The sequence below is a fragment of the Zingiber officinale genome, chromosome 7B, assembly GCF_018446385.1.
Source record: "Zingiber officinale cultivar Zhangliang chromosome 7B, Zo_v1.1, whole genome shotgun sequence".
Taxonomy (NCBI): Eukaryota; Viridiplantae; Streptophyta; class Magnoliopsida; order Zingiberales; family Zingiberaceae; genus Zingiber; species Zingiber officinale.
This window is the reverse complement of record NC_055999.1, coordinates 40,829,260-40,901,348: the sequence shown is the minus strand read 5'-3', so window position 1 is coordinate 40,901,348 and position 72,089 is coordinate 40,829,260. Positions and strand designations below refer to the sequence as shown.

The 72,089-nt window shown below is 37.7% G+C and overlaps 1 non-coding gene across 1 annotated transcript; it reads left to right on the top strand.

Annotated features, from left to right (window-relative positions):
• The first annotated feature begins 33,587 nt into the window (after positions 1-33,587).
• LOC122007436 lies at positions 33,588-33,693 on the top strand. Its single transcript, XR_006118933.1, has one exon. It is a non-coding gene; the product is annotated as a small nucleolar RNA R71 (small nucleolar RNA).
• Positions 33,694-72,089: the final 38,396 nt, after the last annotated feature.

Genomic DNA, 72,089 nt, shown 5'->3' with positions numbered 1-72,089 from the left:
GATGCAAACAAACTTGCGCGTTGGCTCTGAGTGCCTTCCTCCATATCGAATGAGTTTGTTTGCGGATCACTAGATCAAACTTCCATTTGGGATGACTATAGGAAATTAATTAAGTGTGTGTGATCTTCCCCATCTGAAGGGGCATAATCTTATTAATGGACTTAGTGTCAAGTAATGATACACACTTAGGCACGTCTAATAGTATCCTCTCCATCGGAGTCACTGCTATTATTTGTGTGACCGAAGAAAACCAACTATTAATTTGTCATAAAGATAGGTTGACAAGATAATAAAATTAAAATCCCCTCTTACAAATGTTGAGATTTTGTATACGTCCACACTATCGTGGCATACAAAAATTCATGATGTATGAGGTAATTTTTGTTGGTGCGGTTAGCACTAACAATTTAACCCAGGTTTTGATGAATGACAAATCAGGTTAAGTTAGTTTGTTGTTGTCTGACACTTTGATCGAGTGTGCAGGAGAAGTCTAGACAGGTCGACGGGCTGACAGGATGTCTGGCACGAAGCCCAACTAGGTCGACTGGCTGACCGGATAGCTGGCACGAAGTCCAAGCGGGTCGACGGGCTGACCGGATAGCTGGCATGAAGTCCAGATTGGTCGACAGGCTGACCGGATGTTTGGCAGGTAAGTGAGGTAAGTCACTGGAGGGGAGTGACTGCGAGGACGCGTTCCCGGGAAGGGAACATTAGGCGTCGATCCGACTTAGATCCATTTCGGATATCTAAGTCGAGATCGTGACTAGATTCCGGTCTCGGAAAGACGGAATCTAAGTCATACTCTTTTCTATTACATTGTTGAACTTTAACTATGCTAACAATCTTTTTTACAGGATTTATATTTGCCTCGAACTAACTCTATTTTGCAGGAGAAGGAATTCATGGAAATAGGAGGTCCGAGCGCCCGGAAGGGATCCGGGCGCCTGGAGGTCCAGGCGCCCGGAGATCCAGGCGCCCGGAAGGGATCCGGGCGCCGGGAGGTAAGTTTTATCCAAACTTGCGCGTCGCCACGTGGTGCTTGCTAGTTGGACCTGCCACGTCACACCAGGGCGCCCGGAAGGGATCCAGGGCACCCCGAGCCTCATATAAAAGAAGGGTCAGAGAGGAGCTTCAGGACAACAACGAAAGAGAAAGTCTTCTACTGCTTGCTCTACTACTCTGCGCTCCAGCGACGCTCCAACAATACGCTTCTTTCCTTTTCTTTAATTCTTATCGATATTTTCTTTATTTTGCTAAGCATTCCTGTACTTTAAATTGTAATCATCTTTCGAACTGCTAGTGATTGCCCAACGAAAGTACTCACAGAGTACGGGCCTTCGAGTAGGAGTCGACACAGGCTCCGAACGAAGTAAAAAACACCGTGTTCAGTTTGTCTAAGTTTTTTTTATTATTCCGTTGCGCTTAACTCTTTTATACTCGTTGTTTTTCGAATCGATATTCACCCCCCCGTCTATCGACGTTTCACGATCCAACAAGTGGTATCAGAGCAGGTACCGCTCTGATTTGGTGCAACCACCAATCAAGCAAAGGGGAGACTTTTTGAAAGAAAAATTAGATATCGTTTGTCTTTAAAATAAAACCTTACGCCTTTCGTTTTTTTCCTCCAAAACTATTTTTGAAAATTACATCGCCATCTCTTCACCATTGCTTAGTATTGACAAGATATTAAATTTTCAAAAATTTGAAATAATATTTTTTATTAATATTTTAATAATATTTTATTGGTTTTTTTGAAAATAGTGAAATATTATTTTTTTCAGCACTGCTAATCCAAGACCAAGTCTTGGGATCTTTTGTTTGTTTCTCTGTGTGTAAAAAATTATGACTCTTCTAGAAGGACGGAACCCCTGCGAACCACCACCCTACGATCATGAAGACTTCAACTACTGGAAGCGATTAATGGAATGCTTCTTAGGAAGCGTAGACATCGATTATATGCTAATTTTGAGGAAACCTTCTCAAAACTTGGAACTGAACAAAAAGGTAAGTAACATTATTTGTAATTTTTTACCTAACAATATTTTATGCAGATTAGAAAAGTACAAGAATGTATATGAGCTGTGGACCCAGTTGATCAAGCTTCACGAGACGCCGATGGAGCTAGAAGATCAAGTTAAAGTCAAATGTGGACTCGAGTCAAATCCAACGGAGAAGCCTACTGAATTAGGGGTTGCGCTCAAGGTTAGTAATATTTACCAAAATACCCCTGCTAATAGTAGTTTAAATAATCAGCATGATGATAAGTTTGAAATTAGTCCAAGTATGGTGCATGATAATCTAGATTTAAATGATTTAAATTCAAAATCACAAAATAATCTAGACTCTGATCAAGTAAATAAAGACTCTGATCAATCTGGCATCAACATTGACTTGGTCAAACAGAACAATGACCAAATCAATTCAATTAATTTAATTAATTCAGAAAATTTGAAATTAGGTGAGCATTTAGACATAAATAAGTCAAATATTAAAATAAATTTGAATTTAAATGCTAAAAATGAGAAAATGGATAAAATCAATAAATACCTTGATAAAATATTTAATAATCAAGATAAAATCAGTCTAGAAAATGCTATCCAAAACCAAGATAATTTAATTAATAAAAAATTAAACTTTAAAGATAAAACTAATCTAATAAATTCAATTAACCATATCAATTTAAAAGGCAAAGAAAATATAAGGATAAAATCAAACACTTTGATAAAATAATTTAACAAACTTAAAATTAAATGTTAAAGATAACATATTAAACAAAAATAATCTAGAAATTTCAAAATCAACAATTAATAAAAAGCTAAAAGATAAACCGTTAAGAAAATATAATTCAAACAGTTTAGTTAATTCAAATTTAAAAATAAATAAAAACTTAAACTTTAAAAATAAACTATTAAAGAAAGATAATTCTATTAACCCAATAAAATTGAAATTGAAAGAAAATTCAAATATTAAATACACTCTCTTAAAGAAAGATAATTTGACCAATTTAATTAATTCAAAATTAAAAACTTAAATTTAAATTACAAATAAAATATTAAAACTTAAACCAACTCTAATTATACAAAAATCTTAAATTAAAAGCCAATAATTCAGGGAGGCTCCAGAATAGCTGGCACCTCCAAAATTAATCTACCCGACAAGGGTAAAATAAGAGTAGACTACCTGGCAGGGTAGTTAGGAATAGAATAAATAGGGACAAAAAGTTTAACTTGACAAGTAGTACTGGTGAAGTTTTGGATGATAGTACGTTGGGGAAGCTTGGGCATCGCATGTCTAGAAAGATATGGCTTCGATCAGGTGCATTTGGCCAAGTTGAACTGACCGAAGCTACCCCTTACGGATCCTAATTAGGTAGACCAAGGTTTAGTACTAAGCTCCGTGGATAGAACTATTCGGAAAACCTCGAAGGGTTCGTTACTTCTAATGATGTCCAGGTGACTCACCAAGCTTAGAAGTTTATCCGAAGAATGCCTATTTGTTGAGACCAAAGCTAAACCTGAATCTAACACAAGTTAAACCAAACTCTATAATTAAATCTAATTCATCTCACAAAATTATAGGATACCCTGATTGATAATCTAGATCGGGTGAGATGAATAAGGATTAAATTAATTAATTGTCAAAATTAAAATTAAATTTCGAATTTCGAATTTCAAATTAAAATTCAAATTAAAATTCAAATTAAATTTCAAACATCAAATTAAGTTAAAATTAATTAAAATTAAATTAACTTTAAAAATTATTTTAAAATTAAATTAACTTTAAAAAAAAAATTTAACTTTAAAAACTATTTTAAAATTTTTTTTTTAACTTTAAAAATTATTTTAAAATTATTTTTATCTTAAAAATTATTGTTAAAATTAAATTAACTTTAAAAATTATTTTAAAATTAAATTAACTTTAAAAAAAATTTAACTTTAAAAATTATTTTAAAAATAATTTTAACTTTTAAAATTATTTTAACCTTAAAAATTATTTTAAAAATTAAATTAACTTTAAAAATTATTTTAAAAATTAAATTAACCTTAAAAATTATTTTAACCTTAAAAATTAAACATAAATTTTTTCTAACTTAAAATTTTATTTTTAAAATTAAAATTAATTTTTATTTTAACTTAAAAATCTATTTTAAAAATTAAATTTAATTTATTTTAACCTAAAAATTATTTTAAATTAAAAAAAAATTTTACCCTAAAAAAAATTATTTTAACTTAAAAATCTATTTTAACCTAAAAATTATTTTAACTTTAAAATTTATATTTTAACCTCAAAATTATTTTAAAAATTTAAATTTAAAAATTTTATTCTAAAATTAAAAATTATTTCAAAAAAAAAATTATTTTAAAAACTTTTAAACCTTATATTAAAAATTCTTAAAAAATTATTTTAAAAATTATTTAAAATCTCTTTTAAAATTTTTTTAAAAACTCTTTTAAAATCCTTTTAAAAATTATTTTGAAAAATTGTTTCTAAAAATTATTTTAATTGTTTCTAAAAATTATTTAAAAATTCTTTTGAAATTATTGAAAAATTATTTTAAAAATTATTTAAAAACTCTTTTAAAAATCATCTTAAAAATTATTTAAAGTCTCTTTTGAAAATTATTTAAAAACTCTTTTAAAATCCTTTTAAAAATTATTTTAAAAATTGTTTCTAAAAATTATTTAAAAATTCTTTTTATTTAAAAATTATTTGAAAAATTCTTTAAAAACTATTTTAAAAATTCTTTCAAAACTATTTTACAAAAAAAATATTCTTTAAAAAACTCTTTTAAAAAATTATTTTAAAAATCTTTTAAAAATTATTTTAAAAATTCATTTAAAAAAATTATGTTTAAAAAGTATTTTAAAAATTATTTTAACATAAAAATTATTTTAACTTAAAAATTATTTTAACATAAAAATTATTTTAACTTAAAAATTATTTTAATATAAATTCAACTTAAAAAATTATTTTAAAATTATTTTAACTTAAATATTATTTCAAAAATTGTTTTAAAAGTTTTAAAAATTATTTTTAAAAAAAAAATATTTTAAAAATCATTTTAAAACTATTTTAAAAATTATGTATCATTTTGAAAAATTCGTCTTATTTTTCTCACTATAATAAAATAGTAATAATAACAAATTATTTCTATAGATTATTTTCACTTTAAAAATTATTATTTTGACTTTAAACTCATTTGTAATCTTAAACATCATTTTAACCTTAAAATTATTTTTTAATTTAACTTAAACTTAAAATTAAATTTAAACTTAAATTAACCACTAATATTAATTTAAATTTAAAATCAAAACTGAATCAAACGTATGTTAATTGACATAAAACATATTATAAAAATCATTTATAATTACTCTTAAATGTTGTTTTAGAAATCACATTAGAAATCCCTTTAAAAATTTAATAAATAAATAAAAATAATAATAATTATAACTAATACTTTCATTGACCAACTCAATCAAGTAATATGAAATTTAAATTATTTTACTAAGTATTAAATTATTAAATCAAGTAAAAACTAATCAATAAATTATTGATAACACTTAACTATTATTGAATTAATAAAATTTTATCTTATTAAACCTGAAACTAAAGTTAAGCGCCTGAATCTAAAATTAATTAATAATTGATTAATCAAATTCAAATAAACAGTTATACCAAGGATACGAAGATAATAATATAAGTATTAGTAAATTAGACAAATGTGTTAGGGTTTTGAAATTTAACACGACCAAACCTTAGTATTAACTTAAGGGGGAGATATTAAATTAAGGTAAGTAACCAATTTAGGGGGAGGTTCAATTTTTTCTTTTTAAATCCCCTAGAAAAATTAATAAATTAAAGGAGAGTAATAAATTAAAGGAGTATCAAATTCAGGGGGAGGTTTTTTTTTAATCTCCTGTTATTTTTTTCTCTTTAAAATCTCTTTAGAAAATTCTACCCCAATTACTTTGAAAATCTTATATAAAAAATTCTTAGCAAATATTTTCAAAAGCTTTATTTTAGATATCAGGTTTAGGGGGAGGATTAAATCAACACTTAGGACCCAAATTATTTTCTCCACCTTAAACATAAAGTTTTTACAAACTTAGTCAGTATTGAAAAGTAGATTTTTTCTTCAAACTTAGTTTTGAAATCTTTAATCTTGAAAACTTATCCTTATAAACCTATTCTTGAAAACTAGTTTCTATAAAACTAAATTCTTCAATTTGATTTTATAAACTGAGGTTTTGAAAATTGAATCCTTTGCAAACTCAGTCTTGAAAAGTAAATTTATTCAAACTCAGTCTTGAAACTTTGATTTTGAAAACTCATGGTTGAAAAGTGTTTCAAAGTTGAAACGCATTTTGAAAATCTAAACCTTGAAATTTTGGTTTTAAAAACACATGTTTGAAAAGTGTTTTTAAAGTTGAAACTTACTTTGAAAATTTAATTTTGGAAAAAGAATTTTACAAAATTATTTTGAAAACTCCTTCATTTTTTATTTTACTTTACCAAAATTAGTTTTACCAAACTCCTCTGAAAACTAAAAGTAAAGTTCAAAATCATTTGGTTAAATTTAATTTAACTTCACTTTGAAAATTATCCTGAATCCAGTTCTGAAAAATTAGGTTTAACTTAATTTTGATTTGTAAAAACTTAGTGTTGAAAATTACCTTTTGGAAAGTGATGTTTGCAAACTTAAAATTTTTTTTTAAGAAGTAAAGGTAAAACTATCTTTTAATTTTAACTCCCCCAGATTAACTTGACATTATTTCTTACTTTGTCTGAGGTCTGTATCTATGCTTACTTAATCCATGCTTACTTTTGATGAATGCCAAAGGGGGAGGGTTAGGTGGTTAAGTTAGCTAAACCAATTTGAAAATACAAACTAACTTTAAAACCACATAAATGCATGTTGTTTCTTGCATATGTTTTCACTAACTTAACCAGGTTGTCATTCCATCAAAAAGGGGGAGATTGTTGGTGCGGTTAGCACTAACGATTTAACCCAGGTTTTGATGAATGACAAATCAGGTTAAGTTAGTTTGTTGTTGTCTGACACTTTGATCGAGTGTGCAGGAGAAGTCCAAACAGGTCGACGGGCTGACCGGATGTCTGGCACGAAGCCCAGCTAGGTCGACGGGCTGACCGGATAGCTGGCACGAAGTCCAAGTGGGTCGACGGGCTGACCGGACGCTTAGGCACGAAGTCCAGCTAGGTCGACGGACTGACCGGATAGCTGGCATGAAGTCCAGACGGGTCGACGGGCTGACCGGACGTCTGGCAGGTAAGTGAGGTAAGTCACTGGAGGGGAGTGACTGCGAGGACACGTTCCCGGGAAGGGAACATTAGGCGTCGATCCGACTTAGATTCATTTCGGATATCTAAGTCGAGATCGTGACTAGATTCCGGTCTCGGAAAGACGGAATCTAAGTCATACTCTTTTCTATTACATTGTTGAACTTTAACTATGCTAACAATCTGTTTTACAGGATTTATATTTGCCTCGGACTAACTCTATTTTGTAGGAGAAGGAGTTCCTGGAAATAGGAGGTCCGGGCGCCCGGAAGGGATCCGGGCGCCAAGAGGTCCAGGCACCCGGAAGGGATCCGGGCGCCCAGAGGTAAGTTTTATCCAAACTTACGCGTCGCCACGTGGAGCTTGCTAGTTGGACCTGCCACGTCCCACCAGGGCGCCCGGAAGGGATCCAGGGCGCCCCGAGCCTCATATAAAAGAAGGGTCAGAGGGGAGCTTCAGGACAACAACGAAAAAGAAAGTCTTCTACTACTTGCTCTACTCCTCTGCGCTCCAGCGACGCTCCAACAATACGCTTCTTTCCTTTTCTTTAATTCTTGTCGATATTTTCTTTATTTTGCTAAGCATTCCTGTACTTTAAATTGTAATCATCTTTCGAACTGCTAGTGTTTTCCCAACGAAAGTACTCACGGAGTACGGGCCTTCGAGTAGGAGTCGACACAGGCTCCGAACGAAGTAAAAAACACCGTGTTCAGTTTGTCTAAGTTTTTTTTATTATTTCGCTGCGCTTAACTCTTTTATACTCGTTGTTTTTCGAATCGATATTCACCCCCCCTCTATCGACGTTTCACGATCCAACAATTTTATTTGTCAGTTTGACAAGGAAATAAAATTAATGGGAAAAACCCCTCTAACAAATGTTTGGTTTTGTATACGTCCACACTATCGTGGCATACAAAATTCACGGTGCTTGAGGTAATTTTATTTGTCATAAAGACTTATTGACAAGATAATTAATGGGTAAAACCCTCCTCTTACAAATGTTCAATTTTGTATACGTCCACACTATCGTGGCATGCAAAATTCACGGTGTTTGAGGTGTTGGTGAATTTAAATAATATTATTTGAGGAATTAATGTTATTTTAAATTCAAAAGTTTTGACCAAATATTTGATCAAAGATAGATCAACTATTAATTTTATTCGTCATAAAGTAAAGTTGACGAGATAATAAAATTAATGGATAAAATCTCCTTTTTGATTTTGTATACGTCCACACTATCGTGGCATAAAAAATTCATGGGGATTTTAAGGTGTTGGTCTTGACCAAATATTTTTGTGATTCTTAGGATTTAAAATGTTTGTCAATCCCCTAGTTGTTATACTATAGAATAGACTTAGTAGTCTCAATTGTAATGATTGGAAATAGGACTTGGACATTTAGGTAGATAAACTAAGAACAAAATAGGTGTATTTCATTCATTAGTTAATACATGATTAGTGGTGTTATCTACCGGTACCTGGTGTGTAGATACGGGAGCCACTGATCATGTCTGCAATTCATTGCAGAGGTTCCAGGAAACCCGATAACTATATGAAGGAGAAATCACCGACTACGTGGACACTACTCAAAAGTAGCAGCTATTGCAGTGGGAGATGTTTATCCTATGATAGGAATAAAAATGATTTTTGAGAAATTGTCTATATATACTAAGTTTAGAAAGAATTCGATTCCGGTTTCTAAACTATCAAAGAATAGATATTCTGTCTATTTTGATAACAAACTTGTTATCAAGAAAAATAGGAAAATTATCTGTTCTGGTACATTGGTTGACAATTTATAATTCCAATAACTCTAACGATGCAATAAATGGAAATTAATAACACATCTTCTAACTATTAAGAGAAAGCAACCTTCATAAATGAACCAATTATATCTTTGGCATCAAAGGCTAGGTTATTTTAACTTAAGTAGGATTCATTGGTAGTTGATGAACTTTTGGGTTCATTGGTAGTGGAAATCTTTCCAACCTGAGAGTCTTACTTGGAAGGAAAAATAACCGAGAATCTTTTAAGTCTAAGGGGTATGGAGCCAAAGATATAATGGAATTGGTTCATTCTGATTTGTGTGGTCCTATGACTATCCAGACAAGAGGTAGTTTCGAATATTTCATCTATTTTATAGACAACTATTCGAGACACAGATAGATTTACTTGATACACCACAAGTCTAAGTGCTTTGATTAGTTCAAAGAGTACAAGGCTGATGCGAAGAAATGTCAAAGTAAAAATATCGAGACACTACGGTGAGATCGTAGTAGCAAATACCTCTTGGGAGAATTTAGGAGTAACTTATCAGAAGTAGGGATTCAATCCCAACTAACTGCACTTGGTACATCCCAACAAAATGGTGTAGTAGAAAGAAGGTATAAAGCTCTTATGGAATAATTAGATCGATAATGAGTTATTTAGAAAATTACCAAATTCATTTTAACGATATACACTGAAAACGGAAGTGAACATAGTACCTTCTAAGTCAAAACTCTCTACTCCCACAGAATTGCAGAATGGGCGTAAGCCTAATCTGAAGCATATTCAGATTTGGGTGGTCTAGCACGTGAGAGACACTGAAAAATTGGACATGAGTTCACTTGTTTCTGAGTTATCCTAGAAAAATGAAAAGAGGTTTGTAGTCCTTAAAATCGGAAGGTCATTGTTGGCACCAATGCTCGATTTTAGAAAAGGACTATACTATAAACCACAAGCCCCATGAGTAAAAATTGTTCTTAAGGAAATTAAAGGACACATCTAACCTAGTACCAACTGTACAAGATGAAATATCACAAGAAACTGCAACACGTATCACAAATGATACACAATTGCATAAAGTACCTCGTCGTAGTGGGAGGGTTGTTAGGCAACCTAAAAAGATTCATGTTTTGGGAGAGTCTTTGGACTCGATCCCTGGAGGACATGAACCTGATCTCCGGACATATGACGAAGCACTCCAAGATAAAGATGCAGCATCTTTGCAAAGAATACAGAATTAGAATATATGTATTCTAATAGAGTCTGGAAGCTTATAAAATCACCGAATGGTGTAAAAGCCATTGGGTAAAAATAAGTCTACAATAGGAAAAGAGGGATAGACAAGAAGGTAGAAACTTTCAAAGTAAGACTTGTTGAAAAAGGAAACTTTTTTTACCGGTAGCCATGCTTAAGTCTACCTAGATTCTTTTATCTATGAGATTTAGCAAGTGAATGTCAAGACAGCTTTCCTTAATGGAAGTCTTGAAGAAAACATTCATATAAAGCAACCAGAAGGGTTCATTGCAAAGAGCAAAGAGCATCTTGTGTGTAAGCTCAAACAGTCTATGGACTGAAGTAAAGCTTCAAGGTCTTGGTACATTCGGTTTAATAAAGTAATCCAGACCTATGGATTTATTTAATAATCGAATGAGTCTTGTGTATACAAAGAGTGTGATGGAAACGTGATGGTATTTCTTGTACTATACGTAGATAACATTTTTGGTAGTTGGAAACAATATCAAAGTGTTGTCAGAAGTAAGGGTATGGTTGTCCAAACAATTTGATATGAAGGACTTGGGAGAATGCATATATTCTTGGGATCAAAGGGATCGCAAGAAAAGAATATATTTTACTTATCCCAAGCTTTATATATCGAAACAATCTTAGCTCATTTTAGCATGCAGAACTCCAAGAAAGGTTTCTTACCTTTTAGGCATGGAGTACCTTTATCTAAAGAGATGTCTCAGAAGACATCAAAGGAAATAAAGGACATGAAGGCAGTTCCTTATGCTTCGGTTGTAGGAAGTCTAATGTATGCAATGCTATGTACGAGACTGGATATCTGTTTTACCGTGGGCATGGTTAGCAGATATCAAAGTAACCCTGGACAAGGACATTTGTCTGCAGTAAAGCATATATTGAAGTACCTTAGAGGTACTAGAGATTATATGCTAGCTTACAAGGCAGATAATTTGGTCCCTGTGGGTTACATGGATTTTAACATCCAATCGGAAAGGGACAATACTAAGTCAACCTCGGGGTTTTGTGTTTACTTTAGGAGGTAAAGTCATAACTATGGAAAAGTGATAAGCATAGGTACTTTTTCGGACTCCACCATAGAAGCTGAGTATATGGCAGCCTCTGAGGTAGCCATAGAAGCTGTATGACTCAGATACTTCAAGATAGACTTAGATATGATTTCTGGTATGCCCAAAATAATTTGGTGCAGTAGCAAACTCGAAGAAACCATAAGTTCATAAGGCAAGTAAACACAATAGAGTGCAAGTACCACCCAATACGAGAAATCGTATAAACGAGGAGAAGTTGTTGCCGCCTAGATTGCATCAGATGATGACCTATAGATCTTTTCACTAAGGCCCTTAAGGCAAGAGCTTTTAATGGGCATGTTGAAGGGTTGGGAATCAGATGTATGGCAGCAGATATGGAAGCTTAGTCTTTTAGTATAAGTGGGAGATTGTTAGAGTGTATACTAAAAGCCTAGCTTTTGGTATAAACATTTATCTAGAAATAAGAATCACATTGGTCAAATATCTACATTTATGATAAAAGTAGTTGTTCAATTAATTTATATTGTAGATAACATGGTGTGTGGTGTCACACACAGAAGATCATGTTATCAGTTCTTTATAAATTATAAACAGTTGCTCACGACTAAGATGGAAAGGAACAAACCATTGGAATAGTCGTAGTGTAATTAGGTATTAGTTTATCTTGACTAATAAATTACACTAGTACACTGTAAGTGTATTGAGTAGGACCATTTTAGGTAAGTTCTTTTTATATTGACTTGATAAAAGAACTAGACCTTAGTTATTATGGAAGTGTGTACTCTTAATCCTAATATAATAACAAGCACATATATTTGATATTTATTTCTTTAATTTATCAATGGGTGAGATTTAGTTCGATAAATCAATAAGCCCGATAAGTTGGAAAATGATATCACTTATAGTGTGTGTTGTTGATTATAGAAGGAATTTGTGTCCTAGTAATCTAGGTTGAGAATGACCCCAAGAGGAGCTCATAAGGATTGTCATGTTAAACCCTGCAGGTGGACTTAGTCCGACATAACGATAAGGTTGAGTGATACTACTCTTGGACTAAGATATTAATTAAGTGAGTTGTCAGTAACTCATTTAATTAGTTGACATTCATTATCTTAAACGCAGGGAGAATAACACACTTATAATAAGAAGGAGCCCAAAATGTAATTTGGGATTGGTGCGGTAGTTCAATAATAGTTCTTTAGTGGAATGAATTATTATTGATGAAATTAAGTTATGTGTTCGGGGCGAACAAAGGATGCTTAATTTCATCGGGAAACCAAAACCAATTCCTCCTCTCGGTCCCTATCGTAGCCTCTTGTATATAGAGATTTATACCCACCACATACCCACCTTCTTACCCAACCAATAGGGGTCGGCCAAGCCAAGCTTGAAGCTCAAGCTTAGGGCCGGCCAAGCCTAAAGGTTGAGCCTTAAGGTGGCCGGCCAATAGCTTGGAGCCCAAGCTTAGGTGCCCGGCCACATCATATTAAAAAGGGATTTTTGTTAAAATTATTTCTTATGTGGATATCATGGTTTTAAAAGAGAGTTTAAAATTTAAATCTTTCCTTTTATATCTTTCTACAAAAGATTAAGAAAAGATTTGAAATCTTTCCTTATTTGTAGATTGAAAGGTAGATTTTAATTTTGAGAAAACTTTCCTTTTTAACCATGTTCATGATTTAAAAGAGAGTTTAAAAATTAAATATTCTCTTTTATAAGTTTCTACAAAAGATTAAGAAAAGATTTGATATCTTTCCTTATTTGTAGATTAAAAGAGATTTTAATTTTTAGAGATAACTTTTTTTTATCCACATGTTTAAAAGAAAGATTTTAATTTATAAAATTTCCTTTTTACAAACCACCATGAAGGGAAAAATTATTGGAGAAATTTTTTATAAATTTCCGGAGACAAATTAAAAAAAATTAATTAATTAAAACTCTCCTTGTTTTGTTTTTAAAGTGGCCGGTCATTGAAAATTGAGAAGAGAAAATTGTTTTTAATTAAATAAATTTTCCTTTTCATGGCAAAAGAATTAAGGAAGTTTTTATTTAAATTTCCTTATTTGCCAAGACCAAGGATTATAAAAGAGGAGGTAGAGGTGCCTTCATGGGTGAACGACTCTATTCTATTCTTCCTCTCTTTTCCTCCTTGGTGGCCGGCCCTAGCTTCTCCCTCTTCTTTTCTTCTTGTGGCCGGCGGCAACCCCTCTTGGAGCTCTTGATGGTGGCCAGTTCTAGCTAGGAGAAGAAGGAGAGAAAGGAGGTTTTGTTTCATGCATCCCTTGGAGCTTGGTGGTGGTGGCCGGACCTCTACTTCTCTTGGAGAATTGTGGTGGCCGAAACCTAGAAGGAAGAAGAAGGTGCTTGGTGGTTCTCATCTCGGAAGATCATTACCTACACAACGTCCGAGGTTAGAAGAGGAATACGGTAGAAGATCAAGAAGTTATTTTTGCTTACAAAGAAAGATATAACTAGTAATTGTTTTCTGCATCATACTAGTTTTTCTTTGTATAGTTATTTTTGGAAATATGAAACACAAGAGGCATATGATTCTAGAGTTTTCGGATTTGTTTCGAGGTTGTGTTTCTTTTCTTTTATTTTTCGAATTTGTGATTCGATTGTTCTTTTTGGTTAACCTAGAGTTATTTAAGGAAATAAATATTAGCTTTCCTTCAAAGGCTTTGTCTAGGCGGTGGTGGTTGCTCCCATTTCCAAGAAGTCCATGTGCCTCGCCATGCAGTCCTGGAAGACAATTTTGGAAATTAATATTTATGGAATTAATAACTTAGGTAGATTTGAATCAATAGTGTTAAGTTCCGCTTGCGATTCAAATCTAAACCATTAAGAACAAATAAGTTAAATTTGGAATCAATGATGTTAAGTTCCGTCTACGATTCCTAATTTAACTTCTAAAGAATACAATAGGTTATTTAAGGAAAGGTTCGACACTTGTACAAAAAAATTTTGTATAGTGGAACCTGTATGTTTTCCTAGGACTAACCAACAATATGCTCTGAAAATAGCAGTGTACATTCTGAATATGGTATATTCTAAAACAGTTCCTTCTACTCCCATGGAATTATGGAATGGGCGTAAGCCTAGTCTGAATCATATCCGGATATGGGGTAGTCCAGCACATGTGCTGAAGGGAGATACTGACAAGTTGGAACCACGTACAGAAGTTTGTCTATTTGTGGGATATCGTAAAAGAACGAAAGGTGGTTTGTTTTATAATCCTAAAAATCAGAAGATCATTGTTAGCACCAATGCTCGATTTTTAGAAGAAGATTATATAATGAACCATAAGCCCATGAGTGAAATAGTTCTAGAAGAAATAAGAGAGGACACGTCTACTTTAATACCAACAGTACAAGATGAAGTACCACAAGAAACTACAACATGTGTCACACATGATACACAACCAGAGACAGTGCCTCGTCGTAGTGGGAGGGTTGTAAGGCAACCTGAGAGACTCATGTTTTTGGGAGAGTCTTCGGATTTAATCCCAGGTAAACATGAACCTGATCCCCAGACATATGACGAAGCACTCCAAGATATAGATGCAGTATCTTGGCAAAAGGTAATGAATTCTGAACTAGAGTCTATGTATTTTAATAAGGTCTGAGAGCTTGTAGAACCACCTGATGGTATAAAAGCCGTTGGATGCAAGTGGATCTACAAAAGGAAAAGAGGGACAGATGGGAAGGTAGAAACCTTCAAAGCAAGACTTGTTGCGAAAGGGTATACTCAGAAAGAGGGAATCGATTATGAGGAGACTTTTTCGCCATGCTTAAGTCTATCCGAATACTCTTATCCATTGCCGCTCATATGGATTATGAGATTTCGCAAATGGATGTCAAGACAGCTTTCCTTAATGGAAGTCTTGAAGAAAACATCCATATGAAGCAACCAGAAGGGTTCATTGAAAAGGGCAAAGAGCATCTAGTGTGCAAGCTCAATCGGTCCATTTATGGACTGAAGCAAGCTTCAAGATCTTGGAACATCCGGTTTAATGAAGTAATCCAGTCTTATGGATTTATTCAATGTCCGGATGAGTCTTGTGTATACAAGAAGTGTAACAGAAACGTAGTGGTATTTCTTGTACTATACGTAGATGATATTTTGTTAATTGGCAACAATGTCAAGATATTATCGGATGTAAGGGTATGGTTATCCAAAAAATTTGATATGAAGGACTTAGGAGAATGTGCACACATTCTTGGGATCAAAGTTATAAGGGATCGCAAGAAAAGAATGTTATGTCTATCTCAAGCTTCGTATATAGATACAATCCTTGCTCGTTTTAGCATGCAGAACTCCAAGAAAGGTTTCTTACCTTTTAGGCATGGAGTAGCCTTATCTAAAGAGATGTCTCCGAAGACATCAAAGGAGATGGAGGATATGAAGGTAATTCCTTATGCTTCGGCTGTAGGAAGCCTTATGTATGCAATGCTGTGCACGAGACCTGATATCTATTTTGCCATGGGCATGGTTAGCAGATATTAGAGTAACCCTGGACAAGGACATTGGACTGTTGTAAAACATATATTGAAGTACCTGAGAAGGACTAGAGATTATTTGCTCCCTGTGGGTTACATGGATTCGGACTTCCAATCAGATAGGGACAATAGTAAATCTACATCAGGCTATGTGTTTACTCTAGGAGGTGGAGCCATTGCATGGAGGAGTGTTAAGCAGAAATGTGTCTCGGACTCAACCATGGAAGCTGAGTATGTGGCAGCCTCTGAGGCAGCCAAAGAAGTTGTATTGCTCAGGAACTTTCTAATGGACTTATATGTGATTCCTGGTTTGCCCAAGATCATCACAATTTATTGTGATAATAGCGGTGCAGTTGCAAACTCGAAGGAACCACGAGCCCATAAGGCAAGTAAACATATAGAGTGCAAGTACCACCTGATACGAGACATCGTCAAGCGAGGAGAAGTTGTCGTTGCCAAGATTGCATCAGCAGATAACCTGGCAGATCCTTTCACTAAGGCCCTTCCGGCGAAAGCTTTTGATCGGCATATGGAGGGGATGGGAATCAGATGTATGGCAACAGATATGGCAGCTTAGTCTTTTAATATAAGTGGGAGATTGTTAGAGTGTATACTAAAAGCCTAGCTTTTGTAAACATTTATTTTTGAAAATAAAAGAATCACATTAGTCAATATCTACATTTATTTGTAATTTTTCAATTAATTTATATAGTAGACAACATGGTGTGTGGTGTCACACACAGAAGATCATGTTGTCAGTTCTTTATAAATTATAAACAGTTGCTCACGACTAAGATGGAAAGGAACAAACCATCGGAATAGTCGTAGTGTAATTAGGTATTAGTTTATCTTGATTAATAAATTACACTGGTACACTCTAAGTGTATTGAGTAGGACCGTGTTAGGTAAGTTCTTTTGCACTGACTTTATAAAAGAACTAGACCTTAGTTATTATGGAAGTGTGTGCTCTTAATCCTAATATAATAACAAGCACATATATTTAATATTTATTTCTTTGACTTATCAAAGGGTGAGGTTTAGCTCGATAAATCAATATGCCCGATAAGTTGGGAAATGATATTACTTATAGTGTGTGTTGTTGATTATAGAAGGAATCTGTGTCCTAGTTATCTAGGTTGAGAATGTCTACAAGAGGAGCTCATACGGATTGCCATGTTAAACCCTACAGGTGGACTTAGTCCAACATGACAATAAAGTTGAGTGGTACTACTCTTGGAGCTAGATATTAATTAAGTGAGTTGTCAGTAACTTACTTAATTAGTGGGCATTCGTAATCTTAAACACAGGGAGACTAACACACTCATGATAAGAAGGAGCCCAATAATGTAATTTGGGATTGGTGCGGTAGTGCGATAATAACTCTCTAGTGGAATGAGTTATTATCGATGAACTTGAGTTGTGTGTTCGGGGTGAACACGGGATACTCAAGCTCATCGGAAGGCCAAAATCAATTTCTCCTCTAGGTCCTTGTCGTAGCCTCATTAGAGCCTCAAGTCCATCCAAAGTAAGGCTCATCTTGGTGTCCAAGAAGGGGGTCAGACCATTGCTTGATGACCAAGCAATGCCCGGCCACATCTCCTCCTATAGGGGCCGGCCCTATTGCTTGGTGATCAAGCTAGTAAGGATCGGCCACAATAATTCAAACAAGGAGGGTTCTTTTGAATTTTTAAAATCTTCTCTTTGTAGAAAACTATAAGTTTTAAAAGAGATATTTTAATTTTTAAAACTTTCCTTATTTGAATTAGGCCACATGTTTTAATAGAGACTTTTAAAAGTTTTAAAACTTTCCTTTTTTAACCATCCTCATGGTTTAGAAAAAAAAGGAAGATAAGTTTTAAAAATTTAAATTTTCTATCATCATGTTAAAAAAGGAAATTTTATAAGAGAAGTTTTAAATTTTAAAACATGGTTTTAATTTTTTGAACTTTCCTTTTTTAACTCCTACTTTTGGAAAGAGAGTGATGTGCGTAGATTTTATATACTTTTATGCACGTTTTGACGCACATTTACATACTTTGAGCTTGCTAGATCTATGTATTTTTATACTTCCATCTTTCCTTTTAGCATATTTACACTTTTTGTTCGGAGATCTGCTTTTTGTGCATTTTTTGTACACAGGAGTCGAATTTGGTGAAGATTCTACATTCTTGGACAAAACTTATAAGCAAATCAAGCGAGAAGGCACCTGGTTGTGTACCAGACACGACCCTGCATTGGTAGGGAGCTCTGGCCGTGTGGAGTTCAGAGGCCGTGTGGCAGCAACATCAAAGAAACTTGGCCTGGCCGTGTGAATCTCACACGGCCGTGCCAAGTTTTGAAGCAAATAAGAGTCCAATCCTTACATGTCCGTGTGGATCTACATGGTCGTGTAAGGTTTCCAGAGACCAAGAAGGCCCTGGCCGTGTGCATCACACGGCCGTGCAGGGTTTCCAGCGCTTAGAAGTGTTCTGGTCGTGTCCACCACACGGCCGTGCCAGGTTTCTAGAAGCTGGGGCAGTCCAGGCCGTGTGGATCTACACGGCCGTGCTTGGAGGTCTTGATGGGAGTTGTCCACGGCCGTGTACACCACATGGATGGATGGCAAAGAGGGGAAAGGCTCTGGTCGTCTGAACCTCACACGGCCATGCCTCGGGGCCGTGTGGCGCCCGGAAGCCCCCTCTATTTAAAGCCTCTTTGAAGATTTGAAAGGGATCTTCTCCCCCTTTGGGAGAAAGGAAGATTTGGTGGATTCCTCCCATTCTTGGGAGGATTTTTGGGTGATCTAAAGGGAGATCTTGGAGAATTCGACTCCGGGAGTGAGGATTGGATCCGAAGATAGAGCTATATTGTAGATAAGTTTTCTTTCTCTCATCTTCTTGGATTGAGATGGAAGAAATGCTTGTAATCTTCTTATCTTTGGTTTTCTTTCTTCGTTTTATGGAGTAGATCTTGTTGTTCTAGGATGGAGGGGGTATTTGTGAGATAAATTGATGTAAACTCTTGTGAATTTGCCATTTCTTTGTTTCTATGATGTTGCCTAGTTTGTATCGATTGGATCTTGAATGATTAATTGTGATTAGGGCTTAATTCTCATTGTTGATTGATTGTTTGGATATCTTGTAGACTTTGTAAAGATTAACCCTCACTCAATTTTCTGAGGGATCCACGTGACAGGTGCAAGCCCGTGTAAGGACGTTTGAGGGATAACCTTGAAGGGGAAATGAGATTATTCAAGAGGGTAGGATAGATTTTATGATTCAATCCTTGTATCTTTATGGGTTAAGAAGCTATGAACTTCTATGTTGGTATCCGAGGGAAGCATAGTAATAGGTGTAATCCTGTGTAAGGACATTGTAGGTTCATATCTAATTGATTACATTTAGGTACATTTATCAGTCCTATGCCGGTTATCTATTGCAAGAGAGAATCGGCAACCTTCTACAAATATTAGACAATTGAGAAATAAGAATTGGTAAACCATGTACATTCAAGAGATTTCACAAAGAAACCAAAACTCCTAGAACCTCCCTTTATCATAACTCAAACCCCAAACTCTTTTTTGTTGATCTTTCATTTTAGATTTGTCTTTTATCCTTAGCATTTGAACCAATTGATTAGTTGTTTAGCTAATTCGCTTTGAGATATCTCTAGTGCTTATTCCAGTCCCTGTGGATACGATAATCTTTTATATTACTTACGACATTTCCATACACTTGCGGAGAGCGAACAAGTTTTTGGCGCCGTTGCGGGGGACTGCGCTATAACATTGGAGATTATCAATTGAGTTAGACTAAACATAACTTTTCTTTCTTTCTTTTGATTTGCATAGTTCTAACTAATTGTTAGAATTCTGTTTTCATAAGTTTTTCCTTTCTTGAATAACATTCTTGACAATTCTTTTTGTTGCAATTCTAATTCTAATTCTAACTTTGCATTCTTGATTTCTAGCACTCTAATCTAACTTTTCTCTATTTTCCCTTTTGATCTAGTTTCTTTCTTCTTTTCCTTTGTAAACATATCTTGCAATCTTTAGCATATGAATTATTCTAGACATTTTTTTTCTTTTTCCTTTTATCTCTTCTTTCTTGTTTTCATTATGCACTTTCTTTCTTGCAATTTAAATTCTGCATTTTTAGTTTTGCTTGTAATTTTTTTTAGATATCTTGAGCACTAACATGTCAAGCAGGGCTTCAAGAGAATTTTTTACACCCATGAGCGCAAGATCTTCCATTGATGAATATTATGATTCATAAGATGATCGATTTGAGTTTCTTTGTGGAGTGTGTGGTAGCACATCTCATCCAGCTGCTATTTGCCATTTTTTTTCAAAGACTGCTATAACTCCGAAACTTCAGTGTTTGGTTCAACCTCAACATCAAGATACATATGAGCAAGTTCCTGATACTTATGGCTATGACTGGGAAGATCATCAAATTCAGTACCTTCAACCCCAGCTAATTTCAGAGCAGAGTGAGCAGTCATTATTCCAGCAGCAGATCTCTGACCCTCCTCAACATTATAATCACTTTTGGATGAATCAACAAAATTTGGACTACAACTACATACAAAATGTTGAGTATATTTCCCAAGTAAATCAGAGTTTGTCAGAATTTCTGGATGATTCTTCATTAGATGGACCACATCGTTCACAATTTGATGAGCCAATTGTTTGGGAGGACTCCCAAAACTCAAATACTCTTGCTCCCAATCAAATGAAGACCACAACATAAGATTCTGAAGAGTTAATGGTACAACGGGGAATCTTAGCTTTACGACTACTACTACAAAATTCCAATAAAGTTGTTGATTCCTCTATTGATGATATTGATGTTAGTGGACTCTTCACTACTTATGATGATGATGTGGTGGATAAAAGTGTAGGGACATGTACTATGGAGGAAATGTCCCAAGGATCACCTCCTTTGGTCACACAACCAATTGATACTATGGAATGTGTAATAATAGAATTGGTTGATGATAATTGTGTAGGGACTTATGCAATGGAAGAAAAGTGCCAAGAATCACCATTTTCAGAAGCACCACCATTTGAGTCTGAGCTAGAGCCACTACATAATTCTGAAGAAGTCACATTCCATTGTTTAGAACTTTCAGGTACATCTCAACAATGCAAGGTTAATATTCTTAGTGATCTTTTAGAAAAGTTCATAGATGTACCTATAATTGATTTTGTTGGATGTGATTCATTTTTTGATACATACTCAATTCATTCTAATATGGTTCTAGTTGCTTCTTATAGAACATGCTTGTGGGAGACTTGTTTTTCTTTTGGATGTGTAGATTTCACATGGGCCAATAATTGGAAGCTCAATCTGAACCGTCTTCGACCACCTGAAAAAATTTCCAAGAACACGAAGATGGAGAGAGTTATACTTTACTTTGTAGCTCCTTTGATGAAATCTCTCTCCATAATAAGAGCCCTTGGTAGGAGGGTTCTAAAATATCTTACCCCTCCAAGAGCGAGATTTAGATGAATCTAATGAGGTGGTCGAGCTAATGACCTTAAACAAGCGCTTCTTGGGAGGCAACCCAAGTTCATTTTCCTTATTTTCTTTTATGTCTTTACTTCTTTCTTTATAATAAACATGTATCCTCTACTTAATTTTTTTTGTCTATCTTATTTTTATGGAATTCAAAGTTGTGGAGGAATGTGAGCATTGGATAGAGGAGTATTTTAAAAACGTGAATGTCAACCATTTGGAGCTCATCATTTGGTAACTTCTATTAAAATCTCCTCCACATTGTTTTTAGTTTTTATTGGGACAATGAAAAGTTTAAGTCTGGGGGGATGCATTAGATGCATTTGATTTTCTTTGTTTGTTTTTGTTTTTGCTTATGTTTTCATTTTGTTTTGAAATTTTGGCAAACATCTTGAGAACATCAATCTTCACTTTTATGCTTTCTTGTCTTCAAGATAAAATGTTAGCACGTTCATTATCTAGATTCATGATGTTGTAAATGATGCTAGTAGTAAGCTTTATGTACTTCTTTTCTCTATCTTGGGTAGCATGAAACAAGCTAAGAATCATATGGAGATGAGTTTTAGTCTTGGCTTGACCTTAAGAATCTTACTTTCACTACACTTTGACTTGATGCTTGAATGGTTGATATCATTGAAATAGTCATGATTCATCTTGTTTACTTAGTACTTGGTTTCCATGGTGATTTTTCAAACTTCATTTTGGTTACTGGATGAGGCTCAACTCATGCAAGCTCATTTGGAAAAATCAAAATATCCCAACATTTGTGCTAAAAGTACACTTGTAAAATAAGATTTGCCCAATGCAAATACTTATGGAAAAAAATTGAAAAAGAAAAGCAATGAAAAAAATTAAAAAAAGGGATATAAAAAATAGTTGTCGTGAGTGGAATCTAGCAAGTCACCCCTTTGAGACCGAGTTAGGTTACTGGGGAAATGACTGCTTATCTTCTCTTGAGATTGAGCACACCTTTGAGACCTTGGGTTGGTTGAGAAATATGAGCCAAATGAGTGGCAAGTAAGTGTCTATCACTGGTTACTTGTCTCTCACCGGAAACATTAGGAATTCAAATTTGATGATGACTTGAATAGGACATAGATTGAAACTAGAAGGGTTTCTGAATTACTTTTACACTGTGCACAGGATACTTAAGCTTGAGCCATACTTGATTTGTTTCCATGATTATGCTTATTATTGGAACTCTTTGATAGAGTTAGAAAAGTACATTAGGGTTTATGAATGTGTTGTAGAACATATGAATTTAGATTGCAGCATTTTGCTTGAGGACAAGCAAAGGTTTAAGTCTGGGGGTGTGATGTGCGTAGATTTCATATACTTTTATGCACGTTTTGACGCACATTTACATACTTTAAGCTTGCTAGATCTATACATTTTTATACTTCCATCTTTCCTTTTAGCATATTTACTCTTTTTTGTTCGGAGATCTGCTTTTTGTGCATTTTTTGTACACAGGAGTCGAATTTGGTGAAGATTCTACATTCTTGGACAAAACTTATGAGCAAAGCAAGTGAGAAGGCACCTGGTCGTGTACCAGACACGGCCCTGCATTGGTAGGGAGCTCTGGTCGTGTGGAGTTTAGAGGCCGTGTGGCAGCAACAGCAAAGGAACTTGGCCTGGCCGTGTGAACCTCACACGGTCGTGCCAAGATTTGAAGCAAATCAGAGTCCAATCCTTACATGGTCGTGTGGATCTACATGGCTGTGTAAGGTTTCCAGAGACTAAGAAGGCCCTGGTCATGTGCATCACACGGCCGTGCAGGGTTTCCAGCGCTTAGAAGTGTTCTAGCCGTGTGCACCACACGGTCGTGCCAGGTTTCCAGAAGCTGGGGCAGTCCAGGCCGTGTGGATCTACACGGCCGTGCTTGGAGGCCTTGATGGGAGTTGTCCACGGCTGTGTACACCACACGGCCGTGTATGGATGGCAGAGAGGGGAAAGGCTCTGGCCGTGTGAACCTCACACGGCCATGCCTCGGGGCCGTGTGGCGCCCAAAAAGCCCCCTCTATTTAAAGCCTCTTTGAAGATTTGAAAGGGATCTTCTCCCCCTTTGGGAGAAAGGAAGATTTGGTGGATTCCTCCCATTCTTGGGAGGATTTTTGGGCGATCTAAAGGGAGATCTTGGCGAATTCGACTCCGGGAGCGAGGATTGGATCCGAAGATCGAGCTATATTGTAGATAAGTTTTCTTTCTCTCCTCTTCTTGGATTGGGATGGAAGAAATGCTTGTAATCTTCTTATCTTTTGTTTTCATTCTTCATTTTATGGAGTAGATCTTGTTGTTCTAGGATGGTGGGAGTATTTGTGAGATAAATTGATGTAAACTCTTGTGGATTTGTCATTTCTTTGTTTCTATGATGTTGCCTAGTTTGTATCGATTGGATCTTGAATGATTAATTGTGATTAGGGCTTAATTCTCATTCTTGATTGATTGTTTGATATCTTGTAGACTTTGTAAAGATTAACCCTCACTCGATTTTCTGAGGGATCCACATGACAGCTGCAAGCCCATGTAAGGGCGTTTGAGGGATAACCTTGAAGGGGAAATGAGATTATTCAAGAGGGTAGGATAGATTTTATGATTCAATCCTTGTATCTTTATGGGTTAAGAAGCTATGAACTTCTATGTTGGTATCCGAGAGAAGCATAGTAATAGGTGCAATCCTGTGTAAGGACAACGTAGGTTCATATCTAATTGATCACATTTAGGTACATTTATCAGTCCTATGCCGGTTATCTATTGCAAGAGAGAACTGGCAACCTTCTTCAAATATTAGACAATTGAGAAATAAGAAATTGGTAAACCATATACATTCAAGAGATTTCACATCAAAGCCAAAACTCCTAGAACCTCCCTTTATCATAACTCAAACCCCAAACTCTTGTTTGTTAATCTTTCATTTTAGATTTGTTTTTCATCCTTAGCATTTGAACCAATTGATTAGTTGTTTAGCTAATTCACTTTGAGATATCTCTAGTGCTTATTCCAGTTCCTGTGGATACGATAATCTTTTATATTACTTGCGACATTTTCGTACACTTGTGGAGAGCGAACAGAGAGCTTGTAAAATTTTATAAGAGTTTTTCTTCTTGTAAAATTTTATAAAAAAAAATTATTTCCTTCCTCTTATAGGGGCTGACCACCCTTGCTTGGTGCCCAAGCAATGTGGCCGGCCAAAACCAAAAAAATAAAATCATCAACCAACTAATTTGGTGATTGATTCAATCAAGAGGAAAGAAAAGGAAAAATATAAGGGAAAAGGAAAAACTCTTGGAAGATTTTATTTTTTGTAAAAATTCTTCCCTCATTTGCCTTGGGCAAGTATTATAAAAGAAGGGGTGAGGAGGCTTCATGAGACACAATTCTTATTCTCTTGGAGGAGTCTCTCTTGGTAGTGGTCGGCCCTCTCTCTTCTTCCTTTCCCTTTGCTCTCTTCTCCTTGGTGGTGGTGGTGGCTAGATTTTAGAGGAAGAGGAAGGAAGCTTTTGGGTGGTGTTCATCTTGGAGGATCGTCGCCCACACGACGTCCAAGGCGAGGCGAGGAATATGGCAGAAGATCTCGAGGTCATTAGCATACAAAGAGAAGGTATAATTAGCAATTATTTTCCGCATCATCCTAGTTATTTCTTTTTGTAAGAATTCCAAACACAAGAGGCATTAGATCTAGTTTTTCGAATTAGTTTTTTGAGTTTGTGTTTTCTTCTTTTTCAAATTTGTGATTCGATTGTTCTTTTTGATTAACCAAGAGTTATTTAAGGAAATTAAATATTAGCTTTCCTTAAAAGTCTTTGTCTAGGTAGTGGTGGTTGCTCCCATATCCAAGAAGGCCATGTGCCTCACCATGCAGTCCTGGAAGCCAATTTTGAAAATTAATATTTAATGAAATTAATAACATAGGTGGATTTGAATCAATAGTGTTAAATTTCGCTTGCGATTCAAATCTAAACCATTAAGAACAGATAAGTTAAATTTGGAATCAATGATGTTAAGTTCCGTCTGCGATTCCTAATTTAATTTCTAAAAAACACAATAGGTTATTTAAGGAAAGGTTCGACACTTGTACAAAAAAATTTGTACAGTGGAACCGGTACGTTTTCCTAGGACTAACCAACAATATCTATGGATTTTATAGTAGGATTACCCAGAACTACGAATGGTTATGATGCTATCTGGGTAATAGTAGATAGATTAACTAAGTCTGCTCATTTCCTAGCAATCAGAACATCCTACTCTATTGGGCAGTTAGCACAATTGTATGTAAAAGAGGTCTTCTGATTACATGGAGTACCTAAGACTATAATTTCTGATAGAGATGGCCGCTTTACTTCACACTTCTAGGAGTGTGTTCAGAAAGCTCTTGGCACTAAGCTGCGATTTAGTACTGCATTTCATCCTCAAACAGATGGGCAAACAGAACGAGTGAATCAAGTTCTGGAGGATATGCTACGTGCTTGTGCCTTAGATTTCACAGGGAGCTGTTGTTGATACCTAAGCTTAGCAGAATTTGTGTACAATAATAGCTATCAAGCGACTATCAGAATGACACCTTATGAAGCTCTATATGGGAGGAGATGTAGATCTCCTATCTATTGGTATGAAGGTGGTGAAAAGAAGGAAATGAGACTCTAAACAGACCTTATTGAGGACACCACCAAAGCTATTCAGAACATTCGCCAGAGAATTGAAACTGCTCAGAGCCAGCAGAAGAGCTATGCGGATGTGCATCGTAGACCGCTAGAATTTGAGGTTGGAGATTTAGTGTTCCTCAATGTAGCTCCTATAAAAGGAGTGATGTGGTTTGGGAAGAAAGGAAAGTTGAGTCCACGATATGTGGGGCCATACCTGATCATTAGAAGAGTTGGCAAGGTAGCTTATAAGTTAGGACTACCTCAGGAAATGTCAGCTATTCATAATGTATTTCATGTCTCAATGCTGAAGAAGCATGTTCCCGATGCCAACCAAGTGATTGAACCACAGAAGGTACAAGTTCAAGAGAATCTCAGCTACGAAAGTCGACCTATTCAGATAATAGATCGAGAAGTTAAGAAGCTGAGGAACAAAGAGATACCTTAAGTAAAAGTACTGTGGCAGAGTCAACGGTATGAAGAAGCAACATGGGAACGCGAGGACGAGATGAGACAGAAGTATCCACAATTGTTCTAAGTTTGAGGACGAATATTTTATAAGGTATGGGGGATTGTAACACCCATAAATTTTCTATAATTCAAAATAGCAAAAATAAATAGAAGAAGAGAAAAGAACTAAAAATATATTTATAAATGGCCCAAGCTAGGATTGAACCCAAGACCTCTTACATGAGATTAGTTTAAGTTGCCAATAGGGTGGTGGTAAAGCATCACATCGGTAATAGGAAACAATTCCTTATAAGCAGATTCTTGGAGGAAGAGATGCTTCAACTTCCACTAAGTATAAAAGGTGAGGGATGAGATTAAAACTCAAATCTCTTCATTTTCTCTTCTCCCCATACCTAGCCGAATTCTTCCCTTCTTCTTTGCAAGTTTTGCCAACAACCCTAGGGTTCCACATTTTAAAGATTTTCAAGGGGGAAAAATCTAAGAGAAGGGTTTTCCCAAAGAAGTGGTACGCGTGTGAAGGTCCAGTTGGAGGGTGAGGCGCCCAAGAGAGGTTGTTCTCCCTAAACCTTAAAGGTGTAAGAGTAAGAAATAACAAAAGGATGTAAGTATCTCTCACCTGTAGTATGAGTTGTTACGTTATGCATGTGAAAAGACCTTTTGTGGTAGTTAATGTAGATTATGCATGTTAAAGGAATTATATGCTATGATATGTTATGCACATGCTATGATATGTAAGATGCCCCTATAAGTTTTGGGACTAAGAGAATATGTGGAGGGTCTTGAATGGATTCCCATCTAGTTTGGGACTAAGAAGCATAAATTCAAGGGCTCTAAAGTGCTTCCCTACAAGTACGTGGTTAAAGTGCACACCAGGTGTTTGTCTAAATAATAAATTAGTGCAAGAATAAGAAAGAAGTATTAAAAGAAAGTATTTTACTTTGAAGTGGCATGTACTGGACCAAGGTCCATGGGATGGGCTCCTAGATTGCCCTAGGCATAAGTTCGCCTAGTAGTACCTTAATGGGTTCGGGATTAGCTACCTCGGATCTTATTAAGGATCCGCGCAAAGTGGTACATTGTCGGGCCCAAAGAAGTTGATTATTATTTTCACTAGTATGTATTATAAAGTTTCTAAGTTCATTGGTTTGTTAAACTAAAACCATCATTAAGTGGAGAACTTGAGTTATAAAGTGTAGCGCTGATGAACTCTATGATATGCCAAGATTTCTGTTTTCATTACCTTACTAGCATGGTTGAAGTTGATGATTTGCACTGTAAACCTGTTTTAAAAATACATATCATGTGCATATTTACAAAGAATGAGTTTTAGCGTGAACTATACTCAAGTGCATGTTTGGATGTTTTCTTCCCAAGCAGTATTAAAAGCATATTCTCTTAAATGCATGGTTTTGTGAGTAGATGGTACTTACTAAGCGTTTGCTTATAGATTTGCATTTCCTTATACTGCAAATAAAGGTAAAGGGAAACTCGAGTAAGGAGGGGGTAGCAGGAGCAATGTTTTCTGGTGTGTGTGATGGAATAGTGGAAAGTGATCTTGGAACTTGCTAGTACTTGAAAATGCTAGATTTTGGTACTGATGAATCTAGTTTCTCATTTCCGCTTAGCATAAACATACTATTGGAGTATTGTGTATGAAGAATGTTCAGTTTTTAGTAATTAGTTGTCAAAGTCTCCTCATAAAGTAATGGGATAGATTGATAAGCCAAGAAAGGAGTACAAGGGGAGAATCACTCCCTTTTGGGGTGCAGGGTGTGACCCCCACACGGCCCGTGACATGGCCGTGTGGAGTCACACGGCCCCAACTCTCTCCCTCTCGGCCAAAGTTACACGGTCGTGTGCCACACATGGCCATGCGAGGCTTAGCCTCTGGAAAAGTTACACGGTCGTGTGCCACACACGGCCATGCGAGGCTTAGCTTCTAGAAAAGTTACACGGTCGTGTGCTACACACGGCCATGGGAGGCTTAGCCTCAAGAAAAGTTACACGGTCGTGTGCCACACACGGCCATGCGAGGCTTAGCCTCTGGAAAAGTTACACGGTCGTGTGCCACACACGACCTTTTGAGGCTTAGTCTATGCAAAAGTCACATGGCCATGTGCCACACACGGCCATGTAAGGTTTAGTCTATGCAAAAGTCACATGGCCATGTGCCACACACGACCATGTAAGGTAGTCTCTGCAAAAGTCACATGGCCATGTGCCACACACGGGCGTGTAAGGTTTAGTCTCTACAAAAGTCACATGGCCATGTGCCACACACGGCCATGTAAGGTTTAGCTTCTAGAAAGGTTACACGGCCATGTGCCACACAAGTTCAGACTAGATTTCTGAATCGAGCGAAGTGCAAATAACAAGGTCAAATATATATATATATAAAGATAAAGGTAACGTTCGTGCCCTAAGTTAGGGTATGAGAAAGGCGGTCGTTACATCAAGAACTAGTTCCATTATTCCAAGAAGTTCCTGTAGACCTCCGCAAGTGTATGGAAATATCGCAAGTAATATAAAAGATTATAGTATCCACAAGACTGGAATAAGCACTAAGAATGTCTCAAAGCGAATTAGCTAGATAACAAATCAATGGATTGACAAAGTCTAAGTGTAACTATGAAAAGTAACAAAGAAATAAAAGAATAGGAAACAAAGAATTGGGCAATGATAAGGGATATTCTAAGAGTTTTGGTTTCTTTGTAAGGTTCTTCAATGTAAATGATCTACCAAATCATTTTTCTCAATTGTCCATCATTTGTAGAAGGTTGTCGGTTCTCTCTTGCAATAGAGAACCGACCAAGGACTGAAATCCATACCTAGATTGATCAATTAGGAATGAATCTATGTTGTCCTTATACTAGCTTGCCTGTCACGTGCGTTCCTCAGAAAATCAACATAGGAATCCATCACTCATCAACTCATCAAGATATAAAGATTAATTCCACCTATCTATCCTACCTTCTTGAAATACCTAATTTTCCTTTCAAGATTACCCCTCAAGCGTCCTTACACGGGCATGTTCCTGTCACGAAGATCCCTCGAAAAATTGAATGAGGAGCAATCCATACAAAATCCATAAGATATTCAAACATTCAATCAAGCATGGTAATTAAGCCCTAATCACAACAATCCACACAAGAAAGAATGGATACAAAATAGGGAAAAATCATAGAAATAGGAAATTGGCATATCCACAAGAGTTTTACATCAAGATTTCATTACAAATACTCCCTCCATCCTAGAACAAGAGATCTACTCCATAAATCGAAGAAAGAATCCGAAAGAAACAAAGATTACAAGCATTTCTAATCCCTCAAATCCAAGAAAGGAGAGAAAGAAAACTTATCTACAGAGAAGAATAGTCTTCGGATCCAATCCTTCGATCTTGGAGTCGAATCGGTGAAGATCCTTTCTAGAATCATCGAAAAATCCCTTCAAGATGGAGAGAAATTGCCCAAAGCTTCCTGTCTCCCAAAGGGGAGAAGATCCTCTTTCAAATCAAGGAGGAAGGCTTATATAGATGTGAGGTTTGGGCGCCACACGGCCCTGAGGCACGGCCGTGTGAGGTTCACACGGCCTACCTAACTTCCCTCTCTGCACAACTCACACAACCGTGTGTGAGACACGGCTGTGGCACACCCTGCATCTGCTACCTTCACATGGCCGTGTAGATCTACACGGCCTGGGCATTCTCTAGCACTGTACATCTCACACGGCCGTGTAGTGTACACGGCCAAGCCCTTCATGGTCTCTGGAAACCTCACACGGCCGTGTAGATCTACACGACCATATAAGTCTTCAACACTGGAATGCTAGTATGACCGTGTACTGCACACAACCTGCTCCTGCTGGCTCCATATCTTGACACGGCCGTGTGAGGTTCACACGGCTGTGGCAACTTCCTTCTCTGTTTCAGCCACATGGCCAGAAATCTCCACACGGCCATGGAAACCCCCCATGGCAGGGCCGTGTGAGGTTCAGGAATGATGCCTTCCTCCTTTGCTCTACTTGCAGATTTGGCCTTGAACATGAAATCTTCACCAAATTCGACTCCTATGTACAAAAAATGCACAAAAGCAGATCTCCGAACAAAAAGAGTAAATATGCTAAAAGGAAAGCTGGAAGTACAAAAATACATAGACAAAGCATGTACAAAGTATGTAAATGTGTGTCAAAACATGCTAACAAGTGTATACAATCTACGCACATCACACCCCCAGACTTAAACCTTTTCTTGTCCTCAAGCAAAATGCTGCAATCTAAATTCATATGCTCTACAATGTTCTCATATCCCTAATGCATTCTCCTAACTTTATCAAAGGGTTTCATTAGTAAGCATGATCATGAAAACAAGTTAAGTATGGCTCAAGCATAAGTACCCTGTGCACAGTGCGAAAACAACTCAAAACTCTTCAAGTTTCAATCTATGTCCTAGTCAAGTCGTCATCAAGTTTGAATTCCTAATGTTTCCGGTGATAGACAAGTAACCAGTGATAGGCACTTACTTGCCACACACTTGGTTCATATTTCTCAATTAACCCAATGTCTCAAAGGTGTGCTCAATCTCAAGAGAAGCTAACAGTCATTTCCATAACCCAACTCGGTTTCAAATGGGTGACTTGCTAGATTCCACTCACGACAACTATTTTTTATATCCCTTATTCACTTTTTTCCTTTGCTTTTTTTCACTTTTTTTTTCATAAGTATTTGCATTGTGCAAATCTTATTTCACAAGTGTACTTTTAGCACAAATGTTGGGATATTTTGATTTTTCCAAATGAGTTTACATGATTTGAGCCTCATCCAGTAACCAAAATGAAGTTTGAGAAATCACCATGGAAACCAAGTACTAAACAAACAAGATGAATCATGACTATTTCAATGATATCAACCATTCAAGCATCAAGTCAAAGTGTAATGAAAATAAGATCCTTAAGGTCAAGTCAAGACTAAAACTCATCTCCATAAGATATAGCTTACATCATGCTACTCAAGATAGAGGAAAGAGATTCACTAGGCATACTACTAACATCATTTGAACATCATGAATCTAGATAATGGACGTGCTAACATTTAATCTTGAAGACAATAAAGCATATAAGTGAAGTTTGATGTTCTCAAGATGTATGCCACAAGATTTCAAAACAAAATGCAAGACATAAGCAAAAACAAAAAAACAAACAAAGTAATTCAAATGAATCTAATGCATCCCCCCAGACTTAAACTTTTCATTGTCCCAATGAAAACTAAAAACAATGTGGAGGAGATTTTAAGAGAAGTTACCAAGTGATGAGCTCCAAATAGTTGACATTCATGTTTTTAAAGATACTCCTCCATCCAATACTCACATTTCTCCACAACTTTGAATTCTACAACAATAAGATAGAAAAGAAAAATTAAGTAGAGGATACATGTTTAATATAAACTCAGAACTAATGACATAAAAGAAAATAAGGAAAATGAACTTGTGTTGCCTCCCAAGAAGCGCTTGTTTAAGGTCATTAGCTCGACCACCTCATTAGATTCATCTAAATCTCGCTCTTGGAGAGGTAAGATATTTTAGAACCCTCCTACCAGTGGTTCTTGTTATGGAGAGAGCTTTCATCAATGGAGCTATAAAGTAAAGTATAACTCTCTCCATCTTCGTCTTCTTAAAAGTTTTTTCAGGTGGTCAAAGACGGTTCAAATTGAGCTTCCAATTATTAGCCCAAGTGAAATCTGCACATGCAAAGAAAGTACAAATCTCCCACAAACATATTAGATAAGATAGAGCCATAACCATATTAAGATAAGCAGAATAAGAAATAAAAACTGAATCACATCCAACAAAGTCAATGATAGGTACCTCTATAAAATTTTCCAAAAGATCACAAGAAGTACTAACCTTCTTTGCTGAGAAATACCTGATATTTCTAAACATGTGGATGTGATTTCCTCTGAATCAAATGATGGTTCTAGCTCATGCTCAGGTGTTGGCGATATCAAAGATGGTGATTCTTGACACTCAACCATATCTACATGAGTCCCTACACATTGGTCCACAACATGCTCAATCCTTGCAACTCTTACAACATCTAAGGATTGTGTGGACAAAGGAGGTGATTCTTGAGATGCTGCTTCCACAGCACAGCTCCCTACACATTCTTCCAAAACACCATCATCAACACATACATCAAGAAATAAACCAACATCTATATTCTCAATAGGAGAACCAATAACAAGAGGATCAATAACTTCACTTGTAGTTTTAAATTGATCTACCACATCATCATCATCTGAAAATTTAATGTCACTACAATACCATATAAAATTTGGAGGTAGATCTGAAAACTTATTTACCACTGCTTTATCTTAACAATCCTCATCTGAAGAGTCTTCATCTTTATACAAATTCAAAAGTCTGCACTCAACCTTACCAGCGTCACATAATTTTTTAAAGTCATAGTTCTCATTGACCTCCACTAACCTTTGTGGAAAAGGAACCCTTAGTGAAGGTCTTGGGAAAGGTACTTCTAATTTCCCATATTCCCTTTTAGCTTGTGGAGGAGATTCAACTTGCTTATCTAGTGTTGGTATGATCAATCGTTGAGGGAAAGGTACTTGTGGCATTTGTGAACCTCCTGGAATAATGGAACTGAGTTCATGTGGTCTTCTATTGTTCTTCTCCTCAATTCTAAACATGTCCTTCTTCAGAAGTTCTTCATGATTTTTTTCAATTCTCAACCCAACATCATCACACTTTTCACTAGATCTTGTCTGCGAAGGAGGGGGATCTTCTTTAAACCAATTTGAAATAATACTTTCAATATTTGCCCCTAAATGTTTGAACTCCCCATTCTGTGACTTGTGATTTTCAAAACTCATAGATGGTTGAGTTACAATTTGTTTGACAAGCTCTATAGCATTTATGGCTTGTACTCCTTGAATGTTTGAGGGAGATTTCATTCAACTTATATTCAACCATTCTCGGAGGTTCAATGTCTCTTGATCAATTAACATATATGCTTCATCTACACTTTTATCCATAAAAGAACCTCCAGCTGATGAATCCAATATACTCTTGTCTGAAAAAGAAATTCCCCCATAGAATATGTGTAGAATCAACCATTTTTCAAAACCATGATGAGGGCACTATCTTTAAAGACTCTTGAATCTATCCCATGCTTCAAATAATGATTCTCCATATGCCTGAGCAAAATTTGTTATGTAATTCCTCATATACACTGTTCTGCTTGGAGGAAAAAAATGATTCAGAAATTGCTTCTCCAATTGCTCCCAACTTGTGATACTTTGAGGATGGAGAGAATATAACCAAGTCCTTGCTTTATCCTTGATACTGAAAGGAAATGCCATCAATCGAACTGCATCTACTGACACTCCTTCACATTTCACCATATCACAAATCTCTAAAAATGTTTCAAGATGCAGATAAGGACTTTCCGATACTTCTCCTCCAAATTTGTGACCTTGTATCATGAAAATTAACTCTGGGTCAAGTTGGAAACTTTCTGCTTCAATTTGAGGTTGCACAATGGGAGATAAAAATCTTGCAGAAAAGGGTGTAGAAAAATTTCTCATGGGCCTGCTTGACATGTTAGTGCTCATGGATATTCAAGAAAAATTATAAAATGAAGAATCAAAGACAAGAAATAAAATGCAATATGAAAAGCAAGAAAGAAAATGCAGAATTTAAATTGCAAGAAAGAAAGTGCATAATGAAAACAAGAAAGAAAAGATAAAAGAAAAAAAGAAAAATGTCTAGAATAATTCATATGCTAAAGATTGCAAGATATGTTTACAAAAGAAAAGAAGAAAGAAACTAGATCAAAAGAGAAAATAGAGAAAAGTTAGATTAGAGTGCTAGAAATCAAGAATGCAAAGTTAGAATTAGAATTAGAATTGCAACAAAAAGAATTGACAAGAATTAGAAAGATATGCAAATGATGAAAACAGAATCCTAAAGATTAGTTTCAATTATGCTAATGAAAAGAAAAGAAAAGTTATGTTTAGTCTAACTCAATTGATAATCCCTAATGTTATTGCACAGTCCCCGGCAACGGCGCCAAAAACTTGTTGACCTCCGCAAGTGTATAGAAATATCACAAGTAATATAAAAGATTATCGTATCCACAGGGACTGGAATAAGCACTAAGAATGTCTCAAAGTGAATTAGCTAGACAACAAATCAATGGATTGACAAAGTCTAAGTGTAACTATGAAAAGTAACAAAGAAATCAAAGAATAGGAAACAAGAAATAGGGCAATGAAAAGGGATATTCTAGGAGTTTTGGTTTCTTTGTAAGGTTCTTCTATGTAAATGATCTACCAAATCCTTTTTCTCAATTGTCCATCATTTGTAGAAGGTTGTCGGTTCTCTCTTGCAATAGAGAACCGACCTAGGGCTGAAATCCATACCGAGATTGATCAATTAGGAATGAATCTATGTTGTCCTTACACGGGCTTGCCTGTCATGTGCGTCCCTCGGAAAATCAACATAGGAATCCATCACTCATCAACTCATCAAGATATAAAGATTAATTCCATCTATCTATCCTACCTTCTTGAAATACCTAATTTCTCTTTCAAGATTACCCCTCAAGCGTCCTTACACGGGCATGTTCCTGTCATGAAGATCCCTCAAAAAATTGAATGAGGAGCAATCCATAAAAGATCCATAAGATATTCAAACATTCAATCAAGCATGGTAATTAAGCCCTAATCACAATAATCCACACAAGAAAGAATGGATACAAAACAGGGAAAAATCATAGAAATAGGAAATTGGCATATCCACAAGAGTTTTACATTAAGATTTCCTTGCAAATACTCCCTCCATCCTAGAACAAGAGATCTACTCCATAAATCGAAGAAAGAATCTGAAAGAAACAAAGATTACAAGCATTTCTAATCCCTCAAATCCAAGAAAGGATAGAAAGAAAACTTATCTACGGAGAAGAATTGTCTTCGGATCTAATCCTTCAATCTTGGAGTCGAATCGGTGAAGATCCTTTCTAGAATCGCCAGAAAATCCCTCCAAGATGGAGAGAAATCGCCTAAATCTTCCTTTCTCCCAAAGGGGAGAAGATCCTCTTTCAAATCAAGGAGGAAGGCTTATATAGAGGTGAGGTTTGGGTGCCACACGGCCCCGAGGCATGGCTGTGTGAGGTTCACACGGCCTGCCTCACTTCCCTCTCTGTACAACTAACACAGGCGTGTGTGAGACATGACCGTGGCATACCCTGCATCTGCTACCTTCGCATGCCCGTATAGATCTACACGGCCTGGGCATTCTCTGGCACTGGAGATCTAACACGACCGTGTAGTGTACACGGCCATGCCCTTCATGGTCTTTGGAAACCTCACACGGCCGTGTAGATCTACACGGCTATGTAAGTCTTCAACACTTGAATGCTAGTATGACCGTGTACTGCACACGGCCTGCTCCTGTTGGCTCCATATCTTGACACAGTCGTGTGAGGTTCACACAGCCGTGGCAACTTCCTTCTCTGTTTCAGCCACATGGCCAGAAATCTCCACACGCCTAGGGCAACCCCCCATGGCAGGGCTGTGTGAGGTTCAGGAATGATGCCTTCCTCCTTTGCTCTGCTTGCAGATTTGGCCTTGAACATGAAATCTTCACCAAATTCGACTCCTGTGTACAAAAAATGCACAAAAGCATATCTCCGAACAAAAAGAGTAAATATGCTAAAAGGAAAGCTAGAAGTACAAAAATACATAGACAAAGCATGTACAAAGTATGTGAATGTGCGTCAAAACATGCTAACAAGTATATACAATGTACGCGCATCAGTTCCCAAAGGCCACAAGTACCTTTTCCTCAATGGTTGATGACACCAACACCAGATAAGCAAGTTGGACCTCCTCCGCAAGCTCAAAGGGAATTTGGGAAAAAGGAAGTATCTTTCCCAAGACCTTCACTAAGGGTTCCTTTTCCACAAAGGTTAGTGAGGGTCAATGAAAATGATGACCTTAGCAAATTCTGTAACACTAATAAGGTTGAGTGTAGATTTCTGGATGTTTATGAAGATGAGAACTCTTCAGATGAGGATTGTGATGATAATGCAGTGGATAACAAGTTTTCAGATTTACCTTCTGGGTTTACAAGGTGTTATGATGAAATTAAATTTTTAGATGATGAATGTGATGTGATAGATCAACTTAAAACTACAAATGAAGTTAGTGATCCTTCTATAGATGATTCTCCTACTGAGGATATTGATGTTGGTTTATTTTTTGATGCTTGTGTTGATGATGATGTTATGAAAGGAAGTATAGGGAGCTGTGTTGTGGAAGCAGCATCTCATGAATCACCTCCTTTATCCACACAACCTTCTGAGATTATGAGAGTTACAAGGATTGAACATGTTGTGGACCAATGTGTTGGGACTTGTGCAATAGAAGCAAAGGCCCAAGAATCACCACTCTTAAAGGAACCACCACTTGAGCCTGAGCTAGAGTCAATACAAGATTCAGAAGTCACATCCACATGTTTAGAACTTTCAGGTATCTCTTAGCAAAGCAAGGTTAGTATCTTTTGTGATCTTTTGAAAAATTTCATAGATATACCAATAGTAGATTTTGATGGATGTGATTCAATTTATGATACATACTCAGTTCATCTTAATAAGGTTCTAGTTCTATCTAATATAGCATGCTTGGGAGAGGTATGTTTTTCTTTTGGGTGTGCAGATTTTCAGAGGGCCTATAATTGGAAGCTCGATCTGAACTGTCTTCAACCTCTTGAAAGAATTTCCAAGAAGATGAAGATGGAGAGAGGGATTCTTCATTTTTTGATGAAAGCTCCCTCCATAATAAGAGCACTTGGTAAGAGGGTGATGAAATATCTTACCCCTCCAAGAGTGAGATTGAGATGAATCTAATGAGGTGGTCGAGCTAATGACCTTAAACAAGCGCTTCTTGGGAGGCAACCCAAGTTCAATCTTGTTTTCATTCATGTTTTTAGTTCCTTTCTAGTTTCATTTCTTTCCTCATAATAAGCATGTATCCTCTACTTAATTTTCGTTGTTAATTTTCTTTTATAGGACTCAAAGATTAGGAGGAGTACAATTACATGATGGAGAAGTTAATGACATGGGCATTTGGCACACATCATTTGGTAACCTCTCTTACTTTTAATCTCCTCCACATTGTTTTTAATTTTCATTGGGACAATGAAAAGTTTAAGTCTGGGGGGATGCATTAGATGCATTTGGTTTAGTTTAGTTTTTGCTTATTTCTTTTGCATAATAAATTTTTCCTAGTTGCATCATTCATCACATCATGATTTTTTGTTCCTTAATGCAAAATACTAGCACGTTTCATCTAGATATTTATGTTGTGTGATTTGGTATGCTAGTATGCTTATTGATTTTTATTTTCCTATCCATAGTAGCATGAAGTGAGCATTATTATTACTAGAAGAATTTGAATGTTGGCCTAGTTTTAGGATCTCTTCACATTATGCATATTATGCTTGACTTTGATGATAGATAGTTTTGAAAATAGTCATGATTCATAGAATCGGACTAGTACTCTTGCTTCTATGGTGACCTCTCAACTACATTTTGGTTACTGGATAAACTCAGATCATGTAAGCTCATTTGGAAAAATCAATTCAAAAAAAAATGAGAGTTTAGTCAAGTTTGATACTTTGCAAACATTAAAAAAAAAAAGAAGGAAAAAAATAAGGGATAAAAAAAAAATAGTTATCGTAAGTGGAAACTAGCAATTCACCCCTTTGAGATCGAGTTAGGTTACTGGGGAAATAAATGCTATGTTTTTCTTGATATTGAGTATTCCTTTGAGACCTTGTGTAGATGATGCATAGCATTTTTGAGGGGAACAAATTTTACGTGTGACAGGTAAGTGCCTATCGCCGGAAGTATGAGGAACATGGTTAAATGAAAATTTTACTAGGCTTAAAGATTGACATTTGAGAAAGTTAAGTGTTATGAACCGCAAGTGCACGGATTCGTCGTCAGTAATAAAAATATCGATCCCACAGGGATTAGTTATAAGCACTAGCAATTGTTCACTAATGGTTAGCTAGACTACCAATGGTTGTGAATAGTCTAAGGAAAAAAAAGTCGGGAAGAAGAATTGAGAGCTGGTGAGTCGAAGTGTTCACTTGGTTTTGAGGAGTTCTAGGAGGTCGGTTTAGTTGTGGTGGTATTGATGTGTCACGTTTTATCCTACACTCGTTGTCCTTTAACATGCAATTGCCGGAAGCTAAAGCGGGTATTCTTAAGTACCAGAATAAAGACCCTAAGAAGTCCTGTTACGATTTACCTTTGTCACTAGAGCACCTCAGCAAATCTTGAGGACACGACCCTAATTGGTAAGTTAAGAATATTAGTTAAGAACTAAGTTTGGTCTCTCGCTTCCTTGAGGAGAATTTACCTCTCCTTTCAAGGAAGTATCCTAGATGTCCATGAACGGGTTACCCCTGTCATTAGGGCCCCTCGGGTGTATGATCTAGGGATAATCCCTCTACGAGGTTAACAAGTTCTACACAATCAAGCAACATGCAATTGAGACAAAGCATGAAAGATCATCCAATGAGTATAAGCATAATACGAGTTTTACATCAAACCGAACCACAACTGCTCCCTAGTCCTAGAACAAAGGATCTACTCCATAAGTGTCAGAGAAATACCCAAAGACATAATGTAGATAAACATACAATCTTTAAACACGGAGAAAGAAAGAAAGAAGATGCTTATCCAATGATGACAAGTGACCTTCGGATCTAATTCTCTGCTTTTGGAGTCGATATGGTGGTGGAAGATCACTAGACGGAGGTCCAAGATGGCGTGGGATGGCTTCAAGATGTTTCTCCAACTGACGGCTTGCTTCCCCCGCTCCCCCCTTGAGAAAAAGGGTTAAAACCCTTATATAGACTAGGGTTCGGCTGCAGCAACACGGTCGTGCCAAGATGGTATGGTCGTGTTCATTCTCTTCTTTGGTGGCGCTACACGGCCGTGTCAATTGGCATGGTCATGTGGTGTCTGGCCTCGATCCCTGGGGCACGGCCGTGCAAGGACGCACGACCGGGCACTTCCTGGTCTCGGTCAAGGGGTGGCACGACCGTGTACTGATCTGCCTTGGTCTCAGTTGCACGGCCGTGTAGGGTTGCATGGTCATGCACTTCTCCTCTTCGGTCTGGTCACACAGCCATGCGAGATCACACGGCCTTGTTCTTTGGCTTGTTTTGGTGCGTCGATAGTCGTCATTTTCGCTCCAAAAAGTTGTCCCTTTCAACACAAAACCAAACAAAGAGCAGATATTCGAACAAAAGAGTATATATAATGAGTACAAGATGAAAGAGACGATCATACAAAGAATATGTATGCATAAAGTAAGTAGATGTGCGCTAAAACATGCATAAATGATCATAATATTTGTGCACATCACACCGCCAGACTTAAACCTTTGCTTGTCCTCAAGCAAAATGCTACAAACTATGTTCATAAGTTCCTGCAGTGCTTCATAATCCCTAGTGCATTCGCCTAACTCTATCAACTAGTTTCATTGATAAGCATGGCTGTGGAGTAATCTAAGTATGGCCTAAGCATAAGTCCTTTGTGCTCGGTGTAGTATGTAGCTCAAACTCTTCAAGTTTCAATTCTCTGTCCTAGTTAAGTCATCATACAATTGAGTTCCTAATGTTCCCGGTGATAGACACTTACCTGCCGCACACTTAGTTCATTTTCATTAAATCACACAAAGTCTCAAATGATACTACTCAGAATCAAGAGAAACATAACATTCATTTTTCCAGTAACCTAACTCGATGTCAAAGGGGTGAATTGTTAGTTTTCACTCGCGATAATTATTTTTTTATCCCTTATTCATCATCATTTTTTTTTACAAACACACATGCGCTGCATATGTTGGGATTTAGATTTTTCCCAATAAGCTTCCATGATCCGAGGCCATCCAGTAACCAAAATGCAAACAAGGAATTATCAAGGGAACAAAAGTACTAAACAATTTGGATGAATCATAACTATTTCAAAAGTATATCTACTATTCAAGCTTGAGTACTTAAGTGTAGTGAAAATAAGGTCCTTACGATTAGGCCTAAACTTATACCAAACTCCATACAATACTTAGCTTATTTCATGCTACAAAAGATAGAGAAAGAAGATACACTAAACATACTAACACCATCTGGAAACTCATGAACTAAGAAAATGTTAGCTATTTTGCTATCGGACAAGTAGCAGAAAAAGTAGACGGTTGATGTTCTCAAATATGCCATAAAATTAAAGATGAGAAAGAAAAATGCAAATGAGGTGCAAGTAGAAACAAATAAAATGAGAATAAATAAACAAGACTAAATAAAACAAAGAAAATGAAATATGAAAAAACAAAAGCAAGACTCAACTCGACTCAGGTTGTGCAACAACACCCCCCCCCCCCCAGACTTAGACTTTTCATCGTCTCGATAAAATCAATACAGTGACGGGGGTGGGGGATAAGGAGGTCCTCGATGTGAGCCAGGGGGAAACCTAGGCATACCAAGAAGATGGCTAAGGTGTTGATGATATTGATATAGGGCATCTACTTGTTTTCTAGTGATATCCATATCATCCATAAAATTTCTCATCCTTTCCTGGTCAACATCATAATCCTGAACGAACCCCGTCACCTGACTATAGAAGTCCCTAATGAACTAAAAATGGTCCTATACCTCCCTAAACTGGTCGTCAGATAGCTTGACGCGCCCTACAATAATTGTTGTTAGGTATTTTGCTTCTCATAAAGAGAGTCTAAAGACGTACGGAAATCAAAAAAATCAAATCTAGAGGATCCCGTGCCATAAGTAAAAGAGTGTCTAGGAAGTTCCGGATATCCAGAATGCTGCGGGAATCCTGATGACAAGGGCTCTTGGTGGTACTCGGGTTCTTCTACAATGGAAGGTACAATCTTGGGGTGTAAATTGGTAATCACCCAATTCGCGGGGTCACGAACTGAAGTGCGCTCGGGATAAGGAAGGGGTAATGGAAAACCATTGGTTTTAGGGAAAGCAAACTCATTCTCATCCTGATAAATCATCTTCATAGCAAGACAAGAATCGATGTCGATCTTGTCATTACCATGAATCACCTCTAATCCATCAAGTGCATAACCCAGATTGAATGCTACTTGGGTGATTTATCCTCCAAACACTATCATCCCCGAAGATGCCTTAGCTGCTTTCCACAAAGTTTGCAAGAAATGAAACCCTGAATCAAAATCAACTATATTTAACATCGCCCAAAGAGAATAGAGTTCTATCTTCTTAACCACCCCATCGCTCTCTCCTCGACCAAAGATTGTTTTACTCATCACTCTATGAAGGTATCTAAAGGTCAGGTTTTGTATCCAGGATGCTTTGGCTCTAGAGGGTTCATAAGGGTCTTGTGATCTGGTAATCGACATCCAAAATTTGTTCCACTTAATACCACCATCAAATCCACGTGAACCACCAGTAGGTAACCCAAAACAATCATTAAAATTACTAAAAGTTCACCGAACTTCTTTATTCATCATTCTAAAAGTTATGACTCCTGCTTAGTCATCCTCAGAAGGAAATTTAACATCTATCGAGCTCAAAAATTCAAGAACTAGGCGGGGGTAAGTCGGTGCATGGATGTACATTATATCATTCCAATTTAAAGCACTAATCATCCAATCTATGTCATCCCTAATCCTGGCACATCAATAGTAGTGGGATCCATATATTTAGTGCATAAGATTTTTCTAACGATAAGAATATCATATCTAGCTTTTTGCTCATGATTTCTAAAAAAAATATTGAACTCGTTTTCGTTACCTTCGTCGCGTGCCACCCACTTTCCTTTGACCTTCAATGATGAAGCCTTCCCCTTGCCTTTGTCGCCTCCCGATATGTCTCCTTCGCCAGATCCACCGCTTCCTCTATGAAGTCTCTTCAAGATCTGTGACATGGTGCAAGGTTTTGAGGAGTTTCTTGTGGAAATGAGTCTTGAGGATGGAAATAGAGAGGAGAAGGAAGGGAAAATAGGGAAGTTTCTTCTCTCTTTTTGGTTTTGTGGCTTGAAGAATTTTTAGATTTGGATGTAGATCTAAACAAAAGTGAGCTCTAGTGGTGGGAAATCAGGGATTGATGAGGTGTAGTAGAGAGGAGAAGTCTTTTGGGAGAGAGGGAGATGGAAATAGGATTTCTTGGAAGAGGAGGCGGCGTGCACGGGTTGAGACACAGCTGTGTCTTATAGACACGGCCGGGTCAAATGGGATGATGCATGACTGTGCCGATTGGCACGACCTCCTTCTTTCTCCCCTCGGCCAAAGTGGCACTGTCGTGCTGGTTGGCACGACCCCTGTCTTTTTCTCCTCTGTATGAGTCGCACGGCCATGCCAGTTGGCATGACTTGGATCTTCTTCATCTCTGGCAGGGCTGCACGGCCGTGCCAATTAGCATGGCCCGTGCCTCTTTCTTCTCTGCACAAGCCACACATCCATCCAGACTTGCATGGCCCATAGCTGTAGTCTCTGTTGGTTGCTACTCGGAAAACCCAATGGTTCCACTGTACAAAAATTTTGTACGTGATCTGAACCTTTCCTAGCTACCATGTGTCCTTTTAAGTTAAACTTGTATCTCCTGCGAAACTTAACACGTTTGATTCCAAGTTTAACTTATATGTTGTTTTAGGTTTAGATTTGGATCTCCTGTAAAACTTAACACGTTTGATCCAAATCACCTAGGTTATAAATTCAATTAAATATTAGTTTCCAAAATTGGCTTCCAGTACTGCATGGCGAGGCACTTGGCCTTCTTGGATATGGGAGCAACCACCACCGACTATACAAAGCCTTTTAAGGAAAGTTAATATTTAATTTCCTTATATAACTCTAGGTTAACCAAAAGGAACAATCAAATCACAAGGAAAAAAGAAAAAGAACACAACATCGAAATTAAATTCGAAAAACAAGAATCGAATGCCTCTTGTATTTGGTATTTATACAAAGAAAAATTAACTAGTATGATGCGGAAATTAAATACTAGTTGTACCTCTTCCTTGTATGCTAAAAACCTCGAGATCTTCTGCCGTATCCCTCGCCTCCTCTTGGACGTCGTGTGGGCGATAATCCTCCAAGACGAACACCACCCGGAAAGCTTCTCCTCTTTCTCTAGAATTCGGCCACCACCACCACAAAGGAGCAAAAGAGAGCAAAGGGAAGAGAGGGAGAGGGTCCGGCCACTTGATGATCTCCAACAACACAATATCAATTGTTATGTTCTTCAAGGCCTCCCCTTCCCCCACTTTTATATTAGTTTCCCAACGGAAAATAATGGAAAGCGTTTTATAAAAAATTAGACTCATTCCTATTACCCTTTTTTTTCTTTTTCTTTTCCTTTAATTAATCAATCCTAGATTGATTTATTAATTAAACAACTATTTGTTAATGTTTAATTATTTGACCGGCCCCTTGCTTGGGCACCAAGCAAGGTGGCTGGCCACTTATTAAAAGGGAAAGAAAAAAAAAATTTATAAAATTTTAAAAGAAGAAAACTTCTAATAAAATTTTACAAACTCTCTCATTTTTTTCTAATGTGGATATTAAAAGGAAAGTTTTAAAATTTAAAACCAAGTTTTAAAATTTAAAGCATCTCTAATAATATTTCTTTTTAAAAGAAAGTTTTATAAATTTTACAACTCTCTTTTAAAACCTTGTGGCCTAATTTAAATTAGGAAAATTTTATAAATGTTTAAAATCTCTCTTTTTACAAATTGTAAATATCTGAGAAAATTTAAAAATTCAAAAACAACCTTCCTAATTTAAATATTACGGTCGGCCCCCTTGCCCAAGGCAAGGGCAAGCCATTTCTAGAGAATATGTGGCCGGCCATTGCTTGGTCACCAAGCAATGAACCGGCCCCTTCTTGGACACCAAGATAGACTTTTCTTTGGATAGACTTGAGGCTTTATTGAGGCTACAATAGGGACCTAGAGGAGAAATTGGTTTTGGCCTTCCGATGAGCTTGAGTATCCCGTGCTCGCCCCGAACACACAACTCAAGTTCATCGATAATAACTCATTCCACTAGAGAGTTATTACCGCACTACCGCACCAATCCCAAATTACATTATGGGCTCCTTCTTATCATGAGTGTGTTAGTCTCCCTGTGTTTAAGATTACGAATGTCCACTAATTAAGTAAGTTACTGACAACTCACTTAATTAATATCTAGCTCTAAGAGTAGTACCACTCAACTTTATTGTCATGTTGGATTAGGTCCACCTGCAGGGTTTAACATGGCAATCCTTATGAGCTCCTCTTGGGGACATTCTCAACCTAGATAACTAGGACACAGATTCCTTCTATAATCAACAACACATACTATAAGTAATATCATTTCCCAACTTATCGGGCATATTGATTTATCGAGCTAAACCTCACCCTTTAATAAGTCAAAGAAATAAATATTAAATATACATGCTTGTTATTATATTAGGATTAAGAGAACACACTTTCATAATAACTAAGGTCTAGTTCTTTTACTAAGTCAGTACAAAAAGAACTTACCTAAATGATCCTACTCAATACATTTAAAGTGTATCAGTGTAATTTATTAGTCAAGATAAACTAATACTTAATTACACTACGTCTATTCTGATGGTTTATTCCTTTCCATCTTAGTCATGAGCAACTGTTTATAATTTATAGAGAACCGACAACATGATCTTCTAAGTGTGACTCCACACTCCAAGTTATCTACTATATAAATTAATTAAACAATTACATTTAACAAATAAATATAAACATTTGATCAATGTGATTCTTTAGTTCAAAATAAATGTGTACAAAAGTTAAACTTTTAAGTATACACTCCAACAATCTCCCACTTATACTAAAAGTCTAAGCTGTCATATCAGTTGCCATACATCTGATTCCCATCCTCTCCACATACCGATCAAAAGCTTTCGCCGGAAGGGCCTTAGTGAAAGGATCTGCCAGGTTATCTGCTGATGCTATCTTGGCGACGACAACTTCTCCTCGCTTGACGATGTCTCGTATCAGGTGGTACTTGCGCTCTATATGTTTACTTGCCTTATGGGCTCATGGTTCCTTCGAGTTTGCAACTGCACCGCTATTATCACAATAAATTGTGATGATTTTGGGCAAACCAGGAATCACATCTAAGTTCATTAGAAAGTTCCTGAGCCATACTGCTTCTTTAGCCGCCTCAGAGGCTGCTACATACTCAGCTTCCATGGTTGAGTCTGAAACGCATTTCTGTTTAACACTCCTCCATGCAATGGCTCCACCTCCTAAAGTAAACACATAGCCTGATGTAGACTTACTGTTGTCCCTATCTGATTGGAAATCTGAATCCGTATAACCCACAGGGAGCAAATCGTCTGCTTGGTAAACTAGCATATAATCTCTAGTCCTTCTCAGGTACTTTAATATATGCTTTACCGCAGTCCAATGTCCTTGTCCAGGGTTACTCTGATATCTGCTAACCATGCCCACAGCAAAATAAATTTCAGGTCTCGTGCATAGCATTGCATACATTAGGCTTCCTACAGCCGAAGCATAAGGAACTGCTTTCATGTCCTCTATCTCCTTTGATGTCTTCGGAGACATCTCTTTAGATAGAGCTACTCCATGCCTAAAAGGTAAGAAACCTTTCTTGGAATCCTGCATGCTAAAACCAGCAAGGATTGTATCTATATATGAAGCTTTGGACAGACACAACTTTCTTTTCTTGCGATCTCTTATAACTTTGATCCCAAGGATGTGTGCACATTCTCCTAAGTCCTTCATATCAAATTGTTTGGACAACCATACCCTTACGTCCAATAATACCTTGACATTGTTGCTAATTAATAAAATATCATCTACGTATAGTACAAGAAATACCACAACGTTTCCGTTACACTTCTTGTATACACAAGACTCATCCGGACACTGAATAAATCCATATGACTAGATTACTTCATTAAACCGCATGTTCCAAGACCTTGAAGCTTGCTTTAGTCCATAAATGGACCGATTGAGCTTGCACACTAGATGCTCTTTGCCTTTTTCAATGAACCCTTCTGGTTGCTTCATTTGGATGTTCTCTTCATGACTTCCATTAAGGAAAGCTGTCTTGACATCCATTTGCCAAATCTCATAATCCATATGAGCAACAATGGATAAGAGTATTCGGATAGACTTAAGCATGGATACCGGTGAAAAGGTCTCCTTATAATCGATTCCCTCTTTCTAAGTGTACCCTTTCGCAACAAACCTAGCTTTGAAGGTTTCTACCTTCTCGTTTGTCCCTCTTTTCCTTTTGTGGATCCACTTGCATCCAATGGCTTTTAAACCATCGGGTGGTTCTACAAGCTCCCAGACCTTATTAGAATACATAGACTCTATTTCAGAATTCATTGTCTTTTGCCAAGATGCTGCATCTATATCTTGGAGTGCTTCGTCATATGTTCGGGGATTAGGTTCATGTTTACCCGGGATTAAGTCTGAAGACTCTCCCAAAAACATGAATCTATCAGGCTGCCTTACAACCCTCCCACTACGACGAGGCACTATCTGTGGTTGTGTATCATGTGTGACACGTGTTGCAGTCTCTTGTGGTACTTCAGCTTGTACTGTTGGTACTGAAGTAGACGTGTCCTCTCTAAGTTCTTCTTGAACAATTTTACCACTGGGCTTGTGATCCATTATATAGTCTTCTTCTAAAAACTGGGTATTGGTGATAACAATGACCTTCTGGTCTTTAGGACTATAAAATAAATCACCTTTCGTTCCTCTGGGATACCCCACAAACACACGAACTTCTGTACGAGATTCTAACTTATCAGCATCTGGTTTCAGCACATGTGCTGGACTACCCCAAATCTAAAAATGTCTTAGACTGGGCTTTTGCCCATTCCACAATTCTGTGGGAGTAGAAGAAACTGATTTAGAAGGTACTAAGTTCAGAATGTACACTGTCGTTTCCAGAGCGTATCCCCAAAACGAATTTGGTAATTCTGAATAACTCATCATCAATCTAACCATCTCCATAAGAGTCCTATTCCTTCGTTCGATCACATCATTCTGTTGGGGTGTACTAGGTGCGGATAATTGGGATTGAATCCTGGCCTCTGATAAGTAATTCCTAAACTCTCCTAAGAGGTATTCGCCACCACGATCAGACCGTAGTGTCTTGATACTTTTACCTAGACGTTTCTCCACATCAGCCTTGTACTCTTTGAACTTATCAAAGCACTCAGACTTGCAGCGTATTAGGTAAATGTATCCATATCTTGAATAATCATCTATAAAAGGGACAAAATATTCAAAACCACCTCTTGCCTGGACAGACATAGGACCACACAAATCAGAATGAACCAATTCTAACACTTCTTTGGCTCTATACCCCTTGGCCTTAAAAGGCCTCTTGGTCATTTTACCTTCCAAGCAAGATTCACAAGTTGAAAAATTTTCCAACTCTAATGAACCCAAGAGTCCATCGGCTATAAGCCTCTGAATCCTACTTTAGTTAATATGACCAAGCCTTAGATGCCAAAGATATGCTTGGTTCATTTCTGAAGGTTCTTTTCTCTTATTTGAGTTAGAAGATGTGTTATTAATTTCCATATTATGCTTTGTGGGAGAAATTGGATTTAAAGTATACAAATTGTCAACTAATGCACCAGGATAGATAATCACTTTATTTCTCTTAATAACTACATCATTACTAAAGGAAACTGAATATCCATCCAAAAATAGTTTAGAAACTGAAATTAAATTCTTTCTAAAACTGGTTACATAAAGATAATTTCTTAAAACCAAATTTCTATTCCTATAAAGGTTAGTATACATCTCCCACTGCAATAGCCGCCACCTTAGTAGCATTATCCATGTAGACGGTAATCTCTCCTTCAGATAGTCGTCGGGTTTCCTGGAACCCCTGCAAGGAATTGCAGACATGATCAGTGGCTCCCGTATCTACACACCAGGTGATGGTAGATAACACCGCTAAACATGTTTCAACAACTAGAGTATGAGATATACCTTTATTGTTCTGTTTCCTACGAGGACAGTCCGCCTTCCAATATCCAGTCTGCTTGCAAATAAAGCACTTGCCCTTCGGCTTCTTTATTCCAGCTTTTTGTCCTGCACCTTGAGGTTTATTAACGTTCTTTGCTGAGCCATTTTGTTTCTTCTTCTTCTTGCCTTTCGTCTTAGAAGTAGAACCATTTTCAGCATAGTGAATTTGAGAATGTTGACGAAACAACCCTTCGGCTGCCTGAAGTTCTGTCAGAAGTTCCGCCAATGAATACATCCTTTTATTCATATTATAGTTCAGGCGAAAATGCTCAAAACTTCTGGGCAGCGTTTGGAGGATGATATCGACCTGGGTTTCCCCATCAATTTCCCCTCCAAGAACTTGTATTTCGTTTAAGTAAGTCATCATCTTGAGAATATGATCCCTCACGGGAGTCCCCTCAGTCATGGTGGTTGTCATCAGTTTTCTCATTGCCTCTTGCCTAGCAGCCCGATTCTGATGTCCGAAGAGTTCCTTGAGATTGTTCATTATATCATAGGTTATTGGTAAGTCCTGATGCTGATGTTGCAATACATTTGACATCGAAGCCAAGATGTAACACCGCGCCATCTCATCATCTTTTACCCATTTACTATGATATTGAATCTCATCTGGGGTAGAATCATTGCTAGGTGTTTCTGGGCATTTCTCTGACAGTACAAACTTATAGCCATCAGCAGTAAGAACAATGTCCAGGTTCCTTTTCTAATCTATGTAGTTAGGACCAGTAAATCTGTTCTCTTTTAGTATGATGGCCAGTGGGTTGAAAGTCATCCTAAGAATCACAAATAACTTTTGGTCAAAACTCTAAATTTAGAATAATATTGATTCCTCAAACAATACTATTTTAAATTAACCAACACCTCAAAACATCGTGAATTTTGTATGCCACGATAGTGTGGACATATACAAATTCAACATTTGTAAAAGGAGTGTTTTACCCTTTAATTTTATTATCTTGTCAACCTAACTTTTTGACAAATAAAATTAATAGTTGGTTTACTTTGGTCACATGAATAATAGCAGTGACTCCGATGGGGAGGATACTATTAGACGTGCCTAAGTGTGTACCATTACTTGACACTAAGCCCATTAATAAGATTGTGCCCCTTCCGATGGGGACGATCACACGCTCTTAATTAACTTCCTATAGTCATCCTAAGAATGGAAGTTTAATCTAGTGATCTGCAAACAAGCTCATCCGATATGGAAGAAGGCACTCAGAGCTAACGCGCAAGCTTGTTACATCACTTATAAACCAGTAATGGAGACCGTGGAATTTATTTAAAAATAAATCCCTCTCCCACTTAGTTATTTAAAGTGAGGAATTTTGACTATGCTAGCCTACTAAACATGCATACTAACAAGCACACACAGTCACAGCATAAAAAGCAATAAATAGAAAAACTAATTTTCAACTATTATGGCTTTTATCTATTGATGTCCTCCGTGTGTCGCCAACCCTAGCTGTTGTCATCTTTGGCCACTGCCACCGGGTCTAGTTGTCGCATCCATCTTTCCCCTTGTTCCGCTGCATCTCTAGTCCTCAAAAAGGTTCCACGCCTTGCAAGATTTGATCCGCGACATAAATAGAATTTTACATTTTTCGATCCTATATTCCTCGAAGGAATGTACATGTGAACTAGATCGAGCATAAAATAAAAATTTACATCCATCGATCCTATATTCCATAAATGGAATGTACATGTAACTAGATCAAAAAATAAAATCCTAATAAAACTAAATACAGCTCCTGCTGTATTTTATAATACAATCATGCACACATATTAAATGCCCTTGATATGTCCAAGGGTCCAATCACACACATAATAACTATAAGCTATAATTGTTGGATCCTGCATCCACAAAGTTAGCACATCCTACTATTAACCTGCCTAAATTATGTATGACATGTGAATAATTAAACTAATAGCAAATACACAGAGGCAAAACCTCGCTCTGATACCACTTGTTGGATCGAAAAGAATTTAGATATCTCCACAATAGCATGATATTGTCCACTTTGGGCCTAGGCCCTCATGGCTTTGCTCTTGGGCTCTCCCCAAAAGGCCTCATGCCAATGGAGATATCTTTTCTCTTATAAACCCATGATCTTTCCCATGTGTTTCCAATATGGGACTATGTTTGCAACCTTGCAACCCCAACAGTCTTCACGTTGGCTTCACACGGCCGTGTGAGGTCACACAGCAAGCTACCTTAAGCTCATGGTGATTCACTCTTCATCATTTCGGCTCCTCCATCACCTCCACGCCCATGAAAACACTCATGGCCAGCTCGTGGAGGCTATGTACATCCTGAAAATGAAATACCCAAAATAAAATACTAAACTAAAACTCACTAGAGAAATAGAACGACAAAAAGGAATGATGAACTAAAATGAAAGAAAAACCCCTGGGTTGACTCCCAAGAAGCGCTTGTTTTAGGTCTTTAGCTCAACCCTATTTCAGTTAATGCAGACTAAACCCGTGGAAGGATGGCTCTCCTCCTAGGGTTAATGCTCCAGCCTGTACCTTTAGTTTTGCTTGTGCAGGACAAATGTATTTTGTGTTGCTTGCTGGAGGGGAACTCTCATGGAAATTTCACTCCTCGACTTTGTGTATGTTGATCTTGCGAGAATTTTCCTAAGAAGAAGGGTTGCAGATGGAGGAATATGATAAATTAAACTTGATCTTTTCTTTGCCAATCTCCAAGGACAACCTATAACTTTTTACATCGTTGATGGCTCCAGCTGTGGCAAGGAATGGTCTTCCAAGGATAATCGGTATCTTAGGGTCTTCCTACATATCCAAGATAATGAAATTTGTAACACCCATAGGATCCCTAATGATTTCATATGAATTGTTGCATGAATTAGAATAGGCCTTATGTGGATTTTTCCAAAATAAAAGAAAAATAGAACCAAAAAGAGGCATGACCAAGGTTTGAACCTTGGACCTCTTGTTAGATGCATGAATGTGATAACCAGTAGCCCCAGCAGGGGTGTGCTGTTAGAAAGAGGAGGGAAATGATAGTTAAAGGTAGGGAAGGTGAAGGCTCTCTTCACTTAGGAGGAAAAGTTTGAGTTTCCTTCTTCTTCCTACAATGAAAAGTTTAAATTGTCTTCTTCCTTTCATTAGAATGAATAGGAATAAAGATCTAAGGGAAGAAAAGATCATTTTCTCTTCATTGAGAATAAATAGGAAAATGGGAAAAGAAAACTTCATTTTTGCTTCCCTCTTCCTCCTTCCTCCTCCTCTCCACCGAAATCAAGCCCTCCTTCCTCACCATTGCCGAACCAAGCTAAGGTCTCCTTCCTAGGAAAGCTTCACGAGACAAGGGTATTCTCTTAGTAAATCAAGCGAGAGGAAGTAAGTATTCCCCTCACCTGCAGTACAAGTAGCTTCTACATGTTTCTACGCTTAAAGAATTCTTGAAAACCTAGGATCTTACCTTGTAGATTTCGGCCAAGATGAGAAAAGTAAGGTTAAAAGGCCATCTTTGATTTCTAGAGGTCTCCATGATTTATGTTGGTTAAAAAAACTTGGAACCATGAACCTAATAGGTTTCGGCCAAGAAGAGATAAAGGGCTTAGAGAAAAATTTAAAACCTAAATCATGCTTGCTTATGATTCCTCATGATATGACATCCATTATATGATGTTAGTTTAAAGTCTTTCATGCTATATATTGCTTAGAAATTTAGATTCATACTTTTAGGGTTTCGGCCAAGAAGAGATAAAAAGGGATTGGAGGAAATTAGAAACCTATCTGTGCTTGCTTATGATTCCTTATGATGTATAATCACTATAGGATGTTAGTGTGAAGTTTTCATGTTTTATGTTGCTTAAAAATCTAGATCATGCTCCTTTAAAGTTTCGGCCATGAAAGAATAAAAAGGATTAAGGGAAATTTTGAAACCTAACTATGCTTGCTATGATTCCTTGTGATGTGTAACCCATTATATGTTGTTAGTTTAAAGTTTTTCATGCTTTATATTGCTTAGAAACTAGCACCATACTTTTAGGGTTTCGGCCAAGAAGAGATAAAAAGGGATTAGAGGAAATTAGAAACCTAAATATGCTTGCTTATGATTCCTTATGATGTATAATCACTATAGGATGTTAGTGTGAAGTTTTCATGTTTTATGTTGCTTAATAATCTAGATCATGCTCCCTTAAAGTTTTGGCCATGAAAGAATAAAAAGGATTAAGGGAAATTTAGAAACCTAACTATGCTTGCTATGATTCCTTGTGATGTGTAACCCATTATATGTTGTTAGTTTAAAGTTTTTCATGCTTTATATTGCTTAGAAACTAGCACCATACTCTTAGGGTTTCGGCCAAGAAGAGATAAAGGGATTAAGGAAAATTTAAGACCTAAACTATGCTAGCTTGTGATTCCTCATGATGTGCAATCCATTATATGATGTTAGTTTAAGGTCTTCATGCTTAAATGTTGCTTGAATAACCCATAATCATGTTTGTATGTTTCGGCCAAGGTTTGGAAATTAGGGTTACGAGCTCATTTATGCTTGCTAAGAGTCTCACTTGCTATGTTATATATGGTGTGATCTTAGTTAAAGTTTCATGCTTAGATGTTGCTTGAAAAAAAAACCTAGAACCATGGCTTGTAAGTTTCGGCCAAACTAAGAAAGCTAGGGTTTATGTTATGTACACTTCATGCCATCATATTATGACTTTCTATGATTTGCTATGTGTTAGGTGCACTTATGCCATCATGTTATGATTCCTATGATATGCTATATGTTGTGTGCACTTCATGCCATCATGTTATGATTCCTATGATATGTTATATGTCATGTGCACTTCATGTCATCATGTTATGACTCTACATGCTATGCTATATGCTATGTGCACCTTATGACATCATGTTATGTTTATGCAAGGCTTATGTTTATGCAAGGCTTATGTTCAAAACCTAAAAATATGAAGAATCAAAAAGAAAAAAAAAAAGATAAGAGAAATAAAAGAAGAGGTGAAGGTTTGAACCTTGAACCTCTCACAAAGGATAGAAATAAAATTATGTATGATAACCACTAGGATAATGAATAATATGTGAAAGGGAAAGATGGGAATTGTAGTTAAATGTAAAGCTAAAATTTAGTGAAGGAACAAAGGGAAAATCAAGTGGCTTCTTTCTCTTGTTTACCTCTTGGTTAAGGAAAAAGAGTAGCAAAAGACAAGTTGTCCTTCTCCCTTTCCTTCTCTATTTTCGTGGGGTTTAAGAGGATAATAAAGAGAAGAATTTAGGGAAGGGAATGAGGACATATTCTCATTAAGAAAATACATGCATGAGATAAGGAGGAAGGGAAGCAAAGTTCATTTTGGTAACTTCCACCTACTTAGCATAAAAAGGAAAGGAACTAAAGGTTTTCATTTTTTTTCCTTCTCCCTCACCCTTGCCGAGACTCTAAGCCTCCTCCCTCATCTCCACAAGCCAAGTTTAGGTTTCTCCCTAAGAGAAAACTAAACTACAAGAAGGAGCCTTCAAGGTGTACCCTTCCAAGCAAGAGAAAATCAAAAGGAGTGCTAGAAGAAGAAGCCCCTACTTCCTCTTCACCAAGGGTACCATTTCTTTAAAGATTAACAAGTGATTACTAGGTAAGCTTCCCCTCACCTGTGGTACAATAGTTTGTATGGTTTTTCATGGAGTTAGATCGCTTAAAAACCTAGGACTTGCCTTAAGAAAATTCGGCCAAAAGAAGAAGAAAAGTTTAAGAAAGTTGTAATTAGATACGCTTACTATCTTTCTTGTGATATGTATTTTATGTAAAAAGTTAATCTAAGGTTTCCATGCTAGAATAAATGATGAAAACTTAGATCCATAAGCTTTAAACTCTCGGCCAAGCATGAACAAGAAGACTAGGTAAGTTTAAGACTCAAACTAAGCATGTTTCCTTATTCTTGAGTTATGTACCCTATGATAATGATGTTGTTAACTTTTTCTCCTACTTGTATATTGTTGAAACTCCATTTTTCATGCCCATGAGTATTCGGCCATGTAAGAAGTAAAGGCTTAAGAGAGTTTTAAATCTAGGGCTAAGCATGCTAAGATTGTTCCTAAGACAAGGTATGAAGTTTTATGCCATGATTGTATGGTAGTTATAAATCTTATTTCATGCTTATAAAGGTTCGGTTATGATGAGATTTGAAGTCTAGGAAAGTTTAAACTAAGGCTAGAAAGCTCATGACTTTCTTGATAAAATAATATGGAACTAGTAGATGTTTTTTTTACTAAGTTTACTAATGTTGTTCCTTGTTATGATGTCATGAAAATTGTGTAGTTCCATGATTTATATGTTTCGGCCACCTTTGGATTAAAGGACTAGGAAAACTTAGAACCCAACTTATATATGTTCATGATGCTCCTTGTGGTAAGTACTATGAAATGTAGTTGTGGTTCCATGCTCTTATGCCACTAGAAATGTAGTTCATGCTTGTTAGGGTTCGGCCAATACTAGTGCAAAGGCCTAGAGAAATTTTGAAACCAACTTACATTTGTTCATGATGTTTTGTGATAAGTACCATGAAATGTAGTTGTGATTCCTATGCTCTTATGTCACTAAAAATCTAGTTCCATGATTTATATGTTTCGGCCATTACAAGTTTAAAAACCTAGAGAAAACTTAGAACCCAACTTATATATGCTTATGATGTCTTGTGATATATGCTATGAAATGTAGTTGTGGTTACCATGCTCTTATGCCACTAAAAACCTAATTCCATGAGTTATAGGTTTCGGCCACCTTGAGTTAAAGGGTCTAGGAAGTTTGGAATTTAAAACAAATATGCTTATGTTGTTTCTCATGAAAATGTATAAGATATTGGCTTAAGGTTCAACACTTCCATGCTACTTGTAACCTAGAAGGAGACATGTTAGGGTTCGACCATGATAAGTTTGGGAGCTTAAGGAACTTAGAACCCAAACTAAATATGCTTAAGTGGTTCCTTATGAAATATGATATGATATGAGCTTAGGGTTTACATGTTTGCATGTTATTTAGAACTTGTTTGCTCTACATGAAGGTTTCGGCCATGAAGAATTTGAAACCTAGGAGGACTTAAAAATTTAGGTTAACATGCTTATGACCTTTATTATGCTAGTATGTGAAGATATCATGAGATTTTTATATTTGTATGTTGTCTAGAGATCATGCCTCTATTCATGACTTTCGGCTATATGGGTTTAGTGACCTAGATGTACCTCACATGTTATGAATGAGTCAAGAGATGTTATTTAATGATTCCATGAATGGTTATGTCTTTTATGATAAGTGATATGCTCTCTTATGAATGCTTATGATCCATGTATGTGCTATGTGCTCAATCATGCATGCTTTAGGATATGATAAAAATGATATGTTCATTATGCAAGCTTATGATTCATGCATGTGTTGTGTGCCCAAATATGCATGCTTATGATATGCTAAGTGATATGTTCATGATGTATGCTATGATTCATGCATGTGCTGTGTGCCCAAAAAAAAAATGCATGTTTTATGATATGTCAAGAAACATGATATGCATGTAAGAATAAGAACTACGATATGTATGACATGCTACTTTACTTTATGTATGGCTTGTACCAAGGGTGGGCTCCATAAGCGCCCCGGGGTCGATGGACTAAGAAACGGGCCTCGTTAGGGATGGGCTCCTAAGTGCCCCTAGGTCGATGGACTAAGAAACGGGCCTAGTATGTATGCCTTGTAGGGTTCAAGACTTGCTACCTTGGACCTACATAGGACGCGTGCATTTATGTATGTGGTACAAGCCGGGGCCCCAATCATGTTGAGATTATGTTTAAGTATGTATTGTATAAGTTTTCAAAAGACATGTTGCATGATATATGTTTAGGAATTTACCATGCTTATACTTTATGATTATGCCATGATACTTTATGTTATGTTATGATATGCCATGATATGCTCTTGACATGATACATTTGTCTTTATGCCTTATGACTTATGTTTTTAATATGCTTTACGATTTTTGTGAGTAGGAAAGGAACTTACTGAGCCATGAGTGCTCACAGCTTACTTTCTTGTACCACAAATAAAGGCAAGACATGGATGGACTAGGGGAGCAGCAGGAGGGGGCTAGAAAGGATGTGTGCGGTAGTGGACTGGCTAAAAGAAATGACCTGCTTTTATTTAATAAGAAATTTACCATGCTGTTGTTTTTACCTTATGACTCCATGACCTTAAGTATGTGGTTGGGTATTTAAGACTCAAAAATATGATAGGTATGCTATGTGGTTCTTTTATATCTATGGTGAATTTTTAAGTAAGAAAATGTTTTTTTAAATTCTCTAAGTAAGACTTCCGCTGTGTTAAGTATGTATGTGTCTCAAGTAACCCCCGTCGCCTTAGCAGGAGGGGCGGGGCGTTACAAGCCCTCTATAACTTCTTATATTTGAAGTAGTAAAATTTGAACCTGTAAATTTTTTCAAATTTTCTATTTCTTCTTTCAATTTTTCATTTTTAATTTTCATCTTGTCAAAATATTCTAATCGATAAGATTTTCCTAAAGTTCCTTTTAGTTCTATGTTTTCCTTTAATAAATTTTTATTTTCATTTCATAATTGATAAAAATTCTTAGACAGCATTTTAATAAACTTGTATAACTTGTTAGGAGATAGAGATCATACCTCACTTACATTATCGATCTCGTTATGTGATGCTCCCCCTGTATTACTGCTTTTCTCTAATGTTGCTGCCTTTCATTGATGTTCTTGACACTCATTTTAGATGAGCTTGCTTAGTTGTCTTCTTGGTGACTTGCCATCAGGGCAAGTCTAGCATAGGCTTCAATCTCCGACTTTGATGATGATATTTCGTCCCACGTCACCTTTAGGTTCTTGTGCTTTTTTTGAGTTGATCTTTTGTCCTTGTCCTTGTTATTTAGTTTTGGCCAGTTATCTTTGAGGTATCCTTCTTCTTGGTAGTTATAGCATCGTACCCTTTATTTGCTTCATAAAGTTTGCTTGGCTTGCGACTTGTTAAACTTGTTAGATTTAAAAAATTTACTGAATTTTCTTACTATAAATGCAGCCTCATCTTCGTCAAGTGATGTGTATGTATCTGGTTTGCCTTTCTGATTAGCTTTCAGTGCTACATTTTGAGTCATCTTTTCTTCTTTATTCTTTAGGCCTACACATATTGATTCATGAAGTTCAAAAGTAGAAAATAAATTGTCTAAGGTAGTAACCTCAAGGTCCTCAGAGATGTAGAATGAGTCGACTATCGATGTCAATTTGGGTGTTGTTAGAAATGTGTTAGAGTATATACTAAAAGCCTAGCTTTTGTATAAACATTTATTTAGAAATAAGAATCACATTGGTCAAGTATCTACATTTATATATACTGAGTGTAGTCGTTCAATTAATTTATATTGTAAATAACACGGTGTGTGGTGTAACACACAAGAGATCGTATTATCGGTTCTTTATAAATTATAAACAGTAGCTCACGACTAAGATGGAAAGGAACAAATCATTGGAATAGTCGTAGTGTAATTAGGTATTAGTTTATCTTGACTAATAAATTACACTAGTACACTCTAGGTGTATTGAGCAAGACCATTTAAGGAAAGTTCTTTTTATACTGACTTAATAAAAGAGCAAGCCCTTAGTTATTATGGAAGTGTGTGCTCTTAATCCTAATATAATAACAAGCACATATATTTAGTATTCATTTCTTTAACTTATCAAAAGGTCTGATAAGTTGGGAAATGATATTACTGTTGGGATCTTAGATGGCTAGAGGGGGGGTGAATAGCTCCTTTAAAAACTTAAACGAAAACTTTTACACGGATAATCGTTAGCACAGCGGAATTGGACAACTAAAGGAGAGAAAAACACAAGCACACTAACACTAGGATTTACGAGGTTCGGGGATAACTTGCCCCTACTCCTCGGCGTGTCCGTAAGGTGGACGACTCCTTGATCTTCGGTAGATCGCACCCCGGATAAACTCCGGCTAAAGATCCTCCTTCTCGGTGGAGTAACCTCTCCACAAAGATCACAAGAGTAGATTTGAAAGTGAAGCACAATTACTTACAGAGTGTGGCTAAAGGATTGAACAGTTTAACTTACAGCCACGAAGCAGAAAAACAACGACAGGAGGAATTAGCCAAGAGCTCAACAAAAACGCACAGCCTCTTGCTTGAACGACAGAGAGAGTTTTTCCAGAGAAAGAATTCTTCCAAACCTCTCTTTTGCCTCCTTATTTCTCTGCTCTCTTGCTGTCTTCAGCCAGAGCCAAGCCACTGCATCGAATCACGTCAACCAGTAGCGTATCACTGTCGCCGAACCAGGCGTCGCCAATCACGCTTCTTCCTCATCTGATTATCTGAGCTCACACCAATACCATCCTTGGTCTTCACTGGTGTCTCTGAACTCGAACCAATGAGGAAGAGTCAAGCTGATTGCAGCCAGTGAGCCAACTGAACAAGCCAGTGAACGTTGACGCTTCTTTTGCACAATCTGCAGCGATAACCAGTGGAAAAACCATTTTGTTTTATTCCTTTGATAGTCATTGATTTGAATTAAAGCATCACCATGGTACCTGCAACCTGTTACTCAAAAAGCTCACAAGCAGATGTTAGATCAGACGTATAACAAACGAATCAGAAATCAGCAGAAACTGACAGTGTGTGCAGACAGTGTGGTGGATCGGTCAGCGGACCGATCCACACCTTTGGATTGAACTCTGATCGGTCGTGAAGACCGATCAGGGTATGGCCTGATTGGTCGACAGACCGATCAGGGTTTAATGGGTGCGGTTCCTCGCACTCCTGAGATCATCACCTGATTGGTCTAGAGACCGATCAGGATATGACCTGATCGGTCCGACAGACCGATCAGGGTTCATATGGATCGGTCCACGGACCGATCCACTGCCTTTTTCCTTCTCGCGACATCATCTCCTGATCGGTCTACAGACCGATCAGATTACACTCAGTAGGCTACTGAGTGTTTCCTGATCGGTCTACAGACCGATCAGGTTACACTCAGTGTGCTACTGAGTGTTTCCTGATCGGTCGCCAGACCGATCAGCAAACATAGTTTCACCAGATCGGTCTGTGCACCGATCAGGAAAACAAAATCCCACTGGATAGGTCTGTTGACCGATCCAATGCCCATGTGATATTGGGATTGGTCTTGAGAATGAGCTACCGAGCCCTCTCTGACCTAGTCCGGAGAACGAGCTACCGAGCCCTCTCCGACTTCGTCCGGTCCAGAGAACGAGCTACCGAGCCCTCTCTGACCTAGTCCGGAGAACGAGCTACCGAGCCCTCTCCGACTTCGTCCGGTCCAGAGAACGAGCTACCGAGCCCTCTCTGACCACTCCGTGCCAAGTCTCCATACTTGGACTTTTCCCATGCCAAGCTCCCTGCTTGGACTTTTCACCAGATGTCTGGTCAACCTTGACCCATCTGGATTTCCCTTGCCTGGCTTCACTCACCAGGACTTTCCCTCCCAATGGATCAACCTCGATCAGTAGTCAGTCTGAGTTTGATTAATATCTGATACAAACTTAAATCAGTGTCAACATCAAAACAACAGCCAGGTCAGACTGTATCAACAATCTCCCCCTTTTTGTTGTTTGACAACACGATTTAAGTTTAGATCAGAATTGTTCAAATTTTCATAATTTTTGGGGAATCAAGATCCTCCCCCTAAGACGGATACTACACTATATGAGGGTCTTCAAATTTTCATTCATCAAAACTTAGTTATCTTCTCCCCCTTTGTCAAACACCGAAAAGGTGCGAATACGGTAAGATAACATAAAGAGCTCCCCCTTAACCCTTACTGTCTGTTTCGTAAAGCACTTAGAATGCCCTCTAAGTGTATTATAAGACAGTAATAAAGAAATAAAGGACAAACAAGACATGCAAGTGAACAGCATATTAATATCCAATAGAAAATGAAGCATAATAAAGAGCAAGCAAATAGAAAACGGAGTAGCATAAATACAGGAGTAGCATCAGAAGTGCAAACATCCAGGTCAGTCATAAAGACTAACAAATAACAGCCAAAATACAGACAGCCAACAAACAAACTGTGTCAATCAACATCCTCACACTGAGGAATATCACCATCATCGGCAAGAGGGGTGAAATCCTGAGGCGGCATGCCGGAGGATGGATAGCCTGGGTAAGACTGCGGAGGCGGGTAGCGTGCCATCCATCCGAGTAGCAACTGCTGTGTCACCACCTGATGACTGCGCATATCATCGAAACGCTGGTCAATATGCCCGCACAGGTCATCATAGCGCTGGTCTATCCGAATACGCAAGCCATCCAACTCAGCAGATATCATCTCATCATGCTGATCAAAACGGCTCTCCAGCTTGGCGATCTGCCAGCGCAGATCAGGATCGTCCTCTCCATCGTCAGCAGCAGCAGGAGGAGCAGCAACAGGAGCAACCTGTCGTGGAGGTCCCCGTGGCAACTCACCCAAAACTCTCCCATCCTTCCACTGAACACCCCCATTTTGTCCAATGATGCCAGACTTGGAAAATGCCCGTTTCCCAAGTCGGCAATCCTGCCTGACCATTTTGACTACCCTACCCTTAGACACATCAACCTGAAGGGTCTCGAGCCAATCAGTAATTATATGCCCATAAGGCATATAAACAGTGGAGCCGCTGGGCTGAGAATATGAAATGATCGAAGAGTAGATGCTGGACATAATGTCAAAGTCGAGACGCCGACGTAACCCATACAGCATCAAACAATGATAGGGTCAGATCTCAGCAAGAGGTTTGGATGTAATTGGAAGAATACAGTTTGTGACTATCTTAAAAAGAATATAGTCAGGGGCAGATAGTCGTAGGGCAGCAAAAGTGGGAAAGTCAACATCCAACTCATCTAGGTCATCTGGTCTAGGATGACCGAAGAAGTACTCATAGATGGAGTCAGGTGAGATATCAAGTGGAGGACGTAATGATTCTGGTAAATCAGGATAAATTGAGAAAAGATCCCCCGTACACATCCGGCAGCCTAGATACCCAAAAAATTCTCTGATGGAGAAATCGATAGATCTTTTAGCGACTCGGGTTTTATAAACACCATCACTGTTCTGATGAAGATTGTTATAAAACTCAGAAACTAGGTCAAGGTTGATGTCCCTCTCTAAGTAGACTACCGAGTCAAGTTTAAAATAGACTAGGGTTTCGGACACAGAAGGACAAAATTCATCCATATACTTGCGATCCACAGATCGACATGGAAGCAGCTTGAATGTCCTCTGTTGAAATGCTTGCTCAAAATGGCGGTTTGGGAATCTACTAGAACCAGCTGGTTGGGGTCGAGATGGAGCAGGAGACTTGGTTTTCTCAGCTGGGGACTTAGAAGAACTCTCACCGGCTGCTTTCTTCCTAAATAGATAAAGATTTGGACACAGTCGGGGCAAATGGGAGTCCACGGGAGCCACACAGAGAGAACCGAGACAACACACATAGAGAAAATGTGAAAAGAAGCTAAAACACTACGAATGAACAAATCTCGGGAGGAAGAAGAGTTACCTGGGCGCCATTGTAACCTTCGGCTTTTTAGAAGATGACGGGTCGAGAAGACGGAAGGAAAAGAGGGGCGTCGGCTAGGTTATGAGTCGGTCGGCTAGGGTTTTGAAAAGGAAGAAGATCGGGAAGAGAGTGGGTCGGGAGGTGTTAATGAGGGGATAGAGCACAGTGGGATCTGATCGGACGGTTGTCCGATCAGTATCGATGTTAACGCCCAAAGAGGTCTGATCGGTCCGGGGGACCGATCAGGAACCCCTCTGATCGGTCGTGGAGACCGATCAGGTAGCCTTCCTGCGAATAGAGAGCTGATCGGTCCTTGGACCGATCAGGTAGTGAACAGAGAGTTATGGATTCGTTCTGGATCGGTCGACAGACCGACCCAGTATCTCCTGATCGGTCCCCGGACCGATCAGAGGTGGATGCGTGCCAGAGCCTCTGATCGGTCGTGGAGACCGATCAGGGAACCTCCTGATCGGTCCCCGGACCGATCAGAGGTTGATCAGTAGCTAGCGATACATTTCAGAACCCCTGATCGGTCTGCAGACCGATCAGATATCGAATGAACTCTACTGATCGATCGTAGAGATCGATCAGATATCGGCCTGATCAGTCCCTGGACCGATCAGTGTCTGATAATCCTGAAATTCTGATTTCAGTAACTGAAATTTTGGAGCCGTTGTTGATCGAGAATTCTGAGAAGTTCAACAACCAAGAATTCAGAACCTCCCAAATTCATAACCTAGAACCTAAGGATCAACACCCACAATTGTGTTCAAAAATTGAACTCTTATGCCCTGAGCTTGTTTAGAGCCCGAAAGTTTCAGACTTCAAAACCCAAAAACTCAGACATTTGGAATCTTAGAGTTCCAATCTTAGAGAACCTTATAAAACTATTACCTATAGTGAACCAAGGTATTAGTTAAGACCTAGGATTGCTATGATCAGTTTCAAGTTTGTCAAAATATAAACAACTTGTCCTAATTTTCAATCAAGGCATGTTAAGTATCAATCAAAAATATCAATCAACAAATCAACCATCAACTATAATTGGATAATTTCTAGGCAAAAGTCCAACCAAGATTCCTTGATTGGAATATATGAGTAAGATCAAGGAACCAATTACACATGAATTATGTAATGGTGTTCCCCATACTCAATTAATGTCTCTTCAACCTAATTATTCAAGGGATGCATGATACATTTTGAATAATTTGGTTGTTCCTAGCATCTCACCCCATTTCTAGCAAACAAAAATATTTTGTTAAACCCTATAATTTGTGTGAGATGTTCCCAAGTCGCCCAAAATCATTCCCAATTTCTTTTGTCATTTTAATTTGTCCTTATTGATCATGATGAAGTCCTAAGGACCTAAGGAGCCAAACACATCCCCAACTCCCTCCTTAAATGACTAAATTCATTTTCCGGAAGGGGTTTGGTGAAAATGTCGGCTAGGTTTGACTTTGACTCCACATATGTGAGCACAATGTCACCCCTAGCTACGTGATCTCTAATGAAGTGATGACGCACTTCAATGTGCTTGGTCCTTGAATGATGGACTGGATTTTTAGTTAGGTTGATCGTGCTAATGTTGTCACATAGCACTTGTACACCCTTATAAGAAAGTCCATAATCCTCTAGGGTGTGTATCATCCACAACAACTGTGATACACTCTCTCCCATGGCAATATATTCGGCCTCGGTCGTGGAGAGAGCAACACAATGTTGCTTCCAACTTGACCAACTAACTAATGATGAACCTAAGAATTGGCAACCCCCACTAGTGCTTTTCCGATCCAATTTGCACCCAGCATAATCGGAATCGGTATAGCCTATCAAGTCAAAAGACTCTGTACGAGGGTACCATAGACCTACTCGAATTGTGCCCTTAAGGTATCTCAATATTCTCTTAACTGCAATTAAATGAGATTCCTTGGCACAGACTTGATACCTAGCGCACATTCCCACAGCAAAGAGTATGTCCGGTCGACTAGCTGTGAGATATAGAAGACTACCAATCATGCTTCTATATTGCGTTAGATCAATTGGTTTCCCACTCTCATCATTGTCAAGGCGAGTGTTTGTCGCCATTGGAGTGGACACTTCCTTAGAGTCACTCATATTGAATTTTCTAAGCATCTCTTGAGTGTATTTCGTCTGATGGACATAAATGCCATCTCGAGTTTGTTTGATTTCAAGTCCAAGGAAGAATGTCAATTCTCCTACTAGACTCATCTCAAACTCACTTTCCATGTGAGAAATAAATTCATTCAAATAGCCCTTGTTATTTGAGCCACAAATTATGTCATCGACATATATTTGGGCTACAAAAATATTTTCACCATCTCTACGCAGAAATAGTGTTGGGTCTATTTGGCCTCTCACAAAACCCTTTTCTAGTAAATATGTTAACAACCTTTCGTACCAAGCTCGTGGTGCTTGTTTAAGCCCATAAAGTGCTTTCTTGAGCTTGTACACGTGGTTTGGAGCTTCGGTATTCACAAACCCCGGTGGTTGTTCAACATAGACTTCTTCTTTAATAAAACCATTTAAGAAGGCAGATTTAACATCTATTTGATAGAGTTTGAAACCTCTATGTGCAGCAAAAGCTAGCATCAAACGAATGGACTCTAATCGTGCCACGGGAGCATAAGTCTCATCATAATCGAGACCTTCGACTTGACTATAGCCCTTGGCTACAAGTCTTGCCTTGTTTCTTACAACTTCTCCCTTTTGATTTAACTTATTTTTGAAGACCCATTTAGTTCTAATAATGGTGGTCTTTTTCGGTCTAGGAACCAAGTCCCACACTTGACTCCTTTCAAATTGACCTAATTCGTCTTGCATAGCTATGATCCAATCAGGATCGCGCAATGCCTCATCAACTAATTTTGGTTCAATCTCTGAAATCAATGCGACTTCATTAGACTCATTTCTGAAGAATGATCTAGTCCTAACCCCTTGTTGGATGTCTCCCACAATTTGGTCTTGGGGATGACTAGTGGCTATCCTAGATTGTCTTGGTGTTGGTGGTGCCTCATGAATGGTCTCACTCGGCACAGGCGAGGACTCAATATCAGGCAAAGGATCAAATTGAGTTCTTTGTTGCCTTTGCTCATCAACATCAGAGTCAACTTCGACTCGTTCTTCATTTTGATCATTCAAACTTAGATTTCTAAGTCCAAATTGAATTTCTCCTACATCCCTTGGTTGATCATTTAAGTTAGGGATCTCTTCAAAAGCTACATCAGAGGACTCTTCAATCAATTTGGTCCTATTGTTGTAGACTCGATAGGCTTTGCTGGTAAGAGAATACCCGACCAGTATCCCTTGATCAGCCTTAGCCGTGAACTTCCCAAGATGGTCCTTGGTGTTCAAAATAAACACCTTACAACCAAACACCCTAAGATGTTTAATTGTAGGTGGTTTCCCAAACCAAAGTTCATGGGGAGTCTTTCCTAAAAACCTATGTATTAAAACTCGATTTTGCACATAGCAAGCTGTATCGGTAGTGAGTACTCATTGAGCATGCTTCGTGCAGCCTCTTGTAGTACTCGGTTCTTTCTCTCCACAACCCCATTTTGCTGTGGGGTCCTTGGAGTAGAGAACTCATGCCTATATCCCTTTTCTTGACAAAACTCTAGAAACCTATGATTTTGAAATTCCCCACCATGATCACTTCTAATGGTTTTAATTGTTGTAGATTTTTCATTTTCAGTTCTTCTACAAAAGGAAATAAAAATATCTATAGTTTGGTCCTTATGTTTCAAAAAGAAGGTCCATGTGTATCTAGTAAAATCATCAACGATTACCAAGCAATATCTACTTCCATTCAATGATATTACACTACTGCAATCAAATAGGTCCATGTGCAATAAATCTAAAGCAGTAGATGTACTTACAATGCTTTTACCTTTATGAACACCTTTTGTTTGCTTACCCTTTTGACATGCATCACATAGTTTGGTCTTGTGGTACTTGATGTTGGGTAAGTCTCGCACTAATCCTTGGTTGGCCAACTTCGGATGTTCTTCATGTTTACATGTGCCAACCTTCTATGCCATAGCCAAGACTCTTCTTCTTTTGACATGAAACACTTAATCAAAGCATTAGTAGCACTTTTAAACGATACTTGATAAATATTATCAACCCTTGTGCCTACTAGTACCGTGTCAAGTGTGTCAATGTGTTTAACCAAACATTGACTTGAATGAAATTCAATTGTGTAACCCGTATCACACAATTGACTGACACTTAGGAGATTAAAAGTCATCCCCTTGACTAGAAGAACATTCTTGATATGGAGACATTCGGATATATGAATGTCTCCAACTCCTACAACCTTAAGACTACCATTGTTACCAAATGACACATTACCTCTATTTTTGTTTTGAATGGTAGAAAATAGTGACTTGTCCCCTGTCATGTGCTTGGAGCATCCACTATCAACAAACCAAGTTGATAGACGCTCCCCCTCGACCAATGCCTACAAGACACGAAAGACGGATGTTTTAGGTACCCAAATTCTGGGACCTAATGCATCTACAATGAGAGACTTAGGCACCCATGCCTTAGTCACCTTCTTCCTAGTCTCATGAACCCTAGAAACATGTGTTCTATGAAATTGGGTTCTTGACACTAAAGAAATAAAGCTAGACTCCTTAGGTTGGTATCCTAATCCAGCCTTGTTGTAAACCGCCCTTTGGGCATTTAGAATCATGTCTAAGGTCTTAGAGCTGGTTGAGAATTTCTCAAGCATTTTCTTGAGCTTCTCAATTTCACCCTTCAAGGTTTTGTTTTCATCCTCTAGGGCCTCTTGATAAAGGTCATCGACCTCATCTTCCCTAAGGGCCCTTAATTTCTCTATTTCATCTTTTAGCAGTTTAGTTTCTGTTTTTGATTTTTTAAGGGAAGTAGACAAATGTGCAATTGTTTTATAACACTTTTCTAAATGGGGAGATGTTACCTCTTCATCATCCGAAGATGATGAAGTCGCGGCTGAAGAGCTTGAGTCCTCACTCTCGGACTCGGACTCCTCTCTTGCCATGAGGGCTAACTGTCGTGTACTCTTCTCCCTCTTCTCTTCCTCAGATGAACTTGAAGAAGACTCATCCCATGTAGCTTTTAGAGCCTTCTTCTTCTTGACTCTTTCCTCCTTCTTTTTGGCTCGTTCCTCCTTCCTTTTTAATTTCGGACACTCGCTCCGATAGTGTCCCTTTTTGCTGCACTCATAACATGTAACATTAGTTTTGTCAATATTTTGTTCACTAGGTTTACCTTTCCTTTGTATCTTCTGCTCCTTCTCATGATTCTTCTCACGAAGTTGGCCATCTCGCTTGATGATGATTCACCTTCATCATCGGACTCGGAGGAGGATGAAGATGAAACAATTTCTTTCTCCTTCTTCTTTTCTTTCTTCCTTCTTCCCTCCTTGCTCTTTTCTTCTACAACCAAAGCAATACCTTTCTCTTTTTGCCCTTTGTTAGCAAGTTCATGTAATTCCATTTCACAAAAAAATTCATCTAACTTAACAATGGAAAGATCCTTGGATACCTTGTAGGCATCCACCATAGATGACCACAAGGCATTCCTAGGAAAAGCTTTTAGAGCATACCTTACGAGGTCACGGTTTTCTACTCGTTCATCCACCGAATGGAGACCATTGATGATCTCCTTGAACCTTCCATGTATCTCACTTACAGTTTCATTTTCCTTCATGACAAGGTTCTGTAGTTGGTTTAGGAACAAATCCCTCTTGGCGATCCGAGAGTCTCGAGTCCCTTCTTGGAGCTCGATGAGCTTGTTCCATAGATCCTTCACACTTGTGAAAGGACCAACCTTGACAAGTTGATCCTTGGCTATCCCACATTGCAAAGTGACAACCGCCTTGGCATCGGCTTGTCCTTGCGAGTTTGCTCGGTTGACCATCTCGATGAGTCAAGTTCCTTACCTTCTTCATCCTTTGGAGGTGAGAATCCCTCCTTGACGGAGAACCACATGGAGATATCGGTCTTGAGGTAATACTCCATGCGGCTTTTCCAGTATTGAAAATCTGCTCCATCGAAATAAGGTGGACGGTTGGTGCTGAGTCCCTCCTTCATGGCCATTGTTTAGCTCTTTGGGTTGTTAAGCCGTAATGAAGAGCACCAGGCTCTGATACCACTTGTTGGGATCTTAGATGGCTAGAGGGGGGGTGAATAGCTCCTTTAAAAACTTAAACGAAAACTTCTACACAGATAATCGTTAGCACAGCGGAATTGGACAACTAAAGGAGAGAAAAACACAAGCACACTAACACTAGGATTTACGAGGTTCGGGGATAACTTGCCCCTACTCCTCGGCGTGTCCGTAAGGTGGACGACTCCTTGATCTTCGGTAGATCGCACCCCGGATAAACTCCGGCTAAAGATCCTCCTTCTCGGTGGAGTAACCTCTCCACAAAGATCACAAGAGTAGATTTGAAAGTGAAGCACAATTACTTACAGAGTGTGGCTAAAGGATTGAACAGTTTAACTTACAGCCACGAAGCAGAAAAACAACGACAGGAGGAATCAGCCAAGAGCTCAACAAAAACGCACAGCCTCTTGCTTGAACGACAGAGAGAGTTTTTCCAGAGAAAGAATTCTTCCAAACCTCTCTTTTGCCTCCTTCTTATTTCTCTGCTCTCTTGCTGTCTTCAGCCAGAGCCAAGCCACTGCATCGAATCACGTCAACCAGTAGCGTATCACTGTCGCCGAACCAGGCGTCGCCAATCACGCTTCTTCCTCATCTGATTATCTGAGCTCACACCAATACCATCCTTGGTCTTCACTGGTGTCTCTGAACTCGAACCAATGAGGAAGAGTCAAGCTGATTGCAGCCAGTGAGCCAACTGAACAAGCCAGTGAACGTTGACGCTTCTTTTGCACAATCTGCAGCGATAACCAATGGAAAAACCATTTTGTTTTATTCCTTTGATAGTCATTGATTTGAATTAAAGCATCACCATGGTACCTGCAACCTATTACTCAAAAAGCTCACAAGCAGATGTTAGATCAGACGTATAACAAACGAATCAGAAATCAGCAGAAACTGACAGTGTGTGCAGACAGTGTGGTGGATCGGTCAGCGGACCGATCCACACCTTTGGATTGAACTCTGATCGGTCGTGAAGACCGATCAGGGTATGGCCTGATCGGTCGACAGACCGATCAGGGTTTAATGGGTGTGGTTCCTCGCACTCCTGAGATCATCACCTGATCGGTCCGACAGACCGATCAGGGTTCATATGGACCGGTCCAGGGACCGATCCACTGCCTTTTTCCTTCTCGCGACATCATCTCTTGATCGGTCTACAGACCGATCAGATTACACTCAGTAGGCTACTGAGTGTTTCCTGATCGGTCTACAGACCGATCAGGTTACACTCAGTGTGCTACTGAGTGTTTCCTGATCGGTCGCCAGACCGATCAGCAAACATAGTTTCACCAGATCGGTCTGTGCACCGATCAGGAAAACAAAATCCCACTGGATCGGTCTGTTAACCGATCCAACGCCCATGTGATATTGGGATTGATCTTGAGAATGAGCTACCGAGCCCTCTCTGACCTAGTCCGGAGAACGAGCTACCGAGCCCTCTCCGACTTCGTCCGGTCCAGAGAACGAGCTACCGAGCCCTCTCTGACCTAGTCCGGAGAACGAGCTACCGAGCCCTCTCCGACTTCGTCCGGTCCAGAGAACGAGCTACCGAGCCCTCTCTGACCACTCCGTGCCAAGTCTCCATACTTGGACTTTTCCCATGCCAAGCTCCCTGCTTGGACTTTTCACCAGATGTCTGGTCAACCTTGACCCATCTGGATTTCCCTTGCCTGGCTTCACTCACCAGAATTTTCCCTCCCAATGGATCAACCTCGATCAGTAGTCAGTCTGAGTTTGATTAATATCTGATACAAACTTAAATCAGTGTCAACATCAAAACAACAGTCAGGTCAGACTGTATCAACAATTACTTATAGTGTGTGTTGTTGATTATAGAAGGAAACTGTGTCCTAGTAATCTAGATTGATAATGTCCCCAAGAGGAGCTCATAAGGATTGTCATGTTAAATCTTGCAGGTGGACTTAGTTCGACATGACAATAAGGTTGAGTGGTACTACTCTTGGACTAAGATATTAATTAAAGAGAGTTGTCGGTAACTCATTTAGTTAGTGGACATTCGACATCTTAAACATAGGGAGACTAACACACTCATAATATGAAGGAGCCCAAAATGTAATTTGGGATTGGTGCGGTAGTTCAATAATAATTCTTTAGTGGTATGAATTATTATTGATGAAATTAAGTTGGGTGTTCGGGGTGAACACGGGAAGCTTAATTTCATCAGGAGACCAAAATCAATTCCTCCTCTCGGTCCCTATCGTAGCCTCTTGTATATAGAGAATTATACTAATCTATACCCATCTTCTTACGCACTCTTTGGTGGCCGGCCAAGCTAGCTTGGAACCCAAGCTAGGTGTGGCCGGCCACATATAATATAAAAGGGATTTTATTTAAATTTTTTCTTATGTGGATAACATGGTTTTAAAAGAGAGTTTAAAATTTAAATCTTTCCTTTTATAGCTTTCTACAAAAGATTAAGAAAAGATTTGAAATATTTCCTTATTTGTAGATTGAAAGGTGGATTTTAATTTTAAGAAAACTTTCCTTTTTTGTAACCATGTTCATGATTTAAAAGAGAGTTTAAAAATTAAATATTTCCTTTTATAAGTTTCTACAAAAGATTAAGAAAAGAATAAATATCTTTCCTTATTTGTAGATTGAAAGGAGATTTTAATTTTAGAGATAACTTTCCTTTTTGGAAATCATCCACAAGTTTAAAAGAAATATTTTAATTTATAAAATTTCTTTTTATAATCCTCCTTGAAGGGAAAAATTATTAGAGAAATTTTTATTAAAAATTTCCAGAAATAAATTAAGAAGTTTTAATTCTTGTGAATAAAAACTTTCCTTGATGGAGAATTCTTTGTGGCAGGCCACTTTAATAAGAGAAAAGAAAATTGATTATTTCTTTTTCATGGCAAAGAAAATAAGAAAGTTTTATTAAACTTTCCTTATTTTCCAAGGCCAAGGATTATAAAAGAGATGGTAGAGGTGTCTTCAAGGGGAACGACTCTATTCTATTTCTTCCTCTCTTTTCCTCCTTGGTGGTGGCCGACCCTATTGTTTTTCCTTCTTCCTTTTCTTTCTTCTTCGTTGGCAGGACCTTATAATCTCATGGAGCTTGAAGGTGGCCGGATTCTAGCTTGGAGAAGAAGGAGAGAAAGAAAGCATCCCTTGGAGCTTGGTGGTGGTGGCCGAACCACATCTATTCTTGGAGTACTTGTGGTGGCCGAATCTTGCAAGGAGAAGAAGGAGCTTTGGTGGTTCTCATCTTGGTAGATCGTTGCCCACACAATGTCCGGGATAAGAAGAGGTATACGGTAGAAGATCAAGAGGTTAATTGCTTACAAAGAAAGGTATAACTAGTAATTATTTTCCGCATCATACTAGTTTTCTTTGTATAGTTATTTTTGGAAATACCAAACACAAGAGGCATATGATTCTAGAGTTTTCGGATTTGTTTCGAATTTGTGTTTCTTTTATTTTATTTTTTTAATTTGTGATTTGATTGTTCTTTTTGGTTAAACCTAGAGTTATATAAGGAAATTAAATATTAGCTTTCCTTAAAAGGCTTTGTCTAGGAAGTGGTGGTTGCTCCCATATCCAAGAAGGCCTAGTGCCTCTCCATTTTTAACCTGAAAGACAATTTTGGAAATTAATATTTAATTGAATTTATAACATAGGTGGATTTGGATCAATAGTGTTGAGTTCCGCTTGTGATCCAAGTCTAAACCATTAAGAACATATAAGTTAAATTTGGAATCAATAATGTTAAATTCCGTTTGTGATTCCTAATTTAACTTCTAAAGAACACAATAGGTTGTTTAGGAAAGGTTTGACA